Below are 72,089 nucleotides of genomic sequence, written 5' to 3' on the forward strand. Positions count from 1 at the left end.
ACTTGCTTCACAGAATTCACAGCCTAAGGGAAGGCAAACAGACAGACAGAGGAAAAGTCAGAAAAGCAAACAAATCAAGTTAATTCATTCTAAGTAGTATGGTAAAATATTTTAAGAGGGATTTTAAACATAGATGAGTTAGAGTCAGGCAGAGTTGCTCAGAAACATCATATCATGCATACAGGGCTTCCTGGAAGCAGAAAGTAGGTGATTGTTAAGGAAGCTGAAAAACAGGCGAAGAAAGCTGGAACACTGGTGGAGTGGACAGGTTGGGATTAATGCAATGCTTTACAATGGATGATGATGAGTAGGTAAGGTCCGTTAGGTAGCACCTTTAAAGTTAAATTCAATATACCAGATGATAAAGAGCTGTGGCTTGGCTTCAGAAAATTACATGTGCAAACCAATGAGCAAGGAAGATGAGTTTAGCTGCAGGACTGTGTGTATGCATGTATGTATTTGGGTGGCCAGATATTGCATTAGTTTTGTGGTGGTCACATGGAATATAATGAGTGTTTGAACAAGCCATATGCCATTTTTCTGAGCATCCTTGATGCCAAAACTTGAAGATGAGATGAAAGTGGCAGCAAAATGTGGGTAGAGTGTAACGTGAAAAAAAGGAGACAGAAGTAAAAAAAAATGACCTTGAATTATAGGCCTGAACACTAGGAAGGACTATAGTGTTGTCAGCAATTATAACAGTTGGGAGGTTCCTTAATTCCTAAATTCCCATAAATACAGATTAAGAGTACAGCTTTTCTGTGTTCTTATTGCTTTATTATTATTGTTGGACATATGTTGCTGTCAGTTAAGAACATGAAATTCAGCCCTGTCAAATCTTATAGACTCATAAACTTTAAGGTCAGAAGGGACCATTATGACTATCTAGTCTGACCTCCTGCACAGCGCAGGTCTAAAAATCTCACCCACCCCTCCTAGAATAATCCTCTCACCTATATCTCAGATATTGAAGCCTTCAAATACTTTGAAGACCCCAAGATGCAGAGAATCCTCTAGCTGTGATCTGTACCCCATGCTACAGAGGAAGGCAAAAAACCTCCAGGGCCTCTGCCAATCTACCCTGGAGGAAAATTCCTTCCCGACCCCAAATATGGCGATCAGCTAAACCCTGAGCATGTGGGCAAGACTCATTAGCCAGACACCCAGAAAGTTCTTTATAGTAACTCCTATCATCCCTCCATTGACCTATTTCCCACTGATAATGAATGGTCAATTAGTTACCAAGATCATGTTATCTCATCAAACCATCCTTCCCTTGGAAGGCCGTTCCAGAACTTCACTCCTCTAATGGTTAGAAACCTTCGTCTAATCTCAAGTCTAAACTTCCTACTTCCCTTGGAAGACTGTTCCAGAACCTCACTCCTCTAATGGGTAGAAACCTTCGTCTAATCTCAAGTCTAAACTTCCTACTAGCCATCTTATATCCATTTGTTCTTGTGTCCACATTGGTATTAAACTTAAATAATTTCTCTCCCTCCCTGGTATTTATCCCTCTAATATATTTAAAAGTGCAATCATGTCCCCCCTCAGCCTTCTTTTGGTTAAAGTAAACAAGCCAAGCTCCTTGAGTCTCCTTTCATAAGACAGGTTTTCCATTCCTCGGATCATCCTAGTGGCCCTTCTTTGTACCTGTTCCGGTTTGAATTCATCCTTCTTAAACATGGGAGACCAGAACTGCACACAATATTCCAAATGAGGTCTCACCAATGCCTTGTATAATGGCACTAACACCTCCTTATCCCTACTGGAAATACCTCGCCTAATACATCCCAAGATCGTATTAGCCTTTTTCACGGCCATGTCATAATGGCGGCTCATAGTCATTCTATAATCAACCAGGAATCCGAGGTCCTTCTCCTCCTCCATTACTTCCAACTGATGTGTCCCCAGCTTATAACTAAAATTCTTGTTATTAATCCCTAAATGCATAACCTTACACTTCTCACTATTAAATTTCATCCTATTGCTATCACTCCAATTTACAAGATCATCCAGATCTTCCTGTATGATATCCCGATCCTTTTCTGAATTGGCAATAGCTCCCAACTTTGTGTCATCTGCAAATTTTATTAGGACACTTCCACTTTTGGTGCCAAGATCAGCAATAAAAAGATTAAATAAAATTGGCCCCAAGTCTTCCCGAGTCTTAGCAGTTTCTTCTGATCTCTGACTCATGCATGAATACACTGAGGCTTCTTTTATGCTTCTTGCATAATTGGACCTTTTCTTGGTTGGCTGTGTGCTGAGCTTACCCCAGACTTGTAGCACAAGGGCATCCAAATGAGAGCTGCCCTGTCAGGGGAGAAGTGCATGTCAATCACAGTGTGAAAGCTGGCAACTACAGACTGCTATGGCCAGTCTGGCATAGACACTCTGATGCTATTGAGGGGGAGGAGTCTCAAAGTCACATCTGGAGACACATAATTAACAATAAACAAAGGTGCTATTGGGAAGCACAAAGCATTGAAACACTACAGTAAAATACACAACTGGTAACATACCCATCACTTTCTTGACAAGCACTTACTAGGCAAGCACATATGCGGGAGAGCACCCCAAACATGGTGAGTGAACCCAACAGTAGGAGCATTGTTCATGGAAGAAAAGTAATGGGAAAGGATCTAAAGGTACTTATAGGAAGCAACATCTAAGTTTTTCCACTGTTTTCCATAGATGAGTGTCATATTGGAAGATTTCACTATTGAGGATAAGCAAAGAAGCGAGAAAGCAACTGCTACATGGTCACAGCTTCTGCCCTGATTCCTATGCTTCTCACCTGTGTTTAGCTTTGATTCCTGTCCAAGTAATTGCAGAGTGGCACAGGAAAGTGTATTTTAATGGGGAAAGGAATAAAACAGCTCTGCCCTCCAGCAGAAGATTGCTGTGTACCCCCAGGAAAGTTTCCTAGAGAAGTCTCTGGAGGATTCTTATGAAATCTCAAAATCCATCAAAGTCCCTGTTCTGCTGTACTGCCTAACTGTAGGGGGAAATGCCCAGCACATAGAAACACAGCCAGCCTTTTACATTTCTCTGCCCTCAGTCCTCTTCAGAACTTCAAAATAAAACCACTTGCCAGATATGCCCTCACCTTCTTCTGATTTGCCAGAGAGCAACTGCTGAGACTAGCTAAACACCTCCAGAACAAAGAACAGCTTCTGACAAGATGTGCCACCGGACACTCTACCATGGACTCCACATCTTCTTAAGTTTCCATATCTTCCTCAGTGACTAATTCTTCTGGGTTAGATACCATTTCCTTTGGCTCTGGACCTACAAAAGTATACATGGTGCTTTTGGTAGTGGAGGTGGCATTGCCATCTAGCATAGCATCCAACTTCTTATACAAACATCAGGTCAGGATGCAGCACTGGAACGATGGTTTGACTCCTTTGCCTTGTGGTACAGAGTCCTCAGCTCTTCCCCTCTGCATGCATTGCAGCTTGTCGTGCTCATATCCCTTTTCAAATGAATGTCAGAGTCCTACAAGAAGGAAGTGGTAGAAGAAAGTACTAGTCAAAATATATGCCTGGCCATTATGAAGTTAGAGAACAGGTTCTTGCTATATATGGAAATGATTCTTTGCAAGACTTAAAGGAGCCTCTAACCCCATTTGTGCCCATACACCTTAGCTGGGCACAAATGCAGATGTAACAAAGTAATTCCTCTGCACATCTCACATGAGGCACAAAACATTCCGAACTGATGAGAAAAAAAGTAACAAGCAGGTGAGACCATGATCTTTTTCCTTCCACACACCGTCGAGCAAATTCAGTCAACAGCAGAAAGCATATGTTACATGCTCTATATGGTTGTAGCTGTGCATGCCCTTCCCTTGAACACTGAGACACTCTGGGTATGTCTAGATTACATGCCTCTGCCAACAGAGGCATGTAAAATAAGCTACCGACATAGTCAATGAAGCGGAGATTTAAATATCCCCAGCTTCATTAAAATAAAAATGGCTGCCGTGCTGTGCCGGCTCAGCTGATCGTCGGCACAGCATGCGATCCACGTAATGACTTGTGCGCTGTGCTGATGATCAGCTGAGCCAGATGATATCACCTCTAGAACCCATTGATTCTAGATATTCAAAGATATTAGAAGGCAGGAGAGCCTTTTCGAACAGAATCTCCTTCAGACACCGCTCCTGCTCCTTGCAGGATCTGGTAATTAACTTAGCACAGTGGCTGCATTTTTGTGGGATATGTGCCTCCCCGAGCCAGCGGACATAGGCAGAGTGCCCATCGGAGACCGGCATTGACTCTCTGCACAAAGAGCATTTTTTAAACCCGGGGAGCCCGGCATTTTGAATCTGAGAGATATGTCAATTCGTGCCTCTTTATCTGTCCACTCTCCTTTCACTTCTCTCTTGTTCCATTTTCCCCCTTTCTCCCCACCTCCTTTTTTTTTTTTAAGTCTTGTAGCTAGTGAGATTAGCAACAAACAGTAACTGAAAGACAGGGTCTACAACGGTTTAACATGAAGAAAAACCTTTCTGTTGATTCTGTTTGTTTCCTTTCCTTTCCTTTTTATTTTTTTTAAAGAAGAACAAGCTCTGAGCTAAGGGGCTGCAACAGGAGGAGAAACCAAAGGGAAACTATATACAACTGAAACTGTTTCTCTTTGTTGTTAGTCGTATACTTCTAATTCTTTTTTTTTTTTTTTGAGAGAGAGAGAGCCGAGACTACGGGCTAAAGTGGCAGCAGCAGCTGAAACACACGTTAACAATTGTAAGCATAGAAAAACAGGTTATACTATATTAGCTCTCCTTTTTTTTTTAACAGAGGAATGAAGTGATGAATAGCAGGCTATAGAAAAATGTTTTAAGTCTTTCTTAAACCTCTCCTTAGGTATCAATCTGAGGAGATGAAGGAGCTCTCCGTCCACAACCCAAGACGGATGAGAGGAAACTGGCGGTTGCCGGATGGGGCGCGGCAGATTAAAGGTGTGAATCGGGCTCACGCACGCACGGTCCGGCCAAACATAGCTCTGGCAAGCTCCAATTCACGGTGCCAGGATCAGCCTGACACCAGACGTGGAGCACCCACGGGGACTACCTGAAGAAGAACCTTATTTTATGAGGAATAATGCCTTTTTTGAAAGTGCTCTTTCGAAAAAAGGCGCTATGTAACACAAACTGTGCTTTTTCAAAAGAGAGCATCCAGACTGCCTGGGTGCTCTCTTTCGAAAAAAGCGGCTTGCTTTTTCGAAAGAAGTGGTTGTAGTCTAGACACTCTTTTTCAAAAGAGGCTTTTTCGAAAAAGCCTCTTTCGAAAGAGGCTTGTAGTCTAGACCTAGCCTGACAATATATTCATAAAACACTAGATGACACTTGAATTGTTTATTATGGGTAAGTTAAAAACTGTTCCCATATGTTGTTCAAGAGCAGTGAAAGAAAAGTAGCTCCTTCTTCATCCTGCAACACATCTTTTCATTCAGTTATCCCTCAATTGTAATGTTTAAACATATTGCATGAAAGTAGGTTTCATTATATCACACTTTACTTTCATCCTGCACTTGCTAAAAAAAGTTAATGTAATTGAAGTATTGCAAAATTTACACTGTGCTACTCATTCCTGGCTTGTATATTATTATTTATATTGTACTACAATGTACTAGATTTTAGAAACATTAGGGAGACAATGCCCTTGCTCCACAGAACCTATCATCTAAAAATGCATAAAGATAAGGAAAGGGATGCTACAAAAAGTGAAGAGAGAGGACTGAAAGATTTGGAGTTTGACTTATTAGTTCCATGAATTTTAGCTGGCTTTCTTTCTTCCACTGTCAATTTAAAATTTCTTTGAGCAGGTGAATATCACAGGAATAGACAAGAGATGCCTGTTAATCTGTAAAATGGTAGTAGATAAAATGTGAGGCAGTGGCACTCAAGAATATGCATCATTGTTCCTAGGTTTGTAGGACTGATAAAACATCTTGTTGCAAGTGGCTTCTAGTGTGTAGCTCTTTACATAGAGCTGTGAACAGAGAGAAGGGCTCATGCCTCTCCCGGAAGAAGTGAATTTTAAACAACTACTGGACGTCATAAAGAATGGAGGCATGGTTGACTGGATAAGAAGGAGCATTCAAGGTGTCTGGGTGACTTTGAGAAATGACACAAAGAGGGTTATGAATTGTGAGCCTTGATAGGATTGATGGGGTGAATGACAGAGACTCAGAGAGAGAAATAGGGAGGAGCTAACTTGTGTGGCACTTTAAGGGCAAGGGCAATGAATAAGATGAATTTGGATGCAAAAGTGTAAAGATTCCAAAGAAAAGAGTTGAACAATACTTTTGTAATATGTATGGAAATAACATTGCATCACCATAGTGTAAGAATAGTCCCATCAGAGAGGATTATGCCATTACCATTAGGCATTATAAGATACATGCAATTATACATATTTCAAGGGAATATGACATGGTGTACTAATTGCCCTCCAAATGAGGTTTAACTACTTTAACAAGTGATCAAAGTAACTGATTTCTGAATCTATAATTTATTTCTCTCCTCCCCCCCGCCCCCATTAATGTTACATTTTCTCTAAACAGTTATGGAATGAGGCATAGCCAGAGCTGACCCTGAATAATTAAACAAACATTTTAATTTTGGATCCCATACCAAGACTCGGACTTTCAATGAGTATTTAAGCTATACAACAGAAAAAGCATGACCCAAACTTTCCAAATAAGCCTTCAACAGAAGGAAGGTAGCAAAATACAGGAGATTTTAAAATTTACTGAGAATATGAAGGGGGGAAAAAAATCACAAGATCTTTCTTGCTTTGATTTTATGGAAGATAAGAAGAAAGGAGAAACTGGGGGTGTGTCTAGACTACATGCCTCCTTCGACGGAGGCATGTAGATTAGCCAGATCGGAAGAGGGAAATGAAGCCGCGATTAAAATAATCGCGGCTTCATTTAAATTTAAATGGCTGCCCCGATCTGCCGATCAGCTGTTTGTCGGCAGATCGGGGGAGTCTGGACGCGATGCCCCGACAAAGAAGCCTTTCTTCATCGACACAGGTAAGCCTCGTGAAACCAGGTTTACCTGTGTCGATGAAGAAAGGCTTCTTTGTCGGGGCATCGCGTCCAGACTCCCCCGATCTGCCGACAAACAGCTGATCGGCAGATCGGGGCAGCCATTTAAATTTAAATGAAGCCGCGATTATTTTAATCGCAGCTTCATTTCCCTCTTCCGATCTCGCTAATCTACATGCCTCCGTCGAAGGAGGCATGTAGTCTAGACACACCCTGAGAGAGAAGAAAATCTAGACAATTTTAAAAAGGGAGATATCATGTAACACAGTAATAGGAACCACATTTTTGCTGTGACAGGATCAGGCCAGAGGGCAAGATTAGAAGGAGAGAGAAGCAGCTCTAGAAAATAGAAATGGCCCTGGCTAATTGGGAGATGGTTATTTCAGGGCAGCCAGGAGCAGCTGACCTGGATTTATCACGGGTGGAGTGGGAGCAGCTGATCTCATTTCTCAGCATTGCCTGGGAGCTGCCAGGGAGGCCCAAGCCCTTTCAACACCTACTTTTTAAAGTGCTTGTGCCTTCCTGGTGATTGCCAGGGAATGCATTCGCAGCCACCTGGCAGGTGAAAGCCCTTTGACTAGAAGCATTTGAAAGAGCTGAAGCCTCCCTGGCAGCTCCTGGGCAACATGTTAGCAGGGCCAGGAGCTGTGAGCCCTTTCAACTGCCTTCCTCACAGTTGCCCAGGTGTGAGCTCTTTAAATAAAAGCCGTTGAAAAGGCTCTCGGCTCCCAGCCGGGCTGCTAACATGTTGCCTGGGAACCGCAAGCCCTTTCAAATCCTTTTGCTACCTTTCAATTCAAAGGCACCGCCCCTTCCACCAAGGCCCCGCCCCTTCCGCCTAAGGCCCCGTGACCACTTCCGCAACTTATAAAGTGACCCCTTCCAAAATTATCGCCCCCCCCCGCCCTAAAGTATCTATACAACATGGCACTTTTTTCTCCCTTTTAGTCTGCTCTTTAACATGGTGCTTTCTTCTCTATAATTTCCAATGAGATTGAGAGCTATAAGATGACAGCTGTACAGGGGGACTCCTGGCAAGGTGGGGAGTGGCTCTGCATCCCTAGAAAGGATGGCGCCTCAGGTGGAAGGGTCAGGATGGAGGTTCGTCTCCCCCAGGCAGCCTTCAGTGCTGCCGATAGTGTGTGGTGTGGGGATCTGTTGGTGATTTAAAGGGCCCAGGGTTCTGGCTGTGCCCCTGCCACAGTGGCAGCAGCAGCAGCTGTGAATCTCAGGCCCTTTTGAATTGCTGGGCACTGGGGAAGTTCTACATGCGGCAGTGAAACAGGATTCCGATTTAAAGCCCCTAAATTGAATTAGCTGGTAAACCTCATTGCAGGAGGAATACCAGCTAATTCCAGTTTGGGCTTTAAATCGGAATCCCGTTTTACTGCTGCATGTAGACGCGGGCAGTTACTTCGGGCTAGTAAATTTCTAAAATGGAGACCGGCCGGGAACATGCAAATCAAGCGCAGGATATTTAAATCCCAGGCTTGATTTGCAATTTCGGTTGCCCTCATTAGCCTCCCTAGATCGATCTAGGGGGCTAGTGTAGACGTACCCTTACATACTTTTGAAAGACCTACTGACTTGGGACGTAAGCTCATAACTGAGTTAGGTGCTTTCTAAAATGGGACTCAGGAACTTTGATAATTTTTATTAACAGATTTCCCTTATAAAATACACCTTTTTCACTTAACACATTAAGGGGCACATATAAATAGTGCCAGCTGGTTTGAACTTTGGATATAAATATTTATTATGAAGTAATCTTCTTCTCTTGGACATCACTCACAAAACCACAGATGAATAAAAGCCAAACTGACAGGAGACAGATGAATGCTCGTGCAGCTGAAGGTTCCCTACTAGTAGTCAGCTTTGATATTAACAAAGTCCCTTCTTTTTGTCATGTTCACTGTAGTAAAAAGTTATTTTAACTGTTTGTCTCTGTTATAACATCATCAGCCATAATGTATCCCAGAACATTGGGGGAAATGTTTTTCTATCTCCCCCACCACTACCTGTCAGTTTGATTATTTGCCTGGGCTCAAGAAGAAAACAGCTTTAGTTATTGTGGATTTTATAAAATGTCAACACTATAACTCTAAGATCTAAGCCTGAAATTCATGCCACTCAAATAATTTTTTTCCATGACTGCTTTTCATGTGAGATATGTTTTTCACCAGACAATTAAAAACCTCAGAAAATATTGAGTAAAAGAATATGATTTAAAATTATTATTTTATTACACTGAAAGAATAGCCATTAGACTGTACTCTGTATAAGTGTGAATGAGGAGGAAAGTAACACATCTGAGTGGGCTTGAGAACCAGCTGATCGTTGAAACCGTGTAACTGCTCCTACACAGCTGTCCCAAACCATTTCCTCCTCCACAACTGCAGAGTGTTAGTGCCCTGCAAAACTCTCTGGAGACATCTACACAATGTGGAAAATCGATGCTGCCATGGTCAATCTTCTATGTAGACCCGCTAGGCCAAACTCAAAAGGCTCTCCCATTGGTGTGGGTACTCCTGCTCCTCATGAGGAGCAAGGGAAGCCAACAGGAGTGTTTGCTCCCATTGACTTCCTGTTGTATGGGCAAAGTGAAAACATGATGTAAGATACATTTATTCCAGCTACGCTACATAAGTTACATAGCTGGAGGTGCATATCTTACTTTGACTGACTTTCCTGCTATTGTAAAGTTTGTCACCCGGTGTTTTTATTTATCTGTCCTAACTATCACCCAATTTGTAAGTCCTGAAATTCAACCCGCACCGTGTCTGTCCAGCACTAGTCTTTCTCAGTTGTGATTTGGGCTAGTTCAAATCAGGATGGGACATAGTCTAGTAATACCGCTCTGGGCAGCAGGGAGAGGGGGGTCCAGGCCCATCCTCACTCATGGACCCCAGCCCAGGGTCTTAAGGACTCAGACCTGATGTGGTCTGGTCCGGCTGGCGGGCTTCCCGCTGAAACACACCAGCCCGTGGGCAATATGGAAATGCCGTGCCCTGGGCTGTTTCCTCCCCCCTTACCTGCTTCTCTCGCTTCTTTTCTCACATCCCGCCTTCTCTCATCTCCCTTTTAAATTACCCGCATTATGGCTCAGTGTATTTCTGTCCCCGGCAGACACCGTCCTCTTCTCTCCTCCCCTGGACCCTGCCCCCTTGCAGACGTCACTCTCCTGCCACTTTCTTCTGCTGTTTCCTCGGGCACTGCCCTGGACAGCATACGTTAACCTTGGCTCGCAGCCCCTGTGCATGGCCGGCACGGGGGGTTTTAAAGTGCAGGGCGATAGCGCCCCGGCACAACTGGTTCAGCGCATCCTGTACATGGCTGGTGCAGGGGGGTTTGAAGTGCGGGGCGGTAGCACCCCGTCACACTCATGTTGTGTGGAAAAGGCCTCTGAGCTTTCAGGGTTAGTTACACTCAGCCCACCTAACATCATCAGAGTCAGGAGACCTCTGCAAATTTTAACCCACCACACTCATCTTCCATAAACTCTGTCACGTTAACATGGAGAGGGAGACAATACAATCAGGCATTGTACCCTTTCTACAACCTCCCACCCCCAATTTCTGTCAGACACAAGTCCAACAAAGAACTTAAATAATAATAAAATAAATGGTCTCCTACCCAATTCCTCATTAACCAAATCTGTTATTTCACTCATTCATAGAGCACCATGCTGAGTTTCTCAATGAAAGTATGACAGTTTCAGAAACTTACAGTATGGAAACTTAGAAATCTTCAAGAGTTCTGGAAATATCCCCCAGCCTTCAAAAATCCTGTGGACACTAGCATGGGGAGATGCCACCCAAGAAAGCATCAGTTACCAAATAAGAAGGCCGTTCAAAGTTTGGTGCATTAAAAAGACCAAAACAAAACTACAAGCTTGGTCTAAAGTACATAATTAATGCAGTTAATCAGATTAATCAGATAATAATTGCAGAGTCGGAATTATAAGGAATCATGATTATTCAACAAAAAAAAGTAATCCAAGCGAAGAACAGTGTGGGATTTCTGCAGTGCTTTTAATGTAGCATTGAGAACCATCTGACTGAGCTCAGCATATGTGTTCCCAAGACACAAAAAGACAGTTAACAATTTGGCTAAATAGACCAATAACTTAAAGATGAATCAACATACCTCGGGAGAAGAGGGAGAGATACATGATTTTCAACTGGTTAAATATATCCTATGCCAGACTTTTGCTATCTTGCTTATTTTATTTCAGCAAGTTTAGCAATCTTTCCCTCAGAACAGAACTCTAACCTAAATAGAAACAGAAAAAAAATCAGCTTCCTTGTACACAAGTTGTTATTTCTATTGCCTGGTTAATTTAAGGTATGTTCAATGCCCAAAAACCACAGTGTACTAACAACAATTTTATCTACAAAACATCTAGCAAATATCACTCCTGCTAATTGCAAATTTTTCATCAGTAATTTGTAATTTCACCTACATATGGTGGTCCACAAGGACATCTGAGCATATCAGCTATATAATCAGTGTCACATGCTATGTGCATACCAAGATACATTTTTCTATCATTTAATGGATGGTTAAGGTTGATACCTGCACTTAAATTATTATACTTTCTACTACTACTCAGGAATAATTCCAGCTATCCGCTTAGTTTTAAAAATGTTTTTTCTATCAATTATCAACAAGTTCTTATTTCTTTTAGAAGAAATCACTAGCAATTGTGTATCATTTTGGGAATCTATCTCTATTCTCTTGGAATTCTAGTCTGAAATTATGATCTCTACATATTTAGCAAACTACAAACTCCATGATGCTTGTGAAGATAGTCTGCTTTGTCTACAGTCTTTTAATCTCTATTTTGGGATGACTAGCACTAACTATGTAGGTGAAACGAGGAGTAACAGTAGTTCGGAATAGGAAGCCTAGTCCGAACAACCTAGTCCGTGCCGCGTGTAGCCGCGCGGCACGGAGTCCGCACTAGTGGACATTTAAAAATGGCGGCACCCGGCTATATGCAAATGAAGCCGGGAAATTCAAATCCTGGGCTTCATTTGCAACTCCGGTTGCCTACATTACCACCCTAGTTCGAACTAGGGTGGTAGTGTAGACATACCCTGAGTTACTTAAATCTTGATGCTCCTTTAGTCACATGGATGTGGCATTGGACAAAGTTGTCTAGGTTAAGTTCAAGGCATGTTACAGTATAAAAGCAACACCACCCCATAGACATTTGGGTCCTGGAAGTCTGCTTACAAAGCAGGGTCCAAATTCCTTTGTTCACTCTATCCCAAGAACTATTTATTATGGCCTGTGTAGTGGGGTTTACCCACCCCTTCACATGACTATGGCTAGTCTGACATGTGGTCGCCATACCTGATTGGTCACTGGACTCCCAGCCTACTTGCTAGTTCATAACTCCCTTGCCCTGAGCAGGGGTTTTCAGTCCACCAGTAGTTTGCTCCACAGGGTTAACAGTCTCCTAGTCATAATCAATAAATGTCCTTGACCCCAGGGTACTAGGGCCTAATGGCTAGAGTCAATAAGTGCCCCTGATTTCAGGGCAGTAAGGCCTAATGGCCAGAGTCAGTGAGTCAGGGGTTTGCCCCGGTAGAGGGACCCAGGCCCACCCTCTTCTACTGGGTCCAAACCCAGGGCCCTATGAGCATAGGGTTTGCCTACCCCTCCCTCTCAGTGAGGACACCTGCCGAAACGTGCCAAGAATATCTGGGTGGGGAGGGACGGCTCCTGCACCCTCCCTGGGTCACTTCCTACCGGTCCCGTCAGGGCATCATCCCATGTAGCCATTGAGTTTCCCTGTTCCCTGGTGGTGGTTTCTCCCTTGATCTCCGTAGAGGCTGAGCAGTCACTGCCTCTCAGCATTTCAGCTCCCTCTATCTGGACAACAGGCTGTAACAGCACTAGAGTTCCATCTAGGGAACCTTCCCCTTCACTGGCCAGCCCAGACTGAGCTGCTCCTGGCCTTTTATACTGCCCCAGCATTTGGAGCAGGCCCAGTCTGCTTGAAGGGGTGGGACTTCCTCCACCCAGAGGGTTTTCACCTCTCCCATTCTAGTGCCCAACCCATCACAGCCTCCAAAATGAAGAAGGCCTGAAGTGATAGAAAAAGCTTTTTGTATCATGATCAGTGACTGTCCACACCAACCCAAGTACTATAAATTTGCAGTGTGGACTTTTGGGCTCAAGCTAGAGTCCAGGCTTTGGGGACTGCAACATGAGCAAGTCAACTGATTCAGGCTCTGAGACTGCCATAGGTCATTTTTTTCTACTCTGCAGACATATCTTTTCCTCCTTATAGCTTCTTTCTTAAAGGGCTTGTTTTTGTGTGTCACAAAACAAAGGATCTTGCAGTTATGGTGTATATATTTTCTATATTGTTTTCTTCTCTCACCCCTTTTACAACTAATTTGTACAGACTGCTGAAGGGCAAAAGATATATCCTGATAACTCAATTTTTTCTTCTTAAGAAAAATCAGTATTCTTCTTCTCTGGGCTGCTACCAGCAATGGGAGAACATTGTTTTTCTTCTTTATAAACTGAGCCTACAAGCTACTTTTAAGAACTTTTCCTTTTCTTCAAACTTTGTCATTGTTCTTAGCTATTTATCAGCAGGTAGTCCTGAGAGAGCTGTGACAAATTCTTTCCAGCTCAAAATCTGTTTCAGAATACTAAAATATTTTTTTAACTTATGAAAGAACTCAAATCTCTTTCTTCATTATGGACACCTCTTGAGTTCAGTCTCCCATCCCCCCCCCTTGATCTCTGCAATCTCAATTTGAAATTTGATTTGAACTTTAGACTGCCATTTCTCTGTGTTCAGTGCCCCCAATTTGGTACAGCAGAGCTGACATTCTTGCTTGGCAAACCTCTGTGACATCTTGCATATCATTTTCTCTTTGTATAGAGAAATATTTGCTCCATTTGGTGAATTATGCCTTTCTGCATTTTTCCCTAATGTTTATGTGGCTGATTCAGGTTTTCCCATGCTGACTTCTGCTGAGGTTAAGACAGTCTAGAAAACTAAATGAGGATCAGAATTAATGAATTTTCTATCTGGCTTTCACCAACTGCCCCCAACTATTCATGAGACAGCAGAAATGCAGGATTTCCAGTTAACAGAACATTTGGTTTTGTTCTGATACAGATCAAACCCCATTTTAAAAAGGTCCCACAAATTGAAATTCTGAAGGAATTAGGAGTGGGGATTGGGGAAGTGGGAGGAGAAGAGCATTTCAGAAACATTGACATATGATGTTTCCAAAACAAAATATGTTCATATGAAACTGACAACAATGTCAGTTTCAGTCAGGTGTCTGGGATGGTCTCAATTACAGAGGGAGAGGAGTGCCTCTGGTTGCTCAGTTCTATCCCCTGAAGAATTTTGAAAATTAACTTCTTCTCCCCTAGCTAGTGATTGCTTAGAAACATCACATAATAACGAGATTTTTTTTAAAGGAACATTCCCACTTCAACATATTTTTGTGAAGAAAATAATTATACTATCACTTGATCTTTACTCAGATGCATGCAATGTCCTTTATTGTACTTAAATGCTGCAGTGCATTAAATATTTTGTTCCATTACACCAGTGATTTTTATATTCATGTGTGTGTGTGTATAAATGTAGAAACTGTATATACTATATATATATATATTGATAGATAGATAGACCTATCATTCTGTGATAGATAGATAATTATCAGAGTTTTAAAATAAATCTAAAACAGAATTTTTTCTAATTTCTTTCTGATTTTTTGAGAGGTATGAGATTTGCAATAACTTAATATGTAAAGAATCTATATATTCAGCGGTCCTAGCCCTGACCTAGCCTCCATTATTTCAGAGTAAGCTTTCATGGCAACATGTTTGGACTTAAAAACAGAACCTTCCCTTGAGCAACAGCATTTAATTAAGATTCACTCTTAAAGAGAATGTGTATTTCACTGAAATTAAAGTAAAATATTAAACTTCTCAGAATAGGTAGCACTGTATAAATATTCATGTTGTATACCAAAGTGAGGCACTATTATTTTTAGAAATGAGACATTTTGAACTAATAGAACTTAAAGGGTCATTTTAAAAATAATAAAAAAGAGAAAGAAAACTGTACTCATTGCCAGTAGCATTCAGCTGGAGTTTAGCTAGTCTTATAATATCCTGTAGATATGATTTCAAAATTAATACAAAAAACCTCAAGGTCCAATCATACTTCTGTTACAATCTGTAGGAATTTTCCCCTTGTTTTGAATAGAAATAGGATCAGACTCAATCTCATCTCTTTGTGCAATTTGTTACTGAAGAGCGAGCACTGGGATAAATATTCCCATTCACTAGTTAACTCAAATTGAGGAATCTTGCAGCATCTAACTAAGTCAATGGTGAATTTTGTATAAATTAAGGACCTTGGAATCCATTTTAAAGCCCTGAAATAAAATTGGGCAGGGGAAGGATTGGTTTAAGGTAGATGTTTTGCCAAATATAATGGTTTATTGCAAACATTGGTAAACACTTAACAGATCAGATTTATTGGGATATATTCTGCCTGCTTTGGGACCATGTGATTATACAAAGTAGCTGTTAACCTCACTTGTATTGGTAAAATCTGGCTCAGCCTCACACTGATACTATCAGTTCTTTCATTAGAATCATAGAGTTGTACAGGTCATCAACTTCAGTCCCCTGCCCAAAGCAGGACCAATCCCAACTAAATCAACCCAGCCAGGGCTTTGTCAAGCCGAGCCTTTTCTCAAGTTTCTCACGTTAAAAATAAGAAGCAAACTAAGACAGTGGTAGACAAGGTAAAGAGATTTATTTTATGTTCTAAGGGTGAGGTTTATCCCGTTTATTCCAGCAGCAGAACACTAGCAATTCCACATTGAGTGTTCTAAACCCTTCAGCAGTTAGCACTCTATTTACTGTTATGTACTTAATTCATCATGGTCCATAGTGCATTACAAAACAAAGAAACAAAGATTTTTGTTCACCTGATGCAGCAACATGCACTGCAGTGGTGTGATTTCTAAAGTGCTCTCATGTGTCCTGCACTTGCTGGTCCATTTAGACCCTGCTAGTGTACACTAAAGCTTCCTAGTGTGCTGTAATGCAGTGCAACATTTTATTGATTTGTTTACAGATTTGTGATGAGGGAATACAAAAATCAGGAAAAGTAGGAGAAAACATGTTCTCTGTTAATTTCCCCAATACATATACTGGAAAAAGGAAGGAAAAGGTGAAAGAGTGAGAATCATTTTTCCCCAAAAAGTCATTTCAAAATTGTCAAACAATAAAAACGTTCTGAACAGAAATATGATTTTCTACATTTTTCATTCCTGACCTCTTTTCTTCCAGTTCTGCACATAACACAACACAACAAATAGCATATTTGTTTTGTTTATTAGCTTAACAGTCTCATAGTAAATTCTATATATTTAACAGGGTTTTACCAATTCAGGTCAATCTTGCAACAATTTACATGCAGGCATAAACAAGGAGGAGTCCTGTGGCAAATTAAATTAATTTGGGCGTAAGCTTTCGTGGGCTGGAGATGGATTGTATATGAATTGCAGTTTCCTTGGGAAGGCAGAAGTGTCTCAAAGATAGCTGGGAATGCTGGTAGTGTAGGGCATAGGGAGATAGTTTACATAAACAGACAATTCTGCTGTAAGACTGTCAATGCCTGAGATGATGGGTCATCCAAGATTTCCAGCTTTATGGCTCTTGGATAGCAGATAGAATATCCCTGGTTGGGGCTTCAAGCATATGTTTGGGTAGATTTGTTCCTGTGCTTCTTCAGATAGTTCCTGTGTTGGATGGCTAGATTCTGTTGGTATTGCTAAGTGGGATCACTGGATAATGGCCTATAGAATGTGGTGTTGAAGAGTTGCGTAGTAGCCTCCCACTCATAATCTGACCTATTCATGATGACTTCAGCACGTCTTTTGTTGGCCTCTTTGATTATAATGTCAGAGTTGTTTCTGAGGCTGTAGAAGGCACTGTGCTCTGCATGACTGAGGTTGTAGGGCAAGTGATGCAGCTTGTCCACAATTTCAGCCTGTGGACATCGGCTGAAACACTCTATGTAGAAGTCCAGTTGGTTGTTTTGAACATCAGGAGGAGACTTCTTCTCATGTTGGTAGGATGCCTTCTCTGCATTAGTGGCTGTTCAGTGGTGTGATGGACATGTTCCAAGTCAGAAATAGTTAAAGTAGGCTTCCTGGTCACAGAAGAACTCTATCATGTGTATGGGGATCGTGGAGTAGAAAAAGATTCCTCGCGATAGGACAGGCTCTTCTGCCAGGTTAAGTGTGTAGTTGGATAGACTAACAATATCGTTGGGTGAGTTTAGAGTACCATTGTTGTGTCCTTTCTGGCATGTAGGAGTTTAGATAGTCCTTTTTTTTTTCTATAGAGAAGCAAAATGTTGTAAATGGCTTGACTTATTTTTGTTGTGTTATTTGATTTTAACGGAATCAGGATTTCACTCTTTCAGCTGACAGCAATTTAAAGTGTTTGTTAGGTTCACATTACTCTTCTCTTTTAGACCATATTTTTACCTTTGCAGAGCTGCACACAATTTCTTGAGTATCTTAAAATTCCTAGCAAAATGCAGGACAATGTAGCACTTTAAAGACTAACAAGATGGTTTATTAGATGATGAGCTTTCGTGGGCCAGACCCACTTCCTCAGATCAAATAGTGGAAGAAAGTAGTCACAACCATATATACCAAAGGATACAATTAAAAAAAATGAACAAATATGAAAAGGACAAATCACATTGCAGAACAGAAGGGAGATGCGGGGGGGTGGGAAGGGGGAGGAAGGAAGGTAAGTGTCTGTGAATTGCTGATATTAAAGGTAGGGAGAGTGGGATGTTTGTGAGTTAATGGTATTACAGGTGATAATTGGGGAAACTGTCTTGGTAATGGGTGAGAAAGTTCAAAGTCTTGTTAAGTCCTTGTTGGCAAGTGTCGAATTTTAACATGAATGACAGTTCAGAGGATTCCCTTTCAAGTGCAGATGTAAAAGGTCTTTGTAGCAGAATGCAGGTGGCTAAGTCATTTAGAGATTGTCGTTTCTGGTTAAAGTGGCAAGAAACTGTTTTCTCTTTGTGATCTTGTCTGATATCTGTTTTGTGGGCATTAATCCTTTGGCGAAGCGTCTGAGATGTTTGTCCAATGTACATAGCAGACGGACACTTTCGGCACATGATAGCATAGATTATATTTCTATGAACCAGAAATATAATCTATGCTATCATGTGCCGAAAGTGTCCGTCTGCTATGTACATTGGACAAACATCTCAGACGCTTCGCCAAAGGATTAATGCCCACAAAACAGATATCAGACAAGATCACAAAGAGAAAACAGTTTCTTGCCACTTTAACCAGAAAGGACACTCTCTAAATGACTTAGCCACCTGCATTCTGCTACAAAGACCTTTTACATCTGCACTTGAAAGGGAATCCTCTGAACTGTCATTCATGTTAAAATTCGACACTTGCCAACAAGGACTTAACAAGACTTTGAACTTTCTCACCCATTACCAAGACAGTTTCCCCAATTATCACCTGTAATACCATTAACTCACAAACATCCCACTCTCCCTACCTTTATATCAGCAATTCACAGACACTTACCTTCCTTCCTCCCCCTTCCCACCCCCCCGCATCTCCCTTCTGTTCTGCAATGTGATTTGTCCTTTTCATATTTGTTCATTTTTTTTAATTGTATCCTTTGGTATATATGGTTGTGACTACTTTCTTCCACTATTTGATCTGAGGAAGTGGGTCTGGCCCACGAAAGCTCATCATCTAATAAACCATCTTGTTAGTCTTTAAAGTGCTACATTGTCCTGCATTTTGCTTCAACTACCCCAGACTAACACGGCTACATTTCTATCACTATTAAAATTCCTAGGGCTTGAATAAAAGTCATTTGAAATCGATGGGAAAACAAGCAGGGCCCTATAACTTGCTCTCCATTCCCAAAGAAAACATCTAATACTTTGCTAGTGTTTCATCTCTAGGCATTAAATTTGATTTTTCATTACTATTTTTGTTATACCTGTGTAACCTGTTGCTTATGAAAGATCCTGGAAACAATTTATTTCAACTTGTTTCGCTTTCTTGTGTAATGAATACCTGCTCTAAAGGAACACTATATACTATAGTAAAGCAATAGTTAACACTTTTGGTTACTAACAACACCAATTAAATATATTTTAAAGTCTCTTCTGATGACTGAATTCAATCAAACAAATAACACAATGCAACATACTGCAGAGCAGTAAAATCCAGCAGTAAGATGTTGGCTATGTAAGCACAATAATTAATTAATAGCTATACATTATGGCATAATTAAGTATGCCACATAGAGCCACATATAGCAACCATACTATCATTTACCATTCTCTTATAAATTATTTACATTGCCTGAGGATATTTTCTCATTCTGCATCACCATAGCTTTTTCAAAACATCTGTTTCCTTCATTTGCCTAGTATTCCTTCCCCATATTTCAATTCACGTACAGCAAAGTATGATTTGTTCACCTGTAAGCTTCTCATAATAAGTTGATGTTCTGTATATTTTTCCCTAATGCCCTATTTCTGTTTCGCTCATGGAATAACCAGCCTTCAATGGCGGGGAAAAAAGGATTTGTATAAATGATAACATTTCCACAAAGATCATGTTTATAATTTTTGTTTCACTTTTTTTACCACTAAACACATTAAAGTGGCAAATAATTTTAGCGTCTACAATACTAAAGTGAAATTCTCAATTTTATCTCAGCCATTTCCAAAACCTTTGGGTCCATTAATATATTTGGTCACTTTGCTTTGAGTATTTTTCATGGACATTGAAAATGTTTGAACATCTAGAATGTTAGCTGTAGTATAAATGTAATCCTTCCATGAGGTAAAGCCAGCAGCAAACGAAGCCAGGTTCAATATCTAGAGGTTTTTTTCCAGCAATACAACACAGAACCAGATTGAGCCCCCCCAGTGTGTAATTTTCCCACCCGGGTGCCTCTGAGAGGCAATACTTCCCCACTTGCAAGCACAGAGTCTGAGTGTAAAACAGAAATTTTTAATGAAAGGAGGGAAGTAACCAGATATTAATTAGAGAAAATGCCACAAACAGGATTCATGGTCATAAAATTGTGAGCAGGACACACACCACAATATATGGGACAGAGATTTCCATCTAATCTTCTTGATTTCTACAACCAAGAGTTCCATTTCTATGCCACCCTGCTCCCTCACCATACTCTACGCACAGTGGATGTCCTTATTCAGTGAGGAACCAAAGTTCACAGGTGCATCTGTGTGACTTCAGCTCCAAGAGAAGATGTCACCTATTTGTTTCACCATCTGAGCATGTGTTTTGCTGGCCAACCCACCAGCCATCATTCCTCTTTGGTTGGCCATCCTACCAGCCTCTCATTCCACTTCACTCACTGTCCCCTCATTTTGCTTGCTGCCACTGTTCAGTGCTGTTGATCAGCCACTGTTCGACATGCTGATCACCTTCTGACACCTGTGTCTTTGCTGTGACTTCTGCAAGCCAATCTCCTGAGATTTCACCCAGGTCTTAGTAATTTTCTGGGCAGAGACATTCTCCAACCACAAGTGATTATCAGCTGTTTTAAGCACTTAAAATAACAAAAGGCTCCTAATGGAGCCAATTTAGCTCTATCTTTGAACTGTAGGAAGGAACAGGTCTTTTTCATGTGATCTCTATGATTGGCCAAGTGGTTATTCCCTACTTGTTAGCTTCTTGATTCAGTTCATTACGTCTGCATCTGGCCTTTATGCCTAAAGTCTGTTCTTTGTTTCATATCAATTAACCCATCATATTACCATCCTTTTATCCGAAGCCTCACTCATCGCAGCGAGAAACTTTACTACACACTCTTGACATGCACCGAGCACTTTCCTTTTATATTGACAGAACTGGGGAATGGCGCAAGACAGAGAGATTAATAGCGTCAATTGCAGAACAGTTCAACGGTAATGCGCTCTCCAGCCAATGTATTGTGAGACTCATAGGGACATGTACCACCACCTATCACACTGTTCAGAATAAGCCCCTTCTCTCGCAACCAAAGGCTCACTCCACGAGGGCAGTAGCTACCTCCACAGCATATGCCCATGGAGTCCCACTGACCAATATTTGCTGATTGGCCACCTGGTCCTCCAGCACTACTTTCATGTGACATTACGCAATCATGCAGTGTTTAGCCACAGACTCTATTGTTGCCTCGGCAGTACTGCCAGTCACAGACAAACATTGATTCCGGAGCACATGCTGGCTACTGCTCTACAGTCATTTAGAATGGAGTACCCACGGGGACCACTTGAAGAAGAAGTTACTTACCTTCAGTAGTAACTCCACAGACAAGGGACTCTGCCCTTTTAAGAAGAAGTTACTCACCTTCGTGCAGTAACAATGGTTCTTCGAGATGTGTCCCCGAGGGCGCTCCATGTCCCACCCTCCTCCCCACTCCGGAGCTTGTTCATTTCTCGTTGCAGATACCAAGTGGTGAGAGGAACTGGCGGGAGCCAGACTGTGCGCAACGAGGGAAAAGCACGAATAGCGCAAGACGCTGACCTCTCATGCATGGTCCGGCCAACAATGGCTATTAAAAACTTATGACCAGCAGTGCCAGAACGAGCCCGACTCCTAGAGTGGAGCATCCATGGGGACACATCTTGAAGAATCATCGTTACTGCATGAAGGTAAGTAACTTCTTACAAGGGAAGAGTCCTTTGTTGTCTGTGGAGTCCCTCTGTTGTCCCAACTCCAAGCAAAACGGAGACTGGGGCAGGGGGGAGAGCTTTACCTTAGGGAGGGGATTTCCCAAATGATCTGTTCCCTAGAAAAAAGTTTATTTTCATATTTTCTTGGAATCATTTGGGTGGTGACAGCGAGCAACCAGTCTTGGTTTTGTTTTTGGATTTTGGGGGGAGGGGATCTCAGAGGGACTGAAATTGATAAGTTTGTCTTTGGGAATCACAGAGACAGGTTTTGCAGAGTTTATTTGGTTATCCAACCCCCCATCTCTGCACACATAGTGTCAGGTTGGGGGATTGAGCCGTGGCATTGGGCCACAACTTTAGTTACCAATGTTGATAAATTAGAAGTTAAGATTTAAATGAGAAGTATCATTTTCTGGCAGTGCCATTGGCTTGATATAATTGACGTAAAATCTTCTGGTAACAGTGATAGTCCTAAAGAACTCAATCCATTTAGATTAACAAAAAGAAAGGCAAGCAGCCAATTGATTCCAGTCACTTATACTTACATAGGTAACAAATATTTAAGAATGGGTCCTCTTAGGTCCAGCAGAGACAAAAATAACAAATCAAATGGCTAGAAGTTGAAGCTACACCAACTGAGACTGAAAATAATAGATACATTTTTCAAAGGTGAGAATAAGTAACCACTGAAACAATTTATCAACTGTTATGGTGGATTCTCAATCACTGACAACTTTTAAATCAAAAGATTGGTGTTTTTCTAAAAGACCTGCTCTAGGAATCATTTTGGGAAAGCTTTTTGGCCTTTGTTATATTAAAAAGTCAAACTAAATTATCATAGTGCTCCCTTCTGGCTTTGGAGTCTATGAATGTATGACAGGTGCCTGTGGAAAAAGTGTCAGGAAAGTTTGGTAACTGGGAAACAATGTAGCCAGTAGATAAACTAGCTTTTTGCAAGCACTGTAGGGTATTAAATATCACCATCATGAGAGAGATTAATTCATTTACCAGCTTTTCAGTGCTTCCTATGTGATCTTGGGCCTCCAGCACATGCCTCTAGCTCCACATCTTGGAGCAGAAGCTGGTGAAAGATTGGTCCAGGCTGCCAAAAGAAACTCAAAGCAAAGTGCTCCATTCTTCTCATTGGTGAGGACCAGCGAGGTGTCCAGAGATTTTGTTTATTAGGTGAGGGATCCACATGCCTATAAGGTCACAATGTCTACATTTGCTATTGTTAAGCAGTCTGATAATAGCCTTTAAATGTATGGGTCTATTTTACCATGCCTAACACCAAGAGAGCTGCTAAAACATAATGAAGTAAGTTGACTATCATTAAATATTACAACATCACTGTAATTTCATAAGGAATCAAGACACCTTTTAATTAAAGCCCTGGATAGAATCTTGGGAGAGCTGGATTTCACTATTGGTTCTGCCACGGGTTTTCTGAGTAACCTAGAAGCAAATCATATAATATTTTTGTACCTTACTTCCTTCTAAAAATGAGGATGTAGTTCTTCTTTATCTAACACAGACATTACGAGGATAAATTAATTGTTTGTGAGGCACTCAGCTAATAAGACTATTTGGTACAGAAGTAGATAGCACTGATGAAAACTTATAGGAAAATTTTTCCATTCCTGACACTGAGGAACTGACTTTTCTTATTGCTTAGTTGTTCCAATAAGCTCTTAGCATAGAGCCCTTCGTAATGTTACCATTTTTTCAGCACAGTTCAGTAAACAGGACATTGAAGTTTGTGGGTGAGAACAAAGTCACATTGCTCTGTAACCAGGTGTGCAGTGGTGTCTTCAGCACCTAGTCACAGAGCTCTGTGACTTTGTCCTCATGCACAACTATTTCCAATTTGGAGACAATTTATATCTTCAAGTCAGTGGCACAACTATGGGCACCCATATGGCCCACAATATGCCAACATCTTTATGGCCAACCTTGAATGTTTCCTCAGCTCTTGCCCCCTAGCACCCTTACTCTACTTACACCACATTAACAACATTTTCATCATATGGATGCATGGGAAGGAGACCCTCGAAGAATTTCATAGGGATTTCAACAACTTCCACCGCACCATCAACCTTAGTTTGGACCAGTCCACACAACAGATCCATTTCCTTGACACTACAGTATAATTACACAATGGACACATTTCTACCACCTTATATTGAAAACCTACCAACCATTACATTTACCTACATGCCTCTAGCTTCTATCCAAGACACATTTCCTAATCAATTGTTTACAGCCAGACCCTAAGATACAACCGGATTTGCTCCAATCCCATAGTCAGACATAAACACCTACAGGATCTATATCGAGCATTCTTAAAACTGAAATACCCACCCGGAAAAGTGAAAAAACAGATTGACAGAGCCAGATGAGTACCCAGGCATCAGTTACTTTAAAATAGGCCCTACAAAGAAAACAACAGGACACCACTTGACATCACTTATAGACCCCGACTTAAATCCCTCCAACACATCATCAAAAATCTCAGTCTATCCTGGAAAATGACCCCTCACTCTCACAAGCCTTGAGGGACAGACCAATCTTCCCCTACAGACAACCCCCTAACTGCAACAAATTATTCCCAATAACCACGTGGCATGCCTCCATCATACTCATCCAGGAACCCACCCCTGCAATCATCCGTGATGCCAACTCTGTCCACACGTCTATACAAGTGAGATCATAACAGGGCCTAAACACGTAAACCACCACATCAGAGGCTCATACAAACTGCACATCTACTAATGTGATCTATGCCATCAACTGCCAGCAATGCCCCCACTGCCATGTATATTGGTCAAACTGGACAGTCTCTATGAGAAATAAACAATGGATACAAATTAGATATCCAAAAAGTCACACAGAAACCTGTTGGGGAACATTTTAACTTGCCTGGGCATTTATTAATGGATCTCAAAGTCACCGTACTGTTTCAGGCCAATTTCAAAAGCCAACTTGACAAGGAATCTACAGAACTTAATTTGATTCCTACAACAGAAATCTGGATGGCCCTGCCATATTCCACATCCTAATGACATAAAAAAACAAACAAAGGGTACTTAAATTGGGTACTATGTATTCTTATCAGTTTCATTTAGCATGGACACTCTAATTGACAATTTCTTTCCCTTTTTTTCTTTTTTTTCCCTCCTCTCCCTCCCTCCCTCCCTCCCTCCCCACCTGTGTTATTTATTTGAAAAATGAACCCCTTAAACTCCATTCATCTGAAGTGGATTGTGCCCATGAAAGCTCATGATACTCTCTACCCTGCTAGTCTCTAAGGTGCTGCAAGACTATTTGTGGTTTATTTAAGTTTTTCTAGTTACAGACTAACATGGCAACCCCTCTGAAACTTTGGAGCAGAAAAGAGAGATCAGTCTAAAATGTATGCATGTGTGTGCAGAAATTTATTTTACTTGATCAAATAGACTGTAAAGCTTCAATTCCTTCATTTATGGGTCAATGTGTCTGCTGGTGAAAAGGGGCACCTTTGACTTCAAAAGGAGTTTTGTATATATACTACAGCAGAGAATTTGGCCTCATATTCCATATAGGAGAATCATGTACCAGATTCAAAGACTAATGTAGAAGAATTCTTAATACATTTAGCATTCCTTTTAATACTAACGGTCACAGGCCTAAAATATTTGCATTAGACCCCACAATTTTAGTGCTTTTCTAATCAAGTCTAATTCAGGTTTAAAAGATTTATTACTTTTTGTCACTTTGGAAATCATTAAATCACATCCCTGTGGTATTACCTCTAGATTGGAAACTTTCTCTGCTGTCTCCATTAGTCCTAGACCCAACTGTTCACATTTTTTTTCCTCATTGGCAGTAATTTTTTCATGTAGAGAGTCCAGCTGCTAGGCCATATTACCATTGTCCCAATCTATCATATCTGATGACTTCTGGAAAGCTAAATCACTTTCAAAACCTACAAATGAGGAGGCCTGGGAAGCTAACACTTCATCTCTAGGAGATCTTGTTTTTAATTGAAAAAGGCTACTATTGCATTTTTTTTCTGCTTGTTTCAGCACTCCCAAAGAATGGTGGTTAACAGGTATAGGAATATTATGAAGAAAAACCTAAAATTGCAGTTTTGTACAATTACCAAATTTACTTTGTGTATGAAAATAGATAGTCTTATGGCTGTGATCCATTGCAAAATGTTCCAATTTCCATCAATGAATGCAAATCTTTCCTGGTTCAGGGTGTCCTTGCCAACCTCAGCTCAAGTTTGATGAGGTTCCTGAGCCAAGTTGAAACTGCAGTAAGGAATATTTATATTTTTATTGGAAGTCCAAAACCAGCTCCTGCTTGTGTTTGTTTGTTTTTGCATGGCTGCAACCCAAACTTAGGGGTTTAGAAGAGTTATGTTAAGAACTTATTTGTGTAATTAAATTTTAAAGTCAGAGAATGAAAACCAGTTGGAATAAAAAGAACCAATGAAAATGCTGAAAATTACTTGAAAATTCCTCATTTCTTATCTTAGAATAGTTTGCTTGTTGCTAATGATGCAATGGAATAACAGAATCACAATCGATGGCGGCATTACAAGTGTGGGTTAAGTGATCCCTAAAAATACAGGCTAATAAAAGCTTTGAGACCCTTCAGGTAGAAAGGTGCCCTATACATACAAAGCATTATTACTATAAATAATTTTGTCATGTGCTCTTTTATTATGATTATATATTTATTGTGTGTATGTATATATGAAATAATATTAAAATTTACTGCACTGATAGGTGACACGATGCTCACTTCATATTCTACATTCATGCTCTCCAGACCCAAGACATCTTGTCAGGTGTTGTGTATTAACTGGTGTGACAGAATATAGGGATATTTTGACACATGTCAAATCAGGGTAATAGCTACATTTCACCAGGCAGCAAAAGGAGATGTTTATAACATTCCATTATGTACAGCAAACTTGTCACCAGTTGGGATAGAATCTGAATTTATATGGCAGAAAAGATTTATATGGCAGAAAAGATTTCATTTTTAAAATAAAGATGTGTTTCAAAAAGAACTGCTACTTCTAACTTAGCCTAGAACTGCCAGTTTCTAAGCAGATAGCATTTTTAGATTAAAGAATTTTGACTTCCGTCAATGGTAATTCCATACTGTAGTGATAGGGAATTGCAGATGAGAGGTTTTAGCTGAATTTTTGGGTAAGGAACAAAACTGTCAGCACCAGGTTGCTAACTGTTTTGCAGTAGCTAAAAAAGTTTCAGGGTCCAAGTTTATTTTGATAGAAATATCTTTGTATGCAAATTAGGGCATCTATCTTTGCAAGCACAATTAAGTAACACCAGTACATATGTAACCATACAGCTCCTGGGTGTGGTATTCTGTTCCATCTAGTGGCCCCAAACCATTTACAGAGAGATTAGAGAGTCTGTGCTACAGCCTTAGCTTAGAGCCCTGTGGTTTTTTGCTCACGTCGTAGGGATCTGTTGGTGTTACACATGTGCAATTAGATTTTTCAGATGTGTTTCCAAGCAATGGGTCAAATTGTCCCATGGAGTTCAGGGAATATTACCAGGATGCTGTTGCCTACAATGTGCATTGCAATTGAACCACTTCTTAGGCCAGTGGGGCATGATATTGAAACCTTCCTGCCCTTTTAGGAATGATTTTGCCCACAGGGACAGAGAGATAAAAAGGGATCTTTGCCCTGACAATGTGACAAACCTTTATCTGCCAGAGGCTGGCTCCTCACATAGTCCCTTCTTTCACTTGTGCACCTGCATAAGTACCAGTCACAATATTTCCCGACAGCGTATAATAGATAACTTAAAGTCAGCACAAATAAAACACTGCAAATTAGGCAGCATCTATATGTGTACATTTCTGGGTGCTTTATCCTGGACATTGCAATTTCATTCACAAATGCTCTCTCAACTTCCCACTACCCAATGTCAAAAAGCTATGATCATTTCCATGCACTATCTATGGAGTAGCTGTTTGGCTAAACTGTTTCTTCAAAGCCCTGGAAAAAAAAGTCTAATTGTCCCGCAGTATCACATTTCTATGCGACAATAATTACATAAATGATAGAATAAAGTTGAATTAAAGTATGCATTTTGTGAAGAGCACACCATGGGGGAAATATCCAATGATGGACAAATTCTCCAAATCAAAATTGTTGGGCTTCTTGTTCAAGATAATGTATTTTGAATAAAAATCTCAGGAAGTAAGCCTAAGTACCATTTTTATATGTAGTAGAAACACTGCAGTACTGACACTTTGTTCACTTTGCTAAAATTAACATTGTATCTTTCCATTCAGTAATTATTATGTTAGCATAATTTTAGCAAATGTTATCTTCTGCCAACCTACAGTTCCCTACAGCACTTTCTAAACCTACTTATAGCAAGAATGAGGAATAATTTGCATTTATGATTACTGCCAATAATTCCATTCTTTAGTAAAACTGTCCAAATTATTTATTTAGTGCCAGATTGTGCAGCCCTTACCTAGGCTGATTACCACTTATTTATGTGAGTCACCCCAGTAACTGCTACACAGTGTAGATAGGAATATGCCCTTAAATAAATAATTGCAGTGCTCTGCATAGATTTACTGGAGGAGATATCAGGTGTAAATTTTAGAGCTTTTCACAGGAAGAATGTGGCTCGGTCTGAGTGTAATGACAAGCAGAACCCACTTTCTAAATGCAATCCCAAGACAGACAAGTGAGACCACTTACAAGTGTCTAACAGGTGATTAACAGGTATGGTTCTAAATCTCAGCTCTTTAAATTGGACAAAAAAGTACAAAAATGATCACAGCTTCCTTAATTAAGAGACTGCTTCCATTAAACCTCGCCATTCAAGGACAATTGTCTCTCTCTTTCCTTCATTCATTCTGTGTTCTGTTTAACTTGTCACAGAATGTGTGAATCCACTACATAGCCCCATACAGTGGCAGTGCTTACGCGATGAAAGGAGGATGGGGTAGAAAGCTGGTGACTTCAGAAGATTTTCCTCATATTCTCTCATGAGCCCCTTTCCAGCCTAGTGAGCTGTGATGGGCTCTGGGATCTGAGTTTCAGCAATTTGGAATTGGTAGTTGCTCAGTGACTCTCTGGATTAATCCAGTATGAGTTCAGATCAAGTACATGTTATAGAGATACTAAAGTTCAGTAAAAGAAACAGTGTAAATGATATTAGATGATACAAACTCAAATTTGACATACAGTATCTTTTAAAAAATGTTGGTGTGTTTTATAAAGAAGTTACAGATTTTTTTAAAAGTAATTGTTCATGGAAATTGAGATCCCAACCCAGTGGAAGTGCAGCCCTGGCTAGAGGTTAGTGTGAGTCAAGCAGATGTCAAGCATGCTAAATGCCATGTAAAATGATCCAGTTTGCTCAGCAACTGTGTGGAGATACAACACAGGGCTGTTCTTTTAAAGAGGCAAGGGTTTCCTTTATTGGTGTGTTTTGTGCACCATGCACACTATTGTGAAATGTGTACATCAAGGAATGTTCATCCTTAAGGCTTTACCTTCCACACAGAGATTTGTCCTGGGGCATGTTCAGCAGATTCATGCATTTCCACTATGATTAGCAAGGGCTAGAATCTGCCACCTTTAATCATGTTGAGTAGTATCTTATTCTGCAGGTAGCTTGCGTTATTTCAATCTGAAGTAAAATACTCCTCAGCATGAATAACAAACACTGGCTTTAAAGCAGGTGTAAAGAAAAATAATCTGTACTCTGAAAGATGGTAATACATGGTCAGAATGGCAATTATGTACACATTTTGAAAGTACCTATAGGGGATTGTTCAGCACTGAGTTACTTCAGTCCTGTGTCACAGTGGAGATGCTACAGCATAAAACCGAAGGTCTGAAAATCAGATCCACAGGGTCTGCTTTACAAACACATCTCTGATGATGAGGCTACAGTCTGTGCTTTTCAGACTGGTACTGCTGGGATTTGCAGTCAGATTTTGTATTTCTGTGGCTAGAGATTAATTATTTATTTTCTTAAAGCCTGGTACTTACATGTGATCTCATGCACTAAATTAGAAGCACATATTCTATTTGAGTCTATGAACATTAATACAAGTTTCATCTCTTTTTGCAGAAGTTAGAGACAAACTCTGGCTTGGTGAGGCATGACTAGAAACACCCTGCTGAGCATACTCTAGGCAGCTGCTGAGTCTCCAGGGAGGACCTTATCAACAACCTTCAAATTTCTGATTCCACTGTTCAACCCCCCACAGGCTCCAGCCTTAACGCAGTGTGAAATAAAGGCAAGCTTCTCTGGTTTTGTCTCTTCAGATTTAAATTTACAAAGACCCCAGTGTGGAAAATAATTTGAAATGTTGTTCACTTTGACATCCAGGCCAGTTCCTGCTGCTGGTAAAATCAGTGGGAGGTTTGCCATCAACTCTAGTGACAGCAGGCTCATAGACCCTAAAGCTGGTTACTAGGATGAATGAAACATGACCTCGTCATTTCTTCTGCAGCTGGTGTGCTGATCTTATTGGAATGAACGGAAAAGCAAACTTACTTCCAAAGATCAGTGCATTCAGACCCAGTAACTTTCGTGTGTTTTCTAAGGAAAACTGAAGGACTTCTTTTGGTACCTTCCTCATAAAGATACCTTTGCAACAAATTTAAAGTTCTTGTGATAGGCTTCAATCTATCTAAATTGCTTATATGACCTCCATTACCATGGACTCTTGAATGTCTCATAATCTTTTAATGTATTTAATTACAGAATATATTTAATCTTCAAAGTTCTATTTAACTCTACCCTTCCCTCCTATTCTTCTCTCTGGAGAGCTACATTCCTCCCCAAACACACACTCTCATCCTTCTGTTCTACCCACTGGGTATGTCTACAATGCACAGTTATTTTGGAATAATCTATTCCAGAATAGTTATTCCAAAAGAGCTTATTTGGAAATAGCACATCTACACTGCAGGGAAGCCCCAAAATTAGTCCGAGGCAGGCTTCCCTAATGTAGACGTGCTATCTTGATTTAGAGCCCCAGGAGGAATAACTTAGAATGGCCCTGGTTAGGGGCTATTTTGAAATAGCAGAAGTGGATTGTCTACACACACCTTATTTCAAAATAGGTATTTCAGAATAGATGTTATTCTTTGTAGAATGAGGTTTACAAAAGTTGGAATAAGCTGTCTGTAATTTCAAATGTATTTCAAAATAATGGAATTACTGTGTAGATGCTTGCATAATTATTTTGGAATAGCAGCTGTTATTTCAAAATAACTTTGCTATGTAGACATACCCATTCTGTAATATTTGGAAAGCAACCAGCACATTGGAGATATTACTATAAATGTTTAGTAAGCAATAATGATACTTGGAACCTATGGATGGTGGGGAAATTTAACCTGTATTCCAGGTATGTCTAATTCCTCAAGAAGGGTGTGATTCTTAGCTCAAGCAAATATACCTGTGCTGGCTCTGACTGAGTTAGCATGGTAAATATATAGTGTAGTCATAGCAATGGAAGGGACTAGTTGCCCAAGTACCTATCTGTTTTGAATGTAATATGCCTAGTAACTTGGTTCAGCTAACCCCTTCTGCCACTGTGACCGCACTCCATTTTTCAACACACTATCTCAAATTAGAATCAGCACCCTCAATCTCTGTGCTGCTTCCTATGATGCCCAGGGTTGTGAGGCCCCTTGTGCTCGCCTGCCTTTAGTGTGAGGAACCATTGTCTATGCCTACTAGGCCTCAGCTCCCTTACTCCATCAGTCACAGGCAACACAAACACTCTTGTCAGTCCATGTGGGCTCCACTATCCCTCTGCAGGTAAGCACTAGGGTCACTCTAACCCCTGAGTTATGCAAGTTCCCCCTGGACTCCTCAATCCCTAGTCTACTGGGTACACACTGATTTCCCAAATCTGCTGCTCCCAAAGCAACAATTCATCCCAATTTACTATGTATGCCTTATATCACAGCTCCACTTAACACACAGCACTTAGGGTATGTCTACACTAGTCCCCTAGTTTGAACTAGGGAGACTAATGTAGGCATTCGAAGTTGCAAATGAAGCCTGGGATTTATATATCCCGGGCTTCATTTGCATCTTCCCGGGCACCGCCACTTTTAAGTCCCCCTTAGTCCGAACTCTGTGCCTGCAGCTACACACGGCATGGAGTAGGTAGTTCGAATTAGGATCTCTAATTCGAACTACCGTTAATCCTCGTGGAACGAGCTGTACCAGTAGTTCGAATTAGAGATCCTAATTCGAACTACCTACTCCGTGCCGCGTGTAGCTGCAGGCACGGAGTTCCAACTAAGGGGGATTTAAATGGCAGCGCCCGGGAAGATGAAAATGAAGCCTGGGATATTTAAATCCCGGGCTTCATTTGCAACTTCGAATGCCTACATTAGCCTCCCTAGTTTGAACTAGGGGGCTAGTATAGACATACCCTTAGATATGATTATTGTCAGATAATCTTCTTGTTTTCATTAAGAACAGAGATTTAAGTAGAAGCAGGTAGAGCTAATGGAAACAGATGTTTACATATTAAACAGGGTCATAACACGTTTTCTAGAAATTAAATTTCTCTAACAAGATATTCATTCCCTATCTCACAAATGTCAGTTCACCCAGAGTACCTCTCCCAGTGTCAAAGAGCCAGACTGGCTATGATCCTCCATTTACAAGGCAAGTCAACCGACAACTTCTCCCCTCGCTGAAGGGTGTACCTTTGCATCCCCAGTTTTAGTTCCAGTAGTCTATTTTCTTCTCTTTGTAAACAGTGGTACCTTCTGCTGGTTTACTTCTTCCTGTAAGTTACAAAGATTTATTAGCATTTGGCTCAGACTGTAAATGGATGTCCTTTGTGAATTACATAATACTAAGGTTATGTTTAGCCAGACCAACAGATCTTCTGTGTGAAAGAAACTTGTTTATCAATTTCTGGCAACTAATCACAACTAACAGACTTCAAAGTGTATGTGTGTGTGCATGCATGTGCAAAACTCCTCACATATTATCTGCACACACATCGCACAATGATGAAAAGTGTGACATGGACTTTCAGTAGAGACCTTATTTGGCACACTTACTATTTTGATACTAGACCCAGGGGATCCCATAACCTTTATGCATCCCTGTATCCTCTGTCAGTTTGCACCAAGTGGTCCCTGGGTTATAGTCTTTTCAAGCTGAGAATTACACCTTCAACTCAAATGTACACATACTTTCAGAGCTATGGTTGTGGTGGTTTATGGTTGAGGTTGAGTCGATCTCACCTAAAACAAAAAGTTTCATTTCTAGACACAAAAGGGAGGGAGGATTATAGGAAAAGTTTTGGAACCACTGTAAGAATTAGAAACTCATGTCCTTTGTCTTCAGCTCTGGTTTCTGGGCTCTAATTTCCTCCTTTCTCAGAAAATTCAGTAATGTCTGCATAGAAAGCAACTAAATCAATTAATGCTAAGGTCAAAGTAGTGTCACCCATACTGCAATGTCTCTGGGGAGCAGCTGTGCCTAGTTTTATCAATCCATCCTTGTCAACCATTGATAAAATTAATATAATTCAGCCATGACCAGAATTAACCTGCAGCCTTTGATATCTTGCCTGGTAATTGGAATGGATGAATGATAAAGTGGGTTAATTGATCAAAATGACACACACAAAATAAGGCATATGACACACAAAAAATAACCCCCTTTTGATTTTGCCTCTCTGGTCTCTCCCTAACACCAACATACATTTTGGAGTCTATTATTCAATATTAGAATTGGCACAAAACAATTTGGAAATGAATTGCTTGCATTATTTGGAATAATTCCTTCACAATACATATATACCAAGGACCACAGATGAAACTGAGCTTGTGTACATGGTTCCTAATAACTTCAAGTTCTACTTTTCTCCTGTAATTGCCTTCTTCCTTCCATCATGATTATATCTCCTCCCCTCACCCAGATGTCAGCTCACAGTATAGAGGCAAAATGTATAGAAAATAGTTTAATTACTATTACGAAGTGTGCTGAGGAATTGATGAACCTGCCAACTCAGAAGAAAAATGTCATTGAAATGAGCATTACCTCTAATAACTGATATTAAAACATGTATCCCCTCCTCACCTAAAAAGGTACCTGTAGAGACATACAAGTGTAGGAATGGAAGGCTGCCCCCAGACAGCACCCTTCTGTCTGAATAAGATACTCAATTTGCATTATGCAAATTGTGTAGTTTATTCTGAGTCTAAGTCAAAACAGCTTATTTTGAAATTTGGCACTGTCTACGCAGAACCAAATTTCAAAATAAGGCACTATTCTGACAAATCCCTTAACCCTCGTGGAATGAGGATTACAGGAACACCACAATAGCGCGCCCGCTTTTAAAGATGTGGCATTGCTATTCTGGGATACTTCTGATATCCTGAAAAAGAAATGCAGTCTAGACATCCCTGAAGGGCATGTCTACACTAGGAAATTATTTTGAAATAATTTATTTCACAGTAATAACTCCTGAAATAACTATTTCAAATTAGCATGTTCACACCACAGGGAAACCTCAAAATTAATGCATCGCAGGCTCCCTTAATGTGGAGGTACTAGCTCGACTTAGAGCTCCAGAAAGCACTGGGAAGTAATTACTTTAATAACTCTGGGGAGTAGTTATTTCAAAATAGCAGCAGTGGAGCTATTTTGAAATAAGTATTACTCCACATAGAAAGCAGGATTTATTATTTTGAAATAACCAGCCCCTTATTTCAAATTAACAGGCTTGGTAGTATGGATGCTCTGCTTGTTATTTCAAAATAAGGGGAGTTATTTCAAAATAATTTCCTGGTGTAGACCAGGGCGAAGGGACCTCAGGAGGTCATCTAGTCTAGTCTTCTGCACTCAATGCAGGACTAAGTAATAACTGACCATTCCTGACAGGTGTAATTTGCTCATAAAACCCTCCAGTGACAGAGATCCACATGCTCCCTAGGCAATTTATTCCAGTGGTCATCTACCCTGACTGTTAGGAATTTTCCCCCAGTATTCAACCTAAACTACCCTTGCTTCAATTTAAGTCCATTGCTTCTTGTCCTATCGTTAGAGATGAAAGAGAAAAAAAATTCTCCCTCTTCCTTCTAATAGCCTTTTAAATACTTGAAAACTATTATCATGTCCTCTTTCAGTGTTTTCTTCTCTAGACTAAACAAAACCAGTTTTCAATTTTTCTTCCTAGATCGTATTTTCTAACACCTTTATCATTTTTGGCGCACTCTTGTGGATTTTCTCCAGTTTGTCCACATCTTTCCTGAACACAATACTCCAGTGGAGGCCTAATCAATGCAGACTAGAGCAAGAATTACTTTTTGGCTACGTCTACATTGGCCCCTTTTCCGAAAGGGGCATGCTAATTTTACAGGTCGTAATAGGGAAATCCACGGGGGATTTAAATATCCCCCGCGGCATTTAAATAAAAATGTCCACCGCTTTTTTCTGGCTTTTAGAAAAGCCGGAAAAGAGCGTCTACACTGGCCCCGATCCTCCGGAAAAGGGCTTTGAAGTAGGAATAAGAGCATGCCCCTTTCGGAAAAGGGGCCAGTGTAGACGTACCCTTTGTGTCTTGTTTACAACACTCCTACTAGTACATCACAGAATGATAGTCACTTTTTTGCAACAGTGTTCCCCTGTTGACTCATATTGAGTTTGTGGTCTATTCTGAGCACCAGGTCCCTTTCCACAGTACTCCTTCCTGGGCAGTCATTTGCTTTTTTGAATGTAGGCAACTGATTGCTCCTTCCTAAATAAAGCACTCTACATTTGTCCTTATTGAATGTCATCCTGTTTATTTCAGGCCATTTCTCTACTTTGTCCATATAATTTTGAATTTTAATCCCATATTCTAAAGCACTTGCAATGCCTCTGAGCTTGGTATCATCCACAAACTTTATAGGTGTACTCTCTATGTCATTATCTAAATCATTCATGAAGATATTGAAGAGAACAAGAACCCACGACAAGCCCCTCTGGAATCCCACTTGATAAGTCCTTCTAGCTTGATTGAATCACTGATAACTACTCTCTGGGGATGGTTTTCCAACCAGGCATACACCCACCTTATAGGAGCTCAATTTAGGCTATGTTTCCCTTATGTATGAGGGGGTCATACCCCCACTGCCTCACAGTGCTAAAATAAAAGGACCAATGAAATGATGCACATGCAAAGTATCATTTTGCATAGAACTCAGTCAACTTTAAAACAGATGTGACTGAAAGGCTTACCAAATTGATCACACCTTTGGATAGCTACCCCTTCCTGCTTCTCCATGTGGGAACTAACGATACGGCCAAGAATGACCTTGAGTGGGTTACTGCGGATTATGTCGCGCTGGGAAGAAGGATCCAAGAATTTGGAGTGCAAGTGGTGCTCTCGTCCATCCTCCCTGTTGAAGGGAAAGGACTGGGCAGGGATTGTTGAATTGAGGAAGTAAATGCGTGGTTGTGCAGGTGGTGTCACAGAGAGGGTTTTGGCTTCTTCGACCATGGAACTCTGTTCTGGGCACAGGGATTGTTAGGAAGAGTTGGGATCCACCTAACCAAGAGAGGAAGGAGCATCTTCGTAGGCAGGCTTGCAAACCTAGTGAGGAGAGCTTTAAACTAGGTTTGTCGGGGGACAGTGACCAAAACCCTGAGGGGAGTGGGAAAGTCGGATATCGGGAAGAAATGCAAAGAGGAACAAGCAACAAAGAAGGACCCCTGATTCGAATGGACAAGATAGGGTGATCAACTGATTATCTGAGGTGTTTGTACACTAATGCGATAAGCCTGGGCAACAAACAGGAAGAACTGGAGGCCCTGGCCCAGTCCAAGAAATATGATTTAATTGGGATAACAGAGACTTGGTGGGATGACTTGCCTGACTGGAGCGCTGTCATGGAAGGGTATAAACTGTTCAGGAAGAACAAACAGGGGAGAAAAGGAGAAGGACTTGCACTGTATGTAAGAGAGCAGTATGCTTGCTCTGAACTCCAGTATAAAGAGGGAGAAAAACCTGTTGAGAGTCTATGGGTTAAGTTTAAAGGAGCTGTGACAGGGCGAGGCAGCCCCGCACTGAACCTACAGGGCCCAGCCAGGGTTACCTGGCTGCAGAGGCCCCTCCCCCACAGCCCTACCGAGCACGCCCGGGCTACAGCAGGGCTATAAAAGCCTGGGCCAGGACTCAGTCTGGGGGGACAGCCAAAGGAGAAGGACTGGAGAAGGGAGCCCTCCCTCAGCGGTTGCCAGGGACTCCAGGAGAGGCTGGAAGGAAGGCGGAGGTGAGTTGGTGCAACCTGGAGACTGCCTGCCGAGGGGACGCCGGCCTGGAAATCGCAGCCAGCTGGGCAAGTCCAGGGGAAGGAAGCCCGGGGATCCAGGTAGGAAGTGGCCCAGGGCAGGAGCAGGAGCCGCCTCTCCCGGCCTGAGAACCTCGGCGTGTTTCGGCTGGATGGCCCCACCGAGGGAGTGACCCGGTACCTGGTTGCTCACAGGGCCCTGGGCTGGGACCCGGTGGAGTAGGGTGGGCCCGGGTTCCCCTACCTGGGGTGCGTCCCCGCTACAACAATAAACTGTTTTGTGGACTCAGGCCAGGGGCCCTTAGCCCTGCTTAAAGGGCCAGCTATAGACTGTTTTGTGGACTCAGGCCAGGGGCCTTAGCCCTGCTTAAAGGGCCAGCTATAGACTGTTTTGTGCACTCAGGCCAGGGGCCTTAGCCCTGCTTAAAGGGCCAGCTATAGACTGTTTTGTGGACTCAGGCCAGGGGGCCTTAGCCCGGCTTAAAGGGCCAGCTATAGACTGTTTTGTGGACTCAGGCCAGGGGGGCCTGAGCCCTGCTTAAAGGACCAGCTATAGACTGTCTTGTGGACTCAGGCCAGGGGGCTTTAGCCCTGCTTAAAGGGCCAGCTATAAACTGTTTTGGGGACTCAGGCTAGAGGGCCTTCGGCCTGGCTTAAAGGGCCAGGAATAGACTGTATCACAAGGGTGTCAGGGACCCAGGCAGGAGGGGCCCGCCACAGGAGCAAACAACAACAGTGATGTTGTGGTTGGTGTCTGCTACACCGAATCAGGTGGATGAGGTAGATGAGGTTTCTTCGGACAACCGAGAGAAGCTTCCAGATCGCAGGCCCTAGTTCTCGTGGGGGACTTTAATCACCCTGACATCTGTTGGGAAACCAATACAGCAGTACACAGGCAATCCAGGAAGTTTTTGGAGAATGTTGGGGATAACTTCTTGGTACAAGTGATAAAGGATCCAACCAGGGGCCGTGTGCAGCTTGACCTTCTGCTCACAAACAGGGAGGAACTAATAGGGGAAGTGGAGGTGGGTGACAACCTGGGAAGCAGTGATCATGAGATGGTAGATTTCAGGATCCTGACCAAAGGAAGAAAAGAGAGTAGTAAAATACACACTTTGGACTTCAAAAAAGCAGATTTTGACTCCCTTAGAGATCTGATGGGCAGAATCCCCTGGGATGCTAACATGAAGGAGAAAGGAGTCCAGGAGTTCTGGCAGTATTTTAAAGAAGCCTTATTGAAGGCACAGAAAAAAACCATCCCGATGCGTAGCAAGAGAGGCAAACATGGTAGGAGACCAGATTGGCTTACAGGGGAAATCCTTGGTGAACTTAAGCACAAAAAGGAAGCTGACAAAAAATGGAAACTTAGACAGATGACCGGGGAGGGATATAAATGTATAGCTCAAGAATGCCGGGGGGGTTATCAGGAAGGCGAAAGCGCAAATGGAATTGCGACTGGCTAAGGATGTGAAGGATAACAAGAAAGGTTTCTACAGGCATGTTAACAACAAGAAGGTGATCAGAGAGGGTGTGCGGCCCCTAATGGATGAAGGAGGTAACCTAGTGACAGATGATGTGGGAAAAGCTGAAGTACACAATCCTTTATTTGCCTCTGTATTCATGGACAAGGTGGGCTCCTGGACTAATGCGCTAAATGACGCAAGATGGGATGAAGATGGACAGCCCTTGGTGTGTAAAGAACAGGTAAGGAACTATTTAGAAAAGCTAAACGTACACAAATCCATGGGTCCAGACTTAATGCATCCGAGGGTACTGAGGGAGTTGGCAAATGTCATTGAGGAGCCTTTGGCCATTATCTTTGAAAAGTCGTGGAGATCGGGAGAAATCCCGGATGATTGGAAAAAGGCAAATGTAGTGCCCATCTTCAAAAAAGGGAAGAAGAACGATCCAGGGAACTATAGGCCGATCAATCTTACCTTGGTCCCTGGAAAAATCATGGAAGGGGCCCTTAAGGAATCCATTTTGAGGCACCTGGATGAGAAGAAAGTGATTAGGAATAGTCAGCATGGAATCACAAAGGGAAAGTCATGCCTGACCAATCTGATTAGCTTCTATGATGAGGTAACTGGCTCTGTGGATGTGGGAAAGTCAGTGGATGTGATATACCTTGACTTTAGCAAGGCTTTTGATATGGTCTCCCACAATATTCTTGCCAGCAAGTTAAGGGAATGTGGATTGGATAAATGGTAAGATGGATAGAAAGATGGCTAGAAGGCCAGGACTAGCGGGTAGTGATCAACATCTTGATGTCAGGATGGCGGTCGGTTTCTAGCAGAGTGCCCCAAGGTTCGGTTCTAGGACCGGGTTTGTTCAATATCTTTATTAATGACCTGGATGAGGGGATGGATTGTACCCCCAGCAAGTTTGCAGATGACACTAAGCTAGGGGGAGAGGTAGATACGCTTGAGGGCAGAGATAGGGTCCAGAGTGACTGAGACAAATTGGAGGATTGGGACACAAGAAATCTGATGAGGTTCAACAAGGACAAGTGCAGAGTCCTGCACTAGGGACAGAAGAATCCCAAGCATTGTTACAGGCTGGGGACCAACCAGCTAGGTGGTAGTTCTGCAGAAAAGCACCTGGGAGTTACGTGGATGAGAAACTGGATATGAGTCAACAGTGTGCCCTTATAGCCAAGAAGGCTAATGGCATATTAGGTTGCATTAAGAGGAGCATCGCCAGCAGATCCAGAGATGTCATTATTCCCCTTTACTCAGCTCTGGTGAGGCCACATCTGGAGTATTGTGTCCAGTTCTGGGTCCCCCCTACAAAGAGGATGTGGACGCATTGGAGAGGGTCCAGCGGAGGGCAACCAATATGATTAGGGCGCTGGAGCATATGACCTATGAGGAGAGGCTGAAGGAGTTAGGTCTGTTTAGTCTGCAGAAGCGAAGAGTGAGGGGGGATTTGATAGCAGCCTTCAACTTCCTGAATGGAGGTTCCAAAGAGTATGGAGAGAGGCTGTTCTCAGTAGTGACAGATGGCAGAACAAGGAGCAATGGTCTCAAGTTATGGTGGGAAAGGTCCAGGTTGGATATTAGGAAAAACTATTTCACTAGGAGGGTAGTGAAGCACTGGAATGGGTTACCTAGGGAAATAGTGGAGTCTCCATCCCTAGAGGTGTTTATTTATAGGCTTGACAAAGCCCTGGCCGGGTTGATTTAGTTGGGATTGGTCCTGCCTAGAGCAGGGGGCTGGACTTGATGACCTTCTGAAGTCTCTTCCAGCTCTATGGTTCTATGATTCTATGAGATTTCAACTCAACATTCACAGGTATTTCTCAAAGAAGACTGTTACCTGTCAAATTTCAATTTTCATTTTGATTAGTTCTAGGGCTGTATAGGAAGTAAAAAAATCACAATTATACATGATGACTATTTTTAGCTATTCTCCTATGATTCAAAAATGGTTTAGCTCATTGTAGCTCATTTTGACTCAGGAACTGCCTGGTGCCATAGAATGGTTGGGATCATAGAATTGTACAAAGTGAATCTCCATAATCCAGATTTCCCTCATCCAGCAACACCCCAGTCCAACATCATTGGTGACCCCATGGGAGCATTGACAAGGCCAAACCGGCATGTTGGGGCCAAGAACATTTCTGGATTATTTGCTTGACAACAAAAATCAGATACGTGGAGACAGATGCTGTTTAACAGACTGAAAGGCTTATAAGAGAAGAAGACCGGACTGAAAACTATCAGTAGTGGTTGTCCCAATTATGAAAAAGAGCAAAGGATTGTTTGGATATATCTAGCCATACCCATCATTTTCCCCCAAATTGATAAACTATGAAGTATATTTTGTCTGATGAAAAGAGAATCATAGTCAACCTTGCAAGATAGCCACACACAAGTAAAAAGTAAAAACGAAATATGAACACAACATGAAGTTACTGGTAATGGTCTGCAGAGCTTGTTTCAGTTGACCCTTATCAGCAAGGAAGCAACTGAAATATATAACAAGTCATGATTTCATCATATTACTGTATAGTCTTCTTTTATGTCTATTGGAATTAATTTTAACATTTAACTTTTAAATTAAATCAAAGTTATCTTCCCTAGCTCCCTTCTGCCCCCCCACCCCTCACACACCATCAAATCATAGCTGGAATGATGCTGCAAAATCATCAGGGAGTAGCCGAGTTAATCCATACAGAATAAACTTAAAAAACAACAAATGGTCTGATAGCACGTCATAGATTAACAAAACATATAGATGGTATCATGAGCTTCTAGGTGGTGATCTTTTTCCAAAAGTTTCTCTCAGATTAACTGTGTTAAATTATGATCTGACTGATATGTCATGAAAATGTCACTACATTTACTTTAATCATAGGCTATTTGGTTCAAAGTCATTGCTCTGTAAGTCTTCCATACAGTTTTGCTGGAGTGGGTATACAGAACAGAATAAATGATGGCCTTGAAGTGATAATATTGAAATCCTTTCATGTGATCCTTCTCCCACACTCATATCAGAAATAATTAATTGTCAGAGTCATGAAAGTTGTTCTTGGTGCTTTTATCAACTTTTTTATGTGTATGGTGACTCTAACAATTTCTTGCCTGAGCACAGTATGCTTCTTTATGGTCAATGGAGCCATCTTCGAGGAATTAATCTTTCTCATCCTTGTTTTTAGGGACATGAAGAGATTCTTTCTTTTCCTTGAATATACAACATTCAAGGTATGTCTACATTTCAGAGTTTTGTCAGAAAAAGGCCATTTTTCTGACAAAATTTGAGTTATGTCCACACTGTAATCGCATTCTTCTGAAGGTAAATTGAAAGAACAGAGGGGTTTTTTCTGCCATTGGTAATAGAAGCCTTTTTCTGAAAGTGGAAAAAGGCATGTGTGGACGGGGAAGAGGGAGTTCTTTCACAAGAAGAGGAAAGAGGAAAAAGCACAGGTGCCCTGGTGGGCACTCGCTCCATAGTAATCACAGCTTAAATGTGAGATAGTGTACATTCAGTGTGGATGCTATCTTTTGAAAAAGCAGATCGCTTTTTGGATGCGCTTTTCTGTGTGGACGTTCACTTTGGGAAGAATTGTATTTGGAAGATTTCTTCCGAAAAAAGGTTTTTCTGAAAGAAAACTGCAGTCTAGACAGACTGTAATCTGTTTCACAGAGTAATATTGACTGATATGTTGCAAGAAAAAGAATGATGTATTAATTGTTAAGCACATTTGGACTGGTGCCCAGTTCTGCACTCTGAGGCTATGTCTAGACTGCAGGCTTCTTTCAGAAGAAGCTTTTCTGGAAGAGATCTTCTGGAAAAATTTATTTTGAAAGGAAGTGTCTACATAGCAAAAGCGCAATGAAAAAGCGATGTGCTTTTTTGAAAGATAGTGTCCACATTGATTGGACACTATCTCGCATTTAAGTTCGGATTAGTATGGATGGAGTGGCCACAAGGGCACCTGTGTTATTTTCTGGAGGCCTCTTCTTTCGAAAGAACTCCCTGTTCTGCATCCATACACGCCTTTTTCTGAAAAAGCCTTTTTGGAAAAAGTCTTCCTTGTAGAAATATGTTTACCACTGTCGGAAAAACCCCTCCTTTCTTTCGACTTTCTGTTGAAAGAATGCAATAGCAGTGTGGATGTAAGTATAGTTTTTCCAGAAAAAAAGCCATTTTTCTGGAAAAATGTTGCAGTGTAGACATATCCTGGGCCATGGGGACTTTTGAATGAGTAAAGATTATATTCTAAACTTCCAGAACAGCTAATGGTTTGCTTTGATTTACAGAGTTATTTCACTGCATAAATATAAAAGAGGTGTGTGTCAAATTTAGCATCAAAGAAAATTTCTAAAAATTACTGGATTCATCTAAGCTATCAGTATATGGCAACTCTGTTTTTACCTTGAATAATCACAGTTTTTACTTAATTGATTTTCCATAAATTAAATTTTACAATTAAGAACAATGTCTCTAATTAAAATAGATTAAGCTATTTTCCAATTATTGATTCAAATCTGTATGTTTGCCACTGTTTGAAGAGTCTCTTCAAAGTGTTGACTTTTTCTTCTAATTTGACTTATTTGTTTAAACTGGAATGAGCATTATACCATAATGTCCTAATTGCATGCAAATTTGTTGATATGAATGACACATCTAAATGTTAGCTGGAATGTAATGTTTCTTCAGCTGGGAGATTTTACAAAACAAACCCAACACTACACTCTTTCAGGATTAAAAATGTCTAATGGAAAAGGTATCTAGATCACTTACAATGCTATTAGCAGACTACAAGTACATAGCTAGCAATTTGTGGGGTTTGTAGAGGTTATTTAATCTATTTAGACATTTCCAGTTCTTTCATGCACAGAAAACAAAAAGTCCATATAATGGGAGGAGAAAAAAATGTTAGATAAATAAAGCAATCATGCATTTCCAATTAGGAATTTTAATTGGATAAGAACAGCAGAACCAGGAAAACACAAAACAAATATGAACTAAGGGCTCGGTAATTAATCAGCTCACTTCATTCTTGGGGTCAGTCTCTAATGATATTACTTCACTGAAGAGTTAGCCCAGGTAACTGGAATCCAGGTAAGCCTAGCAAGGCATCAGTAGCCACACTGCAAAGCCCTGCCTAAGTTACTGAGTCCTCACTGGCATTGCATTCACGTTTGTTTCACTAGGGCTTCTGGGAGCATCTCCTATGGATCTTTGTGTTGTATGCTAAGCTGTGCCAATTGTCTTCTTTCCTGTGAAATGTGGGAAAACTTATCTGTCCTTCTGGCCACGTGGCGGGAATTGTGGGAAACTGAAAGGCTATCAACACACAAGTGATCTAGCAATGCAAAGTGGTGAATTACCAGCCACAGTAAGTTGGAATGGAAGCTCACACTCTCATGAAGATCTCTGCCAACTAATCTGTTTTAACTCCATCACTTAATTTGGGTGAGAGGGTTTAGTGTGTGGATAGGAAGAAAATAGAAGCAACAGCAAAGTAACAGTCTGATCATTTTAGAAACTACCAGAATCTCACTTCTCTGATGGTTAGAAACCTTCTTATGCTTAACTTGAATTTGTTCATGGCCACTTTAGACCCATTCTTCTTCCACCAACATTGTTCTACAGCCTAACCAGCCTTTTCCCTCCTAACCAGCCTTTTCCCTTCTGTGGCCATGAACAAATTCAGACTGGGCATTAGAAGGTTTCTAACTATCAGAGAAGTGGGACAGCCTTCAGTGGTAGCTGGAGCTGGTCTGTAGAATCTCATCAAGGCCATGAACAGCATTGCAGCCTCTCCCTACCTTAGTCTGCTAGGTTTGGCCATCTACTTGAGGAAGGGTAGCCTGTGCCATAAGCTTAACATTCATTTTCAACCAATCAAGTAACAAAACAACTTGTGATTAGGCTGTGTACACATTTAAACAAGGGGAAAAGCAGCCCTTCACAATGCAAATGCTTAGTTGTGGAACTTGACCCCAGGCTATGTCTTGGCTTAGGAGCTCTCCTTCAGACTCACCCCGCTCTGCCCCTAAGCAAAACCTTCCTAACTGCCCTGCTGATTCTTGACAGGTCAGCATTTCCTCCTGGAGAACTGTCTTCTCGTCACTGAATGAGAGTGGATTTTTCTTGGATGATGAGTCTTGGGGGACTGATGCCTCCAGTCAGGAGGCAGAGAAAGCCTGGCAGACCCTGTCACACCTTCCAACTGGAGCAGCAGAGGCAAACGCTCCAACCAGTTTCAAGATGGCGCTTGATATATACATTAAATTACACTTCTGTCTCTCTGTGTCTCTTTTCAAACAATGCCCTTTGACCTAAGAACAAAAATCTGGCAAGTTTGTAATTTGGTTTGCCCATTCATTGTTGTTTATCACCTAGTTCTTTAGCTAAGTCTGATCACATTTAGCTCTTCCCTGACATTTTAGATGAGGACCTTACTGGAGTTCACTGGGTAGTATTAGCTCCATCAGAAGGGTGGTGATTGTGGATTAACAGGAGAAGAATTCACTCATTTCAACAGCAAGGGGCCCGACCAGAAAAATCTATAAATTAAGAGGTTAGCTGTTTAATGCAGTATATCCTGTGTTCATACATCAGTAATCACTGTCAGTGACTCTGAACTAATTTCAAAAGCAGACTCTAAAAAGCAAAAGTTACTTTGAAGATAAAAAGTATTGTAGCCCTATCATACACAATCTGCTTTGTGAATATACTTATTCCAACTAATATGTTTAGATAATGGCATACATAACACTATCATTTGCTGCATACAAAGCACTAAAGGAAATACTGCTGCAATATACAATAGGCACATACAGAGTAACCGACAGACTTTGCCATACTCTGGGTAAGATGTGAGGGGGCCAGCTACAGGCCCCTGGAAGTTAGGGACCTCAAGCAGAAGGGGCGGAGTTAGGGGCTAGTCTCTCCCAAGCAGCCCTTCAGCACAGCTCACTGTGCACCATCAAAACTTCAGCAGTGATTTAAGGAGCTGCTTCTGCTGTTTCCATGGTGGCAACAGCTGGGAGTCCCAGGCCCTTTCAAATCATTGGACCCAGGGCAGCTACCTCCTTTGCCCCTCCACATCAGCAAGCCTGATCACATGTAACCTGCTTCTCCACTCCCCGAAAAGTAAAACTGATCAGAAGTCGACTGAAGTCAATGGAGTTATAGCACAAGAAAATTAAGATAAGTTATATCACAATCTACCCTGATTGAACAATAAAAAAACACATGAAATCTATTTTAAATTGAAGGAGCTTTTAATCACAAGGAAACTGTACATATTAAAAAAATCAAGAAATTAATTCTGTTTTATTGTTGAAGATTGATTTGTTAGTCTGTCCTTTGAATATCTGAAAAAAAACAAATAATAAAAGCCTATTTTACTTTTTAGTCATGAAGAGACAGAATAATAGAGTGCAATTCATATTTTGTACAGTCCCAATCTAAAAACTTGCAAAATTCAGGCACGTGTACTGGATTATTTTACCCTCTAGGAGTTTGTAAAAATAATGTGTATGTATATAGCAATAAATAACATTAACATTTTCAATATAGGAATGAAGATTTAGATGAGACTTATCATTTTTGGGTATGAGGAATATGAAATTAGAAGTAATTGTCTTTTTGTCAGTGGTTATAAAACTTACACTTATATGTTTTCTGTAAGCTATAATTTTTTATATAGAGAAATAAATTTTGAAAAGTTTGCCTGAATAAGGAGATTGAAGCAGACAGAGACTAATGTAATATATTGTATGCAGTCCAACATCTGTTATTGCATCAGGGTTTTCAATCCTAAACACTGAAATGTTATTGTCACAAAATTGGAGATGCTATGAACTCTTTCAAATCTGAATGTGTATGTAGATGAAGAATTTGTTATTGGAAAATTAATAAATGTTCTTTTGCAGATTTATAATTAATAATGTAGGGTTTATGTAAACTGAAATTGTCAAACTAAATAAAGGGTTTGGACATATAGATGCACATTAATATAATGGTTAAATCCCCTACACTACTTTGGAAAATCATAACTATAGGAGGTCACTGACCCAAGAAGCTGTTTACAATTTAAATATATACAGACAACAAAACAGGAAAAAAACAACATCAGCATGTTGATTGAAGGAATGTGAGCAGGATGTCAAAACAAGGGGGAAAGCGAACAATTAAAGTATTTATATTTATGTTTTGTGAACATGCTTTTTCAATGTTTTTTTTTTTTTGGTGGGGGGGGATGATTTGAGATATGGGTTTTATTGTTTAAAACATTATTCTTCAGTGGGGTCCTGACTTTAGATAATGAGTGGAAAGCCAGCCAACAGAAATGAGTACCCTACAGCCATGCTTTGGATTAAAGTTTTCATCAAATAAAAGATTATAGTGTAATATTCATGGCCATAGTACTCAGAAATGGCACTACTTTTCTTGGGGAAAGAGGGGGAACCCGTTAAACATAAAAGATAAATTGGCTTGAAGGAAACTCCTGTGATTTGCATACTATATATTTTATGACATTATCCAGAATACAATCTGGACTGCTCATCAGCTGTGTCCTCTCAATTCTCCTACCTGGGGGTGCCATTCATATTGCTTTGCTCTGAAAGCAACCACTCCCATTCAACACATACAACCTCCAGCATGCAAATTACTCCAGTCTAGACTATGGCCAGCGACTCCTGAATTACACTTTAGAGCAGGCTTGGGCAAAATATGACCCATGGGCCGTATCTGGATTGTCAAGCCACCAGATTCAGCCCACAGAGGCAGCAGGGAGCCCCAGGCAGACTCCCCAGCTTGCCCTGCAGCCCCATGCACTGGGCATCCACCTCCTGCTTTTTTACCTGTCAGTCCAAAACTGAGCAAGAGCCTCACGATTTCTTCCCCCTCCAAGCATGACACTGGCTTCAAATATAACAGGCTGGAGCTAACTGGGCCCCAGGCTTCCCTTCTGTTTTCACTGATTCATCACAATACATATTAAGTTGTCAATTTATTAACCTTTAAGCATGAAACAGTTCAAAAAGGCCTCAGCAGTCCATATTTGTACTAGATAATTGACGTGTCATCTATGTGTATTTCAGTCAATACCTTATTTTCAGTCTCACCTCAGGGTAACTGGAACAGTATTTCCTAAATTAAAAACATTTCTGTAAATATTTACCAATGGGTAAGAGGCATAAATAAAATTCTAAGAATATCTACTAAATTGTTCCAAACAGATGTTCTTAAAATTTGGTGAGAGTTCTGCACTCACTTGTATGAGATAGCAAGTTATAATTTCTATATCTTGGATGATCTATTCTAGACAGGTCCTGACATGAGGGCAGGGGACTGGACTCAATGGACCCTTCCTGTTTTTAGTATTCTATGATTCTATCCTTAATTTTTTTTAAATAACAGGGACTACAGTATGTGGCATTATATCATCTCTAACTTATGACAGAAAATTTTTAGAATTTCTTACAGCAATCAGTATCTGCATGACATGATATTTCTAATACTGTGGTGTGAATTAATCTTTATCTTTATTTCCCTGTAAGTGTAGTTTTCTTCCCTGAACAAAATGTATGTAAAATGCTGGGCTGATATTTTCATTGTTTCTGTGTGTGAATTATTTTCCTTTGGATGATTAATTAAAGTAACAGTAAAAGAATAATACTAAACACTCCTACTAGTTTAAACACATAATTTTCAATTATTTTAAATCTGTCAGAATTTACTTTTATGTAGTTATAATTTTATTTGTGTCAAATAGGCATGCATATTTAATTGAAGAGTTCATCATTGTATGGTGCATGTATCTGTTATCTTAAGTGCTCGTTCTGAACATGTGAGCATATCACAATAATTAATGAGAGAGAACGTTCTTCTTGCTTCACTTTTAAGACAGATTAATTCTGTCAGGGGCTGACAATTCATTTCTGCTGTGCTGAGTATCATTACTAAATGATTGTTTGAGGACATGCTTGTTCAAACATTCTTGTTTTTGCTTAATTACTGGGACTAATAAAGGGATTTTAAAACAGTTAGATTACAAGGGCTGTGTGTTAGATTACAAGGGCTGTCTTATGCAATTTTTATGGTATCATTGTGACAGTAATACTTCCTAAATGATGGAGTTCAACTAGCAGATTCTACTCTTGAGCTCTGTAAGTTATCAGCCTTGGTGAACTGATATTATTTCACTATAGTTCCACCCTTCTCTTCACTACTTTACCCCTAACTTAAATGTCAAAAGCCTGTGAGAGACAAGTGGTTTTGTGTTGTTTATAAAACTTAGATGTGTGCAGGGTAGAACAATATGTAGAATCCTGTAAATGTCAAAGCCACGTGAGTAACATTCTAAAATATGAAAGTTGATGCATGTTTCGTGGTAACTTTGGAAATCTCATTTTCCAGCCTGGTAGAGATGATACTCACAGAAGTCCCTATAAGCCTAGTAGATTTCAGTACAGCCATTTATTAGTTAACTACCAATAATAATACTTGCCTGAAGCAATGACATTGTCCTTTTTGTATTCACACTTTATAAACACCAGCTGAACGATTTTTAAAACATTCTTGCTACATGCAGAAGTATAATTATCAAATATTTTCTTTCTACGAATGAAAAAATGGAGGTGGACAGGTTACATGATATGCCTAAGGCTACCAAGATAGCCAGTGTCAGAGCTAGTATAGAACTGAGGAATTTATGGTTCATGGACTTATTTCATCTAGACTACTGAAGAGACATAGAAAATAACACCGACACAGAAAATAACTTTTCATCATCATTTCCTTGAGCTACATTTGAAGCATTTAACCTAGAGGTTAAACTTTCCTCACCTTGTCATCACACTCCTTTTTACAATTGAAATTATGTGTGAAATATTAATAGACTTAATAAAGCAGCTATTCCCAAAGGATTTTGGAGAGATCATTGAAAAATGGTATTTACCCCCAGGGAAAATTTTGATGAAAACTTTAAAAAAAGTTTCCATGGACAATTTTAGTTTTTGGATAGAAACTTAAATACTAAAAGACTTTGGCCGGCAACTGTGAAATGTTGCCATAGTGCTTCATTGGAGTTGTAGTTCAAGAACCTCATGCTCCCATTCTCCTCCACAGGCCACATTCCAGGTCAGAGTACAGCTCCAGTGATGCATCACAATTTCCTTAATACTTCAGTATTCTGAAGAAGTGGGTTTTGACCATGAATGCTCATGATACCATCTACATGTTTTGTTAGTCTTTAAGGTGGTACTAGATTATTTGATATTTTGTTAAGTTTTTCCAGTTACAGACTAACTCAGCTACCCCTCTTAATCCCTTCTTAGAGACAGAATTGTCAGTAGGAGGTTACTGGCCATGGGGCATAATAATAGGAGATGTAGGTCAATGATGGTCTTGAAGGACTTCAGCTGCCTACAGAATCAGGCTGTAATTGAGTGTGGGTGGAGGGGAAGATGGGGGAGGGAAGGGTTGAGTATTTAATTTTGCATTTTGGCTCCTAAAGTGGCAGTTAAGCATTTACATTCATTTGTGGAATTAGTCTCCTTAGGTTTAATTGAGTTATTCCTAATTAACACCAGTTTCTGTTAATGTGTAGATTGCAAGCTTTTCCTGACTACAGTAGCCTGGGTGAAAGAGTTTGAGTTGTTTCTGATTCAGTGGCTCCAAGTAGCCCCTGTTGTAAGCTAATTCTGGAGATATCTTTACATGTCAGATTTGTCTTCAGATAGTGGTCATGATTTAATTAAAATAGGTTATGTGTTAGCAGAACATTTCTGCTCCTCAAACAAAAGAGATGAGAGGCAGTGTGCTATCTTCCACATGGCCCACTACATTCTACATCCTAATGACATAAACCAAACAATGGATACTTAAGAACAATTTGAAACTTCTCTATCAGCTTCATGTAGCATGGAGACTCTAATTGACTATTTCTCTTCCTTCCCTCCCATCTCTCTCTCCCCCCACCCGCAATCCACTATTTATTTCAAAACCGGATCTTTAATAATTCCATTCAGCTGAAGAAATGAGTTGTGCCAATGAAAGTTCATGATGCCATGTTTTGTTAGTCTTTGAGGTGCCAGAAGACTACTTGTTTTTTAAGTTTTTCCAGATGGTCTGTTAGGAAAAGGGAAAATCAAGTGTTGCATGCTTAAAATATTTGTAAATGAGAAACTTTCATTGATTACAGAGGGTATTTAACTAACAAGTATAGTAGTCACAGAAAAGCATTGAAATGAATCTACTGGATGCCATGTGGTTCTCTGCTACAGTGATGTCACCATTCTGTTTTGCATAGGGATTCTCAGTAGCAGTAGAGTAGGATCAGCCATTTTGTTGTAGTTTATGTACTCAAAAGAAAGTAAAAAAGATTGCTAAATTAAGATATAGAAGCCTGTTTTAAAATACTAGAAGATTTACTTGGCGTTGTTTGGGGCAGGGCAGTTGGATTATAGGGGGTTGCAGAAGTCAGGATAGAGGGCTATGTGTGTGTCAGGCTTTGAGGGTGAGGAGAGGCTCAGAACAGGGGGTGAAGGGAGTGATAGGTGCAGGACTCAGGGTTGGGGACTGAGAAGGAACTCAGAGCAGGGAGCTATGTGCGGGGAGGGATGCAAGGGTCAGGGTTGGGGGGTGAGGAAGGGGTCAGGATAGGAAGCTAGGTATGTGTGTGAGAGTGGGGGGAGAGGAGGTTGCAGGAGCCAGTAGGGGCTACGCTTCCTGGGCAGCAGTTTCATGGGTCTGGCTGCGGCAGTGGCCATGCTACCCGAGTGGTAGTTCCCTGGGGCTAGTTGTGGCAGGTGCCATGCTGGCTGGGGGTTGGATCCCTGGGGCTGATCGTGGCAGGTGCCATGCTGTCTGGGGAGCAGGTGGGAAGCTTAGCTCCACCCCTGCCCCTGCTGCTCCAGTCAGGTTATAGCTGTCCCAGACCCTGTCTCTGGCCCCTTTCTGCCTCAGTGTGGTCATTATATAGTATAACTGATGAATGCATCCAAGGGTACTGAGGGAGTTGGCAAATGCAAATGCGGAGACTTTGGCCATTGTCTTTGAAAACTTGTGACGTTTGGGAGAGATCCTGGATGATTGGAAAAAGGCAAATGTAGTGCCCAGCTTTAAAAAAGGGAAGAAGGACTATCCAGGGAACTACAGACCAGTCAGCCTTAGCTCAGTCCCCAGAAAAATCATGGAGGGGATCCTCAAGGAATCCATTTTGAAACACTTAGAAGAGGGGAAAGTGATCAGGAATAGTCCACATGGATTCACAAAGGGCAAGTCGTGCCTGACCAATCTGATTAGCTTCTATGATGATGTAACTGGCTCGGTGGACATGGGAAAGTCAGTGGATGTGATATACCTTGACTTTAGCAAAGCTTTTGACATGGTCTCCCACAATATTCTTGCCAGCAAGTTAAGGGAATATGGATTGGATAAATGGACTGTAAGATGGATAGAAAACTGGCTATATTGTCAGGCCCAATGGGTAGTGATCAATGGCTTGATGTCAGGTTGGCGGTCAGTTTCTAGTAGAGTGCCCCAAAGATCAGTTCTTGGACCGGTCTTGTCAACATCTTTATTAATGACCTAGATGAAGGGATGGATTGTACCCCCAGCAAGCTTGCAGATGACACTAAGCTAGGGGGAGAGATAGATACCCTTGAGGGCAGAGATAGGGTCCAGAGTGACTTAGACAAATTGGAGGATTGGGCCACAAGAAATCTGATGAGGTTCAACAAGGATGAGTGTACAGTCTTGCACTTGGGACGGAAGAATCCCAAGCATTGTTACATGCCGGGGACAGAATGGCTAAGTAGCAGTTTAGCAGAAAAGGACCTGGGGATTACAGTGGATGAGAAGCTGGATATGAGTCAACAGCGTGCCCTTGTAGCCAAGAAAGATAATGGCATATTAGGGTGCATTAGGAGGAGCATTGCCAGCAGATCCAGAGAAGTGATTATTCCCCTTTATTCGGTTCTGGTGAGGTCACATCTGGAATATTGTGTCCAGTTCTGTGCCCCCCACTATAGAAAGGATGTGGACACATTGGAGAGGGTCCAGCAGAGGGTGACAAAATGATTAGAGGGCTGGAGAGCATGACCTATGAGGAGAGACTGAGGGATTTGGGTTTGTTTAGTCTGTAGAAGAGAAGAGTGAGGGGGGATTTGATAGCAGCCTTCAGCTTCCTGAATGGAGGTTCCAAAGAGGCTGGAGAAAGGCTGTTCACAGTAGTGACGGATGGTAGAACAAGGAGCAATGGTCTCAAGTTACAGTGGGGGAGGTCTAGGTTGGATATTAGGAAAAACTATTTCACTAGGAGGGTGGTGAAGCACTGGAATGGGTTACCTAGGGAGGTGGTGGAATCTCCATCCCTAGAGGTTTTAAAGTCTCAGCTTGACAAAGCCCTGGCTGGGTTGATTTGTTGGGATTGGTCCTGTCTTAGCCAGGGGCCTGGACTTGATGACCTTCTGAGGTCTCTTCCAGCTCTATAATTCTGTGATTCTATGATAACTGATGTTAGCAGCCCCCTCCTTTTCCGTGTTATGAAAAACATATTGGCACATGCCCAAACCCATACCTTGCTTTACATTATAAGAGGAAGTCACATATCAAATGTGGTGGTCTTACAAAAGGAGTTCTTGGACAAACAGATGAATGGACAGATAGACTTGCTCGCTCACAGACAAGATCTCTGAAATATATAATAGATGGCGAGGGTGTAGGCGGTACATTTGGGAAACACTGGCTTACATCTTTTTATCAGTTCAAAATATGGAATCCCAGGTCTCATGATACAGTCATTCCTCTAGAGGCTAAATACCTTCACATAGGCACTGTTACATCTTTAGATCTCACTGATCCAAATTAGACCCTAGTGTTACTCCAGGGAGTTTTCTTATAATTTTAAATATTATATTTAATAATTAGTAACTTAACAGTATTTAAACATTCAGCTCTTTTCATATAAAGGCCAAATTAATGGGGAGAAAATTATAAACAGTACATAAACAAGAACAGGGAATATATATTGAACCTCTCTAGTCCAGCACCCTCGGGACCTGATAGGTGCCAAACCAGAGAATGTAACCAGGACATGGGAGGTCTACACTGTCTAGCAGAATTGCCAACAATTCTACTGCTTGCCGAGCTCTTAGAAAACATTTAGGGGTAAATTATAGATAAATAACTGCACAGAGCACTAAAAGCCAGGACTAGTGACTGTAAACAAACTTTACAGGACTGTGGGTAACTTGGCCATGTGCTATAAGTGAGCATCCAGCTAACTAAAATCATACTGGACCATGGATGTTGCCATACCAGAGAATGCTTGTCTAAAGAGGTTCAACCTGTTCTGAGTTTTTAAAAGAGCTATACAATACAAATAATTTAAGAGAGTTTGGGGTTTGTTAAAACAGTTTCTGTGTAAGAAGTGAAACACTCTTTTTCTAGAGATAGCTTTAACGTGCACACTTCAGCTCCTGATCTGGATTTGAGTTCTAGAATGGGAGAGGAGCAGGCACTGGACTTGCAGGGTAACAGTCTGCATTCTAATTCTACAAGCCTTTCCACCAGCTTTGTGGACTCCAAGTTCTTGGCTGCTTTGGATTCTTGAGGCCCTCACTATGACGTAGATAGTTGTTGGTGTCTATCTAAATTATGAAAGCATCTCTAGGCAGCCCTGGGGACCACACATGCTGTAGCTCTGCCCTCAGTGTCATCCCCCCACATGACAGAGCTTGTGAGGGGTCTTTGGAGGGAATTCTTATTTCTGTCTTCTTCAGTGCCTGTTCAGGGTAACTCATCCGTCCAACTGGGTCCGGGGCTCTTGTGGTCATTTTTGCCATTGCCTGTTGCCCTTACCAGGACTGGAATGGATGTGGATCTCATCCAGCGTTCTTAGTAGGAGCCCTTCTCTAATTTTCACAGAAATCGAAAAGCAACAGAAATGCAAAATCAAAGTTTCATCTGCAGATTTTGTGCCTGCAATTCATTATGCATCTATACATGTTGGGAGTGGGAAGTCCAGCCTTTAGCAAAGCAGCCAATATTATCCTAAAACATGAACATTAATTTTTTTAAATGAATGGGTGTTTTAACTGTATCAGATTTGATAGGTTTTAAATAAGAACAGAAGGAGTCAAAGTGAAAACAAGGTTGAGTTCACACTTGGGGTTCTTCTGCCATTCTGAAACAGTGCTAGCTACATTTTCCTGATTTATGAAAACAACAGAGCCCTTCAAGTGAATTATAGTCCTGTATTTACTAGATCCATTGCCAGCTGAGTTTTGTTCTCTAAGCAAATAAGCCCTCCAATGCCCGCAAGCTAACTTACAAATCTCCTGCAAGGGCAACTCTTTATAAGAAGCCTGAAGGTGCCTGTTCTATGAGAAATGAGTCTAAAAAATCCCCAATCATTGGAAACACAGATGACGCTTTTTCCATCAAACTTCTGAGAAAAAAAATAAGGGAAAAGATGGCAAAGTTTAAGCCCTATTCAACACCCACAACATAATTTTCTTTTTGTGAATCACTTTGCATTGTTAACAGTTTGGGAGAAGAAAATAATTGTAAGTAAAAAATTAAACAAAACCACAGCACCGATGAGTAGACATTTTCTTGCAGATTTATTTAACATTTTACAGCAGTCTGAGATATTGACAGACTACTCAGGAAATGAATACAATATAAAACACTTTTCTTTACAATTTTGCCATCGTTCTCCTGCACACCGTGCTGTACCTTATGAATGACCAACAAATTCAATACTTTGGGACAGACTATCTGCTTGTGCATGGGTTCATGAAGTGGGAGGATTTCCCAGCTTCAACCACCACTTTCCACTCCTGTACATGGCTAGGCTTACTCATGGTCTGCATTGCTCCCAAAACAGAGCTTGTTCCATCCTTGCTTCATGATGCAAACAGCACCAAAGCGACTGGGAAGGAAATCCTACAGATCTCTCAGCTGTAGCATCCACTACAGGCAATTTATTCCAAATAAATCTAGACAATTTATTCCAGTGTCTAACTACCCTGACAGTTAGGAAGTTTTTCCTAATGTCCAGCCTAAATCTTCCTTGCTGCAGTTTAAGCCCATTGCTTCTTGCCCTATCCTCAGAGGTCAAGGAGAACAATTTTCTTCCTCTTCCTTGTGACACCCTTTTAGATATCTGAAAACTGCTATCATGTCTCCTCTTAGGCTTCTCTTTTCCAAACTAAACAAGCCCAGTTCCTTCAGACTTCCCTCATAGCTCATGTTTTCTAGACTTTTAACCATTTGTGTTGCTCTTCTCTGACCTTCTCCACATCTTTCTTGAAATGTGGTACATAGAACTGGACACAATACTCCAACTGAAGCCTAATCAGTGCAGACTAGAGCGGAAGAATGACTTCTCGTATCTTGCTCACAACGCTCCTATTAATTCATCCTAGAACCATGTTTGCTTTTTTTGCAACAGTGTCACACTGTGGACTCATATGTGGCTTGTGGTCCACTATGACTCCTAAATCCTTTCTGCAGTATTCCTTCCTGGACAGTCACTTCCCATTATTGTTATGTGTGAAATGGATTGTTCCTTCCTAAGTGGGGTATTTTGAATTTGTCTGTATTAAACGTCATCCTATTTACCTCAGACCATTTCTCCAGTTTGTCCAGATCATTTTGAATTATGAACCTATCCTCCAAAGCAGTTGCAAACCCTTTCAGCTTGGTATCAACTTAATAATCATATTCTCAATGCCATCATCTATGCCTTCATCATACTGAACAGGCAATCTGGATGCTCTCTTTAGAAAAAGCACAGTTTGCATTACATAGCGCCTTTTTTCAAAAGAATACTTTCAAAAAAAGGTGTTATTCCTTGTATAACAAGGGTTTCCCTGGTTGAAAAAACTGCCACATTCTTTTGATTTACTTTCGAAAGCACGTGGCAGCAGTTTAGATGCAGGAGAAGGTTTTTTGAAAAAAACCCTGTAGTTTAGAGACACCCTCTGAGGCTATATCTACACTACGAGTTTTGCCAGAAGAGGCAATGCAAACGAAGTGCAGATTAGCATTTTCTCATGCTTCATTTGCATAATCTCTTCCGATCCGTTTTTGCACAAAAGCAAGCTGTGTCAACGTTTCCTTTTTGCGCAAGATCCTTATGCCTCAGGAGGTATAAGGATTTCACACAAAAAGGGGTTTTTGTGCAAAAAGGAAACATCCACACTGCTTGTTTTTGCGCAAAAAACCCTTACGCAAAAACAGATCGGAAGAGATTATGCAAATGAAGTGTGAGAAAATGCTAATCCGCGTTTCATTTGCATTGCCTTCCAAAAAAATTTACATTTTTACACAATCAAAATTACCAATCTCAGATCTAATCAGGGGATCAAGTTGGAAGGGAAGCAGCTCCATGTGTACAGAAAGGGCTGGGCCAGGGGTGATTAGCCCTTACAGCTATCTGGACTGTGATGCATGCCTGCCTTGCCCTCAGAACTTCCTGAAGCATGCTGCACTGTGGCCCCCTCTCTCCCCAGGCAGCCCTAAGAGCCACTCAGAGTGCGTGGCGCCTTGCTCTAGCAGAAATTTAAAGGGTCTGTGGCACCGGGTTCTGATGCTGCCACCGTAGTGGGGAGAGCAGCCGGGAGCCCCAAGGCTTTATAATTGCTGGACTCTGAGACAACTGCCTTTTTGGTACATCCTTCAGCAGGCCTGGACCTAACTCTTAGTTTACTACTTCAAAGATACTTTGAAGTATTTCTTAGATCTCAGCTATGTATCTGAAAATGAACTTGTTTCACAAAACCGAGGTTATGGTTTTTGAAAGTGAACATCCTGATACCTCTTACACTTTTAAAATAGCTTAGTTTAGATTCATAAGATGTAAAAGTTTATAAATTCATATTGATTTAATTACAGAATTTTGGATCCATATTGAGAGGTGATGTGTCTTCTGTTTATGTCCCACATATTATCTATATCTATCTATCTATCTATATATAGGGCTCGCCGAACCGAGGCGAGCCCCGCTCACCAATCACGCTGTCCGGCGATCTTTGCATGCACAGATTGCCCAAACCTGGCTCTTCCAGGTTGCAATCTACTTGCCATGGGCGAGTAGATTATATTATTTGTCGAGCCCTGTATTTTTGTTTTTATATATATATATATATATATATATATATATATATATAAACAAACATTTGAGACATATCTCTTTTCATATCACAACTTTCAGTTCTGGCATATAACCTTTTACTTCATGCAGAATCTGAAAATCAAGTAAAAAATTGTAAAAGTCAAAAAAGAAAATCATAAAAATAGTAAAAAAAAAATAGATCTAGAAATGTACTAAAATGACAGTTTCTTTTGTGTATACAGTACAATAATTGAAAATCTATGACCTATGGGAACATAATATATTGTGTTTATTAAGATATGAAGTATAAAAAGACATTTCTGCAACTGAATGTTGAAAGATCAGTAGTTGTTTATTTTATTAACAAAAAAGATTATTTCCATGAAGAGACACTCCATTTAATGAGGATCTTTTATTTGAAGGAATTATATCTGTATTAGCTTATTCTTTTTTATTCAGAAGACAAATATGTTTCACATACAATTTAAGCTGAGAATTGAGCCCTTTCATTTTTTATTTAATGGTTTTTAAAGAATCCGTAAGAAAAACTCCATCTGGCAAGCAAACTTAAAAAAAAGAGATGAATTCTCTAAGCTTCTGAGCCTAAATAGAGTATAATTAAAATCAATAGATTAATCACCATGAAAAAACAGTTGTAACGTATTTCATTTCCCTAATGACATACGCACATGCTGACTAGTGCACATTTCCTTTTCTACCTGATCTCAAATATTAAACAAAATTCTTCTTTTAAAAATACATTTACTCAATCTTTGAATTCTGGGAATTAAAGGACCGTAATAATACCACGATTGAAACCTTTCAATAATACATGTATAATGGAATTTAGTATTAAAATAGGAAGGAAGCTTTTGTACTGCCTTGAGATCTGATCATCATCAGCTATTCATATTGGATCATATTTGGCTTGCTGCCTGTCTGAACCAGCTCAATTTCTTTTGTATATTTTGAGAAAGGATGACCTGAATGGTACACAATTTCCCCAAGCATGAATGCAACATTAATATATACTATGACATTTTCGGTATTTTTTCTAAGCATTGGTATTATTGTTTGCTTTTTGACTCTGTGTTGAACAGACATTTTCAGTGATTGGTCCACAGTGACACTTGGGTATTTTTCTTCAGTGTTTACAGTTAATTTGCAACCCTAGAACTGTATACGGGTAGTTCCCATACTTTTAGGACTGGTCAACACATTTTCATTGAAATCATTTTTCAACAGAAAAAAAATGGGTTTTTGACAAAAAGTTCTATGGAAACCAGACACTTTTTTTTAAGTAAAAATATTAGAAAACCAAAAAAATAAAATCAGGCTGTAAACCAAAGACTCATTTTTTTCAACAAGTCTAAGTTTTTCAACCAGCTCAAAGTAATATGTATTTATTCAATAATTAATGTAATATGCCATTGACTAGACCGTTCAGCTAACTTTTTGGGTACTCTAGAAGTCAGTAGTCTTTTCAAGCATTGACTAGCTTAAAATATTACATATATGTACATTTTACTACAGTTATTTTCAACCCAGTTTCTAGATCATTAATAAAACTATGTAACACAAGACCTATTACAGGACCATGGTGCACCTCTCTAACCTTTTGTTGAACAGAAACTTTCACTTATTCCTAGTGATTTCTGGTCCTTACACCATTTCAAACCCATGACACTACATTACCATTAATTCCTTGAGTACTAATTTTTGTAATAGCCTCTTAGGAGAAATTTGGTCAAAGGCTTTCTGAAAAAGGAAATAAATTAAAGACTCACTGAAACTGCTACAAATATAGTCAAACAAAATGGGGTTGTTTTCTTTGTGTTTTGTTGGTATGGGTTTTTTGTTTGTTTTAGTTTTTATATAGTCCCACATTTCTAAATAGTCTTTAAACAATATACATTAAAAGGAGCTGGAATTTGATATATTTTCATAGAACCCTTTCCAAGGAAAGTAATAAACAATTGCCTTTTGAAATGTAATAGGATTATTTACTCCAGTACAAGCCCAAAGGAGCGCAGCAGGAGTTACTACAAACACAGTCTGGTTTCATTCCTCTTCCTCCCGTGACCCATCTGTGTACTAATAATCTGATATGCTGAGGTAAATCAGTTATTGAAGGCAACTTTAGCTATGACAACCAGGAAAGAGCTTCTCAAGTATGCAAATAAGGGTGGAAGTGATGAATGGTTGATTACCTCTCATATCACAATGTTTTTGTTCGGGCCACAGTAAGGATTAGCAAATGTGCGTTATGTGGGAAAATAAGACCATGGAGTGCTTGCAGAAAAAAAGGGTCTAAAAAAGATGGCACATTGAAGCACAGCCTCAGTAAAACAGAAACATCTAACAAAACTTCAATAGCTGTGAGACCAAAATACTTAGGCACTGGGGACTAGAAACACTACTGTAATGCTGTGGAAGGTATAAGTGTACTCCTTTTAGAACTCTCGTTATGGGTTTATGTCAGGTACTGCCAAAGAGTTTGCCCATTCAATATAAGTATTGCTCTTTAGTGCGGTGTCATGTTCTTTCCAGAGGCCAATTGCTGGCTCCCAAAAAGGGTGTTTGATGTTTATCCTAATTTCAGATTTAAAGGTAAGTATTTGCACCTGGGTGATACAAAGTGATTAGGAAGATTGAAAAAGCTTCAGCTAATCTCTTGTCAAGATTTAGAAGCAGAAGATCAGTAAAACTGTTTGAACAGTAACAATAGTACATTTTGAATCCTATTACACAAAGAATCATTGAAGTAAGTGTAAATATGCAGAGCAAAAACTATCAGACTAGCTTTTTGATTTCTAATGAATCCTTTGGAATTAGCTTTATAAATCTATGCTACATAGCTAAATCCAAAGGAAAAAATAATTTTTATTTTGTTTTGTTTTTTTTCTTTCTAAGCAATCTTATATTACTTTCTCTCTGGTATCTACTCTAGGATTTACAGTGACTAGAAAGAGTAGATAGTAATATTCTGTGGTAAAGGTCAGAGAAAAATTCTTATGGGCAATGGTTATTCTCATTGTTCTACTAGTGTCTAGTATCCCTTTGTTAACCCCTTCAAAGAACTCTAATAGATTAGTAAGACATGATTTCCCTTTACAGAAACCATGTTGACTTTTGCCCAACAAATTATGTTCTTCTACGTGCCTAACAATTTTATTCTTAACTATTGTTTTGACTAATTTGCCCGGTACTGACATTAGACTTACCAGTCTGCAATTGCCAAGATCACCTCTATAGCCCTTTTAAATATTGGTGTCATGTTAGCTATCTTCCAGTCTGTAGGCACGGAAGCTGATTTAAAGGATAGATTACAAACCACAGTTAACAGTTCTGCAATTTCCCATTTGAGTTCTTTTAGAACCCTTGGGTGAATGCCATCCGGTCCCAGTGATTTGTTAACGTTAAGTTTTCCTATTTGTTCCAAAACCTCCTCTAATGACACTTCAATCCAGGACAGTTCCTCAGATTCATCTCCCACAAAGGATGGTGCAGGTTTGGGAATCTCCCCAACATTCTCATCTGTGAAGAATTATGCAAAGAAATCATTTAGCTTCTCCGTGATGGCTTTATCGTCCTTGATTTCTCGATTGTATCTCAATTGTCTAGGGGATCCACTTGTTTTTTAGCAGGCTTCCTGCTTCTAATGTACTTAAAAAACATTTTGCTATTGTTTTTTGAGTTTTTGGCTAGCTGTTCCTCAAAATCTTTTTTTGCTTTTCTTATTACATTTTTACACTTAATTTCTTTATGTTCCTTTCTATTTATCTCACTGGGATTGGACTTCCATTTCTTGAAAGATGCCTTTTGTCCCTCACTGCTTTTTTTACATGGTGGTTAAGCCACAGTGACATATTTTTTTTTAAATATGACTGTTTAGGTATTCTCCTGTGCTAGGAAAGAGATACATTTAGTCAGGGGAGAGGGTAATGAGAGAGGAATGGGAAAAAACGGGTTCAAATGGAAAAATCACGCAAGACAGGGATGAAATTATTGGAAGGGAGAAGGAGGAGGAGGAAATAAAGAAATTGAACAAATGGGGTAAGCAGACATTAAATCACATTGAATCTGCTTGAGTTCTAGGTCAGATGTATTTCCCTTGTGAAAGGGTGGAAGGGAAGAGAACAGGACAAGGTGATCATTCCACAAGATGGCAATCATATGGCATATGCTATGCAGAAGGGTCAGATTAAATCATGATAGTGTTCCCTTTTGGTTTTAGATTTATGAAGGATGAAGCAGATGCTCAGCTATCAAACTGAATAAAACAAATACTAGTGTATCCATATGATTAGAAGTTCCAATGAAAATTGGTGCAGTTGAACAAGCTCATTGCATTCAATGTCTGATCAAAGTTGCATATGAAACATCCAGCCCCTGTCTCTATCAAAACTCCTACAGGATAGCTTCATCTGACTGCATACAATGGGGATCATAAAGAAAAATCACAGAAAGAGGCCAAGGAGGTGTTCCAGTAGTCTGTCAGTGCTGAGCTATTTCACATGAGGAAGGACTTAGTCTTGCATCTACCAATCAACAAACTAAGTATTGGTCTCACCTCAGTGGAGTAGGTCAAGGGACAAAAAATAAATAATAAGAACAACTGGTTAAGTTATCTCCTGAATTTTTGGTGATTTCCACTGAAATGTTCAGGTAGAAGTAGAGTTTTTGTACTTGCTTATTAAATATAAATTACCTTTCAGGCCACAATGAGCTGTTTGCATTCAAAAATAGGTACTTCACTTCTTCCTTCATAGTATTAAATATATCACTATCCTCAAGTTTAGGACCTATTTCATAGAATTTTCATTTTTTTAAATCTTTGGTCCATATTTCTTGCCACTGTTTCTTAACTTCTCTCTTAACCCAGCTTTTGAAAACTGCTCACTCAGAGGATTTTTATATAATAGAATCATAGAAGCATAGAATACTAGGACTGGAAGGGACCTCAAGAGGCCATCAAGTCCAGTCCCCTGCCCTCATGGCAGGACCAAATACTGTCTAGACCATCCCTGATAGACATTTATCTAACCTACTCTTAAATATCTGCAGAGATGGGGATTCCATAACCTCCCTGGGCAATTTATTCCAGTGTTTGACTAACCTGACAGCTAGGAACTTTTTCCTAATGTCCAATCTAAACCTCCCTTGCTGCAGTTTAAGCCCATTGCTTCTTGTTCTATCCTCAGAGGCCAAGAAGAACAAGTTTTATCCCTCCTCCTTATTACACCCTTTTAGATACCTGAAAACTGCTATCATGTTCCCTCTCAATCTTCTCTTTTCTAAACTAAACAAGCCCAATTCTTTCAGCCTTCCTTCATAGGTCATGTTCTCTAGACCTTTAATCATTCTTGTTGCTCTTCCCGGGACCCTCTCCAATTTCTCCACATCCTTCTTGAAATATCAGTCTGCTCTTTTCTTTATGTTTAATACATTTTTCACTGCTTTATCAACTATTTCATTGCTCCTATCCCATTGTGTGCCAGAATCCACACACTTAGTATATGCATACCAAATGTATGGTCTCCATAGTTAAGAACAATATTTCATTAAGTCAATCCTGCTTTATGAGGCTCCCTTGCTCACCACTATTATATCCAATAAAGAGTCAGATATGATAGCCAGAGCTAGGTATTCACGTGATGTCGTGGAGTTCATCAGGACAGTAAGATGTCAATGTCTGTTTTGTAACCCTGAGAAGTTTGTGGCCATACAGCTTTGTTTCAGAGCTCTGATCCCAATGACATGCCAGCAACTCACTGGCATCACCCTAGCTTTCCCCAGCTTGGCTTTATCTTTCAGGATAACCTTAGTGCCCTTTCAGCCCCACATTATCCTACTGTTGGATACTGCCTTGTTCAAATCACTTGGTTTATTTTGTTTCCTTAAAGTGAAAGATCCCTTAAGGCCTTGCTTTCCCTCCCTTTCTAGCTTAGTTAAACCTGTAAACTTCTGAAAGGTACCTCCACATAACACTCATAAGTTCATGCTGAAAGGAGTCATGAGACCTGAAAGATAAGGTTCCATGCTAGCTCCTCCCCTATTCCTAATTGTTACTATGCAAATTATTTCTGCCAGCTACAAACTCCTGTACAATGGGTAAGCCACTGAATTTGGCCAACACCTAGACGGAGGTTTCAGCTTCTTTCCTTTGTTTGGAGAAAACCTCTTTATTATCTCCCTACATAACTTGTTTAAAAACCTTTTGGTCACATTACTTTAATGCATAATATTAACACATATCCATTATTCCAATGTGCAGCACTCTTCCACATATTTTACAAGGATAATATTCATCTTAGTGTTATTAGTTTTTAGATGATACCATACTAGGCATATTTTATACAAAAATCATTGAAATACTGTGGAATGTCACAAGCCCTTCTCCAGGTCAGTACCAGCAATATGCCCATTAATTCAATGTCATAATGGCCATACCATGTGATAGTTTCATAGGTCTCTTCAATCCATATTCAGGAATAGAAAAGGCTATTCCACTCTACTCATGTTACCACCTCGATAACATTCAATAGAGATTTGGCAATTATGACTTCATTTGCCATAAACTGATAAATCTTAGTCATCATAGTGAATGATCCCACTCTTCACTTGGTTTTATTATATGTTCCCAAATCCATGACTGAAGAGAAATCTGTCCAGCCATGGTTTGATTTCCCATGGCTAAAGATTTTAATTTCTTCCAGTCCTTCTTTTTCACTGAAGTCTTTTACTACTTTTTGACCCTATTAGTTTATAGATATTTGTGGTGCTCAGATACGTCCTGTTTATTTAATTCCCAACAGGCCTTGTATATTCTTTGAGTAGTCTTATCTTCACTATTTCCATTAACCTTAGCCCCAAAGGTTAAATCTAACAATTTCATCCTTACCTTTATAGACATTTCTCTAGTTGCTACCTGCAGTACACATAATAGTGCCATAATACTAACACTGCTTGTGATTAGCAGAGCTAGGACTTGGATGAACGCTAATTTAACTGCTTTGGGGGTAGCTGAGTTAGTCTGTAACAGAAAAAAAAACATCAAACAAATGGTCTGGTAGCACTTTATAGACTAATAAAACACTTGTTATCTATATTCTATAACTAGTCTTATTTGTGCCCTATAACACATCAGCAATATGTCTGCAACTCTCTTGTTCCTATCAATATTTAAGCACATTTGTCTTATCTTAATATTTAGACTTGATATAATCTATGTCACACTCAAATTAGTTTCTCATTGGACAAATTGATACTAAAGTCCTCAAGATAGTTAAGACCAAAGAAGACTTTGAAGAGCTTCAAAAGGATCTCACAAAACCAGGTGATTGGGCAACAAAATTGTAAATGAATTTTAATGTTGATAAATGCAAAGTAATGCACATTGGAAAAAATAATACCAATTATACATACAATATGATGGACTAATTTAGCTATAAGCACTCAAAAGAGAAATCTTGGAGTCACTGTGGATAGTTTTCTGAAAATATCCACTCAAGGTGTAGCACCAGTCAAAAAAACCCAAACAGAATGTGAGGAATCATTAAAAAAGGGACAGAGAATAAGACAGATAATATTTTATTGCCTCTGTGTAAATCCAGGGTATACCCACAACTTGAATACTGCAACAGATGTGGTGATCATATATCAAAAAAGATATATTAGCATTGGAAAAGGTTCAGAAAAGGGCAACAAAAACTATTAGGAGTCACCAAAAGAAATTAATTGATAGCAAGTTTAAAACAACAAAAAAGAAGTTTTTCTTCATGCAAGTGCACAGTCAACTTGTGTGCCTCCTTGCCAGAGGATGTTGTGAAGACCAGGACTTTAACAGGATTAAAAAAAGAGCTAGATAAACTCATGGAGGTTAGGTCTGTCAATACGTATTAGCCAGGATGGGTAGGAATGGTGTCCCTAGCTTCTGTTTGTCAGAGGCAAGACATGGATGACAGGAGAGGGACTGCTTGATGATGATCCGTTCTGTTCACTCCCTCTGGGGCATCTGGCATTGACCACTGTCAGAAGACAGGATACTGGGCTATGCAGACCTTTGGTCTGACACAATGTGGCTGTTTTTTTTATGGTGTCAGGGCAACAGGTCTAAATTTATCAGGTCTTGTGCATAATTTGCTGGGATTTCCTATCAGTATAACCACCACTTGCTTCAATTTTCTTCAAATGTCATTTTTCTCCCACAAAACTCTTTCCTTTTACTTGTTTCATTAGTAACAATTTTTAGAACTTTTTTTTGCTAAAATGTCCACTAAAATGTTACTTAGACACTCATCATAGTTTCTGCTAAAGCATCCTCAGTTTGCTTTTCAAAGGGTGCAGGTGGGGATTACTTCAGTGTTTTCAATATTACCTTGGCCTTGATATGTAATTAGCATAGAGAAGTGATCACTTTCTATTCCATCTTCTTTACAGATATCCCAGCTGCATTTCCCTGCTATACTGCTTGTTGCAGTTCCCAGATCTAAACTTGAAAAAGTTCCATCCACCAAATTAAAGCTAGCAGGTGCTCCACTATTTAGCAACACCAAGTTTTGCATGTTAATGAACTGTTCCAGGCATTTGCCATTATAATCAATTAGGTTTCCTGCTCCCAATAATTTATTATGACTTTTAAGCTCTCCACAAATAATGTAATTCTATGGTACCCTTAACATAACACAAACATTTATTTTACATGACTGGTACACATGATAGATTCAGATATGTTTATTATAATTTTGCATAGGAATCACTACAATGTTGTATTCAAAACTTAAATTCTAAAGGCTATTTCGATGTAACTTAGACCTTTGTTTATAAAAACACAGATTCCCTCTTCCTCCTGTTAATTGTTGTGTTTGAATACATCATATCGGGTGCGCCTACACTGCAGTGTTTTTCCAGAAAAATGGCCATTTTCTGAAAAACAATACTTGCGTCCACAATCCTATTGCATTCTTTCGACAGAAAGTTGAAAGAATGGAGGGGTTTTTCCAACAGTGGTAAACATTTTTCTATGAGGAAGAAGCCTTTTTCCGAAAAAGCTTTTCCAGAAAAAGGCACATGCAGAAGAGGGAGTTCTTTCGAAAGGAAAAGCCTCCAGGAAATAACACAGGTGCCCTGGTGGCCACTCCAGCCAAACTTATCAGAACTCTAGTTACTGTCTCCTGTCAGCTCTTAAAGCTGCAGGCACCCAGGACAAGCCTTGTGGTAGGAAGCTGGCCCAGAGCGCTGCACCTCACAGTGCGGCTCTGACTGCCACCCACATTGTGAGCTATGGCCAAGCCCCCGAGACCCACCCTGGCACTCACAGGGAGCACTACCAGGGCTCCCAGGACCCAGCCAGGGGCACCAAACAGCATGTGCCCTCCTGGTCCAAGGCAGAGATTCTGTCCCTCCTGGAGCTGTGAGGTGAGGAGGAGACTCTGCAGGATCTCCATTACCAGAGGCAAAATGCTGACCTCTATGGCCAGATGGCTGAGGCTCTGGCTGCAAAGGCCTCCCCCCCCTTACTCCTCCATACATTAGAACAGGTGCAGAGCAAAGTTAAACAGCTCTGTTAGGGCCAGGGAGAGCAGCTCTCGCTCCGGGGCAGAATCCCATTACTGCTCCTACTACCAGGAGCTCCACCAAATTCTGGGGGGTACTAAAGCCTTTTCCCTATTCCTGGTGGTGGACTCGGGGCTAGACACTCCTGTCATCACACGCCCAGAGCTCCCTGCCAAAGAGGAGGAGGACGATGAGCAGCTGAAGAAGGAGGAGGACATCGCCAGCATGGTCACCCTGATCCTGGAGCTGGTGCCCCAGGTCCTGAATGTCTCACAGGCATCCTCTAAGGGCAGAAAGGGATCAACAGGTGAGTGCTCTGTTGTCACACACACAGGGCGGGGGAGGCGGGCAGAGAGGAGATAGGGTGTGATCATCACTTGGCCTGCTCGGCCTGGACATCATGCTGCAATCCATGCACACAGAACTACATGCAGTGCCAATCCGTGCTATGCGGCGTCGGGAGGCAACCCTTGAGCATCCCTGGGCTCCTACTTACAGGTGCAGGGGAGATCCCACACACGTCTGACCAGCAGCCTTCTGTGCAGTAGGGGCTCATCTAGACTACGCGGAACAGTCGAAAGAGGATTTTTCATTTTTTGAGGTTTACGCGGCTTTTCGACAAAGAGGGGGGATTCACCGAAACAGCCGCGTCTAAACTACTTTCGCTTTCGAAAGCAGAGCTTTCGAAAGTGCAATCGGAAGAAGATATGAAAATTCCCATGGAATTTGTATATCCTCTTTTGACCGTTCCACGAAGTCTAGATGAGCCCTTGGTGACTGATGCTTCCAAAAGGGATGGGGAGCCGACCTGGCAGACCTATGGACGCAAGGTATGTGGTCCCAAGCAGAGCAGTCGCTGTATATCAAAGTCAGAGAGCTGATGGTAGTTTGTCTGGTGTATAAGGCTGAGGGGCAATTGTGTCTCAGTCCTGACAGACAACACAACCACAATGTTTTATATCAAACAAGTGAGTGGTGCTCGATCCTCTCCCCTCTGTCAGGAAGCCCTAGCCCTCTGGTACCTTTGCATCGCCCAAGGGATCCACTTTCAGGCTCCTACCTAGTGGGGACTCACAACACCATGGCAGGCAGATTCAGCAGGGCATTTTTCGCCCATGAGTGGTCCCTCAGCGAGGATGTGGCTCGCCATCTTTTCTGCAGGTGGGGAACTCCCCACCTAAACCTGTTTGCCTCAGATGCCAGTAGGAAGTGCAGCCAAATCTGCTCTTACCTGAACGTGCCCAAGGTCAATGGGGGATGCCATGTTAATAAGCTGGTCCCTGGCCTCATGTACGAGTTCCCACCCTTCCCAACTCATACAGAAGGTCCTCCTAAAGGTGTGGAGGTACAGGGTGTCTGTGATTCTGGTGGCCCCAGCATGGCTGAGACGGCACTGGTATACCACTCTGGTGTTGCTGTCAGTGAAGGACTATATCTCCCTGCTGCTCCTGCCAGACTTGTTGATGCATGAGCCAGATCAGGGTCGCCTGTGCCATGTGAACCTGCAGTCCCTTCACCTCACAACCTGGAAGATCCGTGGCTGAGGGGCAGGGAACTTCTATGTTTAGATCAGGTTAGGCAGGTACTGATGGAAAGTAAGAAGCCCTCTACTAGGGCATCTTATAGGGCCAAATGGAAGAGGTTCTCAGCCTGGGAAGTCCAGAAGAGAGTGATCCCCTTTCAAGCTCATATCCTCCTCGAGCTTAAGCAAGACGGGTTGTCCATCTTCTCAGTAAGGGTACACTTGGCCACCATTACTGCATTTCAGCCTAGGTATGGGGAAGGGTCCGTTTGCCAATACGGTAGTAAAGCATTTCTGAAAGGTCTAGGCAGGCTCTATCCCTGGATTAGTCAGGCTTTCTTTCTCAACAGATCCCCCTTTAGACTGCTGCTTTTTGCTGACAAATTGCAGGCGGCAAAACGCGGTGGCCATTTTTATGCAAATTAGGCACAGGATATTTAAACCCTGCCTCATTTGCAATGTTGACCTGCCTAATCTGCATCCCTCTGCCGACAGAGGGATGCAGTCTAGACATATCCTATTTGTTCACTTCACCCTACTCAGAGAGCTCCCCGAGCTGATCCACAAAGACTGTGCTGTCTTCTTTCAAAACCCTTCCTCTCCAGGGTATTAAAAGCTTCTCGGATAAGCCTGATACTTATTTTTATCTATTTCTCATTATATTTTATTTTTATGTTTTATCAGCTCATGTTCTAGGTTCACTGAATAACCACATTATATAACTGGCATTACCCGAAGCCTTCCATCCCACTATGTTCTTACAAGAATTTCCAGACAGTTAGATTCAATGAGGGGGTAAGTCCATCAAGTATGGAATCTCTTCTGTATTCAAAAGGTGCTTTGGGGTACTGTTGAAATAATAAGACAGTCTTATCCAGCTGGAAAAAATTATTTCATCTCTAGATCACCATTTCATTTGTATGGCAAATCATTCCTTTTGCATTGTGTTGCTACATGAAATCCCTTTGCCTCAGGTAACCCACATTCCTTTAACAACCCTTTTGAAAATCTATGCATGATAAGAGTTCGACAGAGCTAGAGTGCACTTTCATTATTTTAAACTCCTCTCGAGAAATCAATCATTATAGTTATAAACTTGACCTCACCAAAACTTCAGAATACAAATCATGTATCCGTTGGCATCTTCATAACTATACATCAAATAAATGCAGGGACATCTACTGGAGAACAAAAACATTTCAGCTGGAAGTGCTTTCACTTGACAGATGCAGGCTGTCTCTCATAAACTGAAGGACTTGGAGAATTAGAATGGAATTACTGTACATCTATAAAGAGAGAGTTGCTAGTTGTTTATCCTAGATCAAAGGCATATTTAAAAGGTAGCACTTCTAGATTAAATTTCACAATCCATAGCTGATTAAAAAGTGACAAGCAAATCTATGTGGGATCACTACTCATCAATGATTTTTAAAAAATCGAGATGATTTGATTTTGTGCAAATGTATCTTATAATCACTTACTACTGGCTCTACTGTGTTATAGTATGATACAGCCTTCACTGTGTTGTCATCAGTTATTCATACCCTCTGATGTACAACAGAAAATACAATAAAAATAGTTCTAGACCTACCAAATGCTATTAGTTTCCCATCAAATACTATTATTTCCAGTTGAATTAAAAATTGCATGTGAAAGTCCATCTGTGGCCATGGATGTTTGAGAGAACTAGACAGAAAATGTGATTCTGCTTTTGGAAGGAGAACTCAGAAAATGATGAATGATCATCTCAAGTTTCTTAGGGAAATTGGAGAGGAAGAGGAAACTCTTAGGTAGGGTAAACTACCCTACAACCAGAGCTTTTCCTAGCGTGTGGCAAATCAGGGTGTCCATTCTGGGCCCCACACTTTGAGGGGCCCAATACCCCACGTCAGCAGCCCCACTACTAGAATCTCTCTCTCCACCCTCACAGGCTCCTGCCCACTGACATGCCCCATTGATCAGCACCCTCCCCGTGCTTACCGTGGATCAGCTGTTTTGCAGCACCAGGAGGCGCTGTGAGGGAGGAGAGAGGAGAAAGGGAGAGGAGCAGGAGTAGGTGGGGAAGAGGCAGGGTGGAGACAGGAAAGAGGCAGAGAGTGGGTGGGGTTTGGGGAAAGGAGTGGAGTGAGGGCAAGGCTTGGGCAGAACTAGGGGGAGCATCCCCAGCAGAAGAAACTCTGTGCCTATGCCCTGGGCCCCACACCATCACAGAGGTGGCCTTGCACACTCACAAGGATGTCTGTGCAATAAACCTTTGAAATCAATGAAAATATCGCAATTTACAATAACTGGGGATTGGCCACTGACTTGTTTTCCCCTCCCATCCTTGATGTACTTATGAAGGAGGAGCACATATTAGTCACAGCCTTCTTTACAGACCCATGCTTCAATCTGGTTTTGTTTTTTTTGTATTAACTACATCCTAAATTGTGGTACAGATGACTTTTCTTCTGTGCTGAGTTTTATGTTAAGTATGAACAATGCTGTCTGGAACCATTGCATACGTACCATGTTTTATTCAACATTTTTATATACTACAACAATCCATAATAAATATGACAGCTAGGATAAGCATCATGTCATTTCTTGGTTAGAGATACATTTATTATAAACAAGCATGAACTGAACACCCCTTTTCCCCAAACTATTTCAGCCCTGAACACAGTGTTGAAATAAATGGCACATTATGCCCACAACATTTTATCATCATTCGTAAATTATTTATTTCCATGATTTGTACTTTACCAGACATATTTGGACAGAAAGAAAGCAGAGAGATGAGTCCAATGAAGCTAAAAGATTTGGGTGGAGAAATAAAAGTGTATTCCTAGATATCTGCAAGATAGTTTCAGACTTCCCTCTTCAAGATAACAGGAGTGGCTTACAACTTATTACAGTGCATGTATATGGAAAGCTGTGTAAGAGTTTCTATGTCCTTCTCTCATGGCTGTTTATGCAAGGCCATGATCAAGACAGCAGAGATAAATCTGCAGGGCTGACAGAATTGTCAGGCCCCTGGGCAAGGTGGGGGAAGGCAGGCTCCAGGCTCCCAGAAGGGCTAGGTTATCGGGCTAACGGAGCAGGACTGGCAACAGCCAGTCCTCAGTGCTGCCTGGAGACTGCCTCCCCCACAATCCTGTCAGACCTCAGAGTTGCTTAGAGTGTGCCATGCAGCACTCTGATGAAGATTTAAAAGGCCTGGGGCTCCAGCCACTATCACGGCCATTGTGGTGGCGACCGGGAGTCCCAGGCCCTTTCAAATTGT

The 72,089-nt window shown here is 40.8% G+C and overlaps 1 long non-coding RNA gene across 1 annotated transcript; it reads left to right on the forward strand.

The window, feature by feature from the left end:
- Positions 1-21,357: 21,357 nt before the first annotated feature.
- Positions 21,358-30,138, forward strand: LOC142827580 (uncharacterized). The gene is made up of 2 exons (XR_012902256.2): positions 21,358-21,805; positions 29,956-30,138. It is a non-coding gene; the product is annotated as an uncharacterized LOC142827580 (long non-coding RNA).
- Positions 30,139-72,089: the final 41,951 nt, after the last annotated feature.

Source organism: Pelodiscus sinensis, chromosome 3 (genome assembly GCF_052426305.1).
Source record: "Pelodiscus sinensis isolate ZL-2025 chromosome 3, ASM5242630v1, whole genome shotgun sequence".
Lineage (NCBI taxonomy): Eukaryota > Metazoa > Chordata > Testudines > Trionychidae > Pelodiscus > Pelodiscus sinensis.